Source organism: Taudactylus pleione, unplaced genomic scaffold, assembly GCF_031769625.1.
Source record: "Taudactylus pleione unplaced genomic scaffold, aTauple2 ptg000066l, whole genome shotgun sequence".
Classification (NCBI taxonomy): Eukaryota; Metazoa; Chordata; class Amphibia; order Anura; family Myobatrachidae; genus Taudactylus; species Taudactylus pleione.
Window position 1 is genome coordinate 26253918 of NW_028284468.1, and position 72089 is coordinate 26326006.

Consider the following 72089-nt stretch of genomic DNA (forward strand, 5'->3'; position numbering starts at 1 on the left):
TGAAGTTTCTACGCATGAGAGGGTATATAACTTGAAGGAATTTATGAGTGCCTGCAGAAGGATGGTAGAAAGCTGGTGACTGCATGGAACTGGTTAGGTGCAGCTAGGAAACCTTAAGGTGATTGGTGGTAGCACGGGAGCTACTTGGTGTGGCTGGGAAGCCATTTGATGAATGGTGGTAGCATGGAAGCAGCTTGGAGTGGCTGGGTAGCCGTATGATGAATGGTGGTAGCACGGAAGCTACTTGGAGTGGCTGGGTAGCTGTATGATGAATGGTGGCAGTATGGACTGCTTGGAGTGGCTTGGGAAGCCGTAAGGTGAATGGTGGCATTACGGACTGCTTTGTAGTGGCTTGGGAAGCCATAAGGTAAACGTTGGCAGTATGGACTGCTTTGGAGCAGCTTGAGAAGCTGTAAGGTGAATGGTGGCAATATGGACTGCATTGGAGTGGCTTGGGAAGCTGTAAGTTGAATGGTGGCAGTACAGACTGCTTTGGAGTGGCTTGGGAAGCCGTAAAGTGAATGTTGGCAGTACGGAGTGCTTTGGAGCAGCTTCGGAAGCCGTAAGGTGAACGGTGGCAGTATGCACTGCTTTGGAGTGGCTTGGGAAGCCGTAACGTGAACGTAATTACTTGAAGGTAGCAATTACTTTGGGGAGCTCAGTGAGGAAGCTCACTTAGTAACCTAAGGGTCTTGTTGTACTGGCAAGTTGTGAGAGCAGTAGAGATTCTTTAATAGGAAGTGCAGGATGCTGATTGGCTGAGAATGAGGGAGATGGATCCTATTGGAGGAGATAGCATCACATGGACAATCCAAGATGGCCACACCCATGGATCAAAGGACTGCAGCTGAGACTCCGGACCTGAGGCAGCAGTCAGAATGCTAGAGCCGGTGGAGAGCAGGAGGAGAGACCACCCACATCGAGAGGTAAATGGGAACCCGCAGGAGCTGACTGGCAAGGAGCCAGAGAGCCACAATGCAGTGTCCTGACAGGTAAGTGCCGAAGTCTGATTCTGGGATCTCTATTGCGGGCTGTGACAGTACCCCCTCTTCATGAGTGGCCACTGGACACTTTCTAGGTTTATGAGGAAATTTCATATGAAAGGCCTTGACTAGGCGAGGAGCATGCACATCAGAAGCATTTATCCAGATTCTTTCTCCCGGACCATAACCCTTCCAGTCAATGAGATATTGGAGATGATTGTATTGACAATGAGAGTCTAGGTTCCTGTAAACTTCAAATTCCTCTCCATGCTGAGTTTGGGCATTAGAAGCCTTAAGAAGGTCCTTCTGGAATCTGTTTAGGATCAAAAGTTTCAAAAGAGAAATATGGAAGGAATTAGGAATGCAAAGATGTTGGGGCAGTTTTAGCTGTAAGCCACTGGATTCAGGACTTTGGTAATTGAAAATGGGCCAATATAATGTGGAGCAAATTTCATCAAAGGTACTCGGAGTCTGAGGTTTCAAGTGGAGAGCCAGACCATCTCTCCAGGTTGAAGACTTGGAACAGCTCATCTTCTGCAGTCAGCAAATTTCTTATACTCGGCTGATGTTTTAGTGAGAGTGGAACGAACCTTTCTCCAAATGTCAGAGAATTGTTGAAGGGATAGTTTGGCAGCAGGCACATCCAGAGCCAGGAGTAGAGGGAAGTCTGGAATCCGAGGATGATGACCGAAGACTGTAAGAAAAGGAGTTGTATTGTTGGAAGTATGATAATAATTATTGTTGGCGAATTTTGCCCATGGAAGAAACTTGGTCCAGTTATCTTGAGAGGAGGAGATGAAGGTGCAAAAGAATTGCTCCAGGTGTTGGTTGACCCTTTTGGTTTGTTCATTGGTTTGAGGATGGTAGGCAGTGGACTATTTAAGTTTCACCTGAAAAGCCGAACAGAGCAACCTCCAAAACTTTGCCACGCACTGTACTCCTCTGTCAGAGACAATTTCTTGTGGTAGACCATGAAGTCTGAAGATCTCCTTTATAAAGTTTTGAGCAGGTAGTGGTGCAGACAGAAGCCCGGTAAAGGCTACAAAATGGACCATTTTGGAAAACCTGTCCATGATAACATAGATTGTGTTGTAGCAAATTTGGGGAATAGTAAGCGCTCAGTGGTCTAGCATGTAGTATGGACATGTGCTAAATTGTGTATATTGGCTGTATCCCTTGATATAGATGTGTAATGAAAGTTATGACTCTGAGCTTCTTGTCCTACTGGTCGGCCATAACTGTAGGCAGAATATTCAATATGCAATTGTTGTATGGAATCGTCAGTTTTTTTAGAAAGTTAAGTTCTGATAGTCTAATGTGTCCGTTTTGCAACAACTGTAGGCATTGTGTTCGTTGAATGCCGAAATAGCATTAGACTGTAGCAAATTACGTTATGATGGTGTAATGTGACAGCTTGGCAATAACTGTGGGCAGTGTGTTCAGTAAAGCTGTAGTTGTAGTGATTTTTGCACACTTGCTCCCATTCGTTCTTATTTGTTGTGTGCTCAAAGAACTTCTTCTTGCCTCTACTTCCCCTTGGGTACCTCAAAACAATGAGTGCAGTATCAGGATTGTGCAGACACTGGTGGTGCAGATATTGGTAAGTTAGATGGTACTTACCCAAACAGCTTCTGCTGGTCCTCCTGCTTACCGATTCCTCTCCCAATGGGTGTATGTTTTGAGGCTATGTGCAGGTATGTGTTGTTGATAATGATACCAATAATGCTGCTGTGGCGCTCATAGATGTCTAAAAATAGTATGATTTATTTATGAGTGATAATACAGACATCCCAATACCGATGCTATAAATCTGTTAATAGTCACTATAAAGTCAATGTTATTGGTGCTGGTCCCAATGCGTTTCGTCCTTGTTAGGACTTTTTCAAGGGAAAATGGTGTTGCCTGTGTCCCTCTCCGATTTATACTCACTCAGGTGTCCGTTCGCAGTATTTTCTTCCTGACTTCCGGGTTCGTCACTCTCCCGGTCATGTGACTGGTCACATGGGTTACAACGTTCCGTGTCACCCATGCGCATGCGTTGCAGTGTGGCTGCGGCCACTGTTTGTTCGATATGTATCCAGCGTTACTCCCTCAGGTGGTCAAGATGTCCCTTAGTTGCTATAGATAATATATTCATGATAACCGGGCTTCGGTCTCCATTGCCGGAGGTGGCCATTTTGTTGGGGGTTTTTTGGTAATCTGTTCGAATTGCCGGTTAATACGATGTCTGTATACATCTTACTGCGGGGGTTAACTTCTGCACGTTTTAATAGTATGTGCAGTGTGTGTGATGGATACAGCCAATTATCTTCTACCCGTGTTATGTATTTAAAATACTCATGTTTTCTAAGCATGATATAACGATGTGTTGATTTATGTTGATTTGGAGATAAACATAAATCATTATTCATCATATGTTCTAATTGTCAATCCAGATGTCATAATGGTGTATGGTTGGTATATGTAGTGGATGGTATATGCTACACTGTATACCAAACTATTAAGTACATTTTATAAACAGTTGCTGTTCACAATATAAAATGTGTTGTACATTCTGTATTTAATTCATTAAGGGAGCTTGTTGCAAAGTTGTTATCAATGTTGTATTATGTATTGGTCCTCAGTAAAGTGGTAAATAGTGTAACTCCCAAGGACATCCTTCCACTGTCTAGTCCCATCAGGCGGACTATACTGCCACAATGAATAGGCTCCCATGAACGTTCTTGTATATGTTTTAATGTCTTCATCTTATGTTTTTGGTGTGATGAAATGACGACCTGTGCTTATTTATGTCCTCTTTATTAGGACTAGTAGGACATGAAGCTCAGAGTCATAACTTTCATTACACATCTATATCAAGGGATACAGCCAATATACACAATTTAGCACATGTCCATACTAAATGCAAGACCACTGAGCGCTTACTATTCCCCAAATTTGCTACTATAATTTATAGAGGTTGGAGCACCTCAGTAAGTAAGCAGCTAGTGATCTAGTGGGTTCAATCACATCCTGCGAGCGCCTACCACTCTATACTGGATTGTGTTGTGACCTCGATATGGGGGAAGGTCAGTGATGAAGTCCATTGACAAGTGTGTACATGGCTGCGAAGGAATGGCTAGCAGTTGGAGTTGCCCAGATGGAGACTGCCAGGGCACTTTATGTTGGGCACACTTGACACATGATGAAACATAGGAGACAATGTCTGCTTTCATGGAAGACCACCAATAAGATCGCCTGACAAATACTAGAGTTTTATCAATGCCAAAGTGTCCGGAGAAATGAGTTGCATGTGCCTACTGTAACAACTTTTTGCGAAGATGAAGAGGAATGAACATTTTCCCAACAGGAGGCACCATAGAGATGTTGGTAGTAGCAAAAGTAGTTGGGTCCAGGATTGGATGAGACTGTTCAGTGAGCTGTCCGGAACCACTTTCCATGGAATGAGAAAGAGCATCGGCTTTACAATTATGTGATCCGGGACAATAGGAGAGTTTGAAGTTGAACCTAGAAAAGAACATCACCCATCTGGCTTGCCGGGGATTCAAACAATTAGTGGACTTTAGATTTAATAAGTTCTAGTGGTCCGTGTAGATGGTGATTGGATACTTTGCCCCCTCTAAAAGATATCACCACTCCTCGAGAGCCAATTTTATGGCTAGTAATTCCTGGTCACCAATAGAATAGTTCCTTTCTGCTGGCAGAAATTTCCGGGAATAGAATCCACAGGGATGAAGCTTCTCATTTTCAAAACGTTGAGAGAAACGCTCCAACTCCCTCAGAAGATGCATCGACTTCCAGAATGAAGGGTCATGTTAAATCTGGCTGCTTTAAAACAGGGGCAGAGATGAATGCCTGCTTAAGAAGTTTAAAGGCCAAAGTGGCTTCTACAGACCATGTGGTTGGATCTGCTTCTTTGCGAGTGAGGGCTGTGATAGGAGCCACCAGTGTCAGTGTGAAAAATCATTTTACAAACTTGCGGTAATAGTTGGCAAAACCTAAGAACCGCTGTATAGATTTCAGAGATGTCGGGATAGACCAATCAAAGACAGCTTGAAGTTTTCTCCAATCTGTAGAAGAGTTGGTTGGAACATAACCTCAGAAGGACCTCTTTTACTTGATTCCGATGGCTCTCCAAGTTCTGAGAGAAAATAAAAGATATCGTCCAAATAGACTCTTGTACAGAAGATCCCAGAAATTTCATTAATAAAGAAATGAAAAACAGCTTGGGCATTACAAAGGCCGAAGGGCATAACGAGATACTCATAGTGCCCATATCTGGTGTTGAAGGCTGTTTTCCACTCATCTCCAGGATGCATACAAATTAAATTGTAGGCTCCTCTTAAAACAAGTTTGGTGAAAATTGTGGCCCCTTTGACCCTGTCAAACAATTCGGTTATGAGGGGAAGAGGATAGCAATTTTTAATGGTTATATTGTTGAGACCTCGGTACTCTATACATGGGCGTAAACCACCATCTTTATCTTTGATGAAGAAAAATCCAGCCCCAGCTGGAAACGAAGAGGGTCAAATGAAACCTTTATTTAAGTTTTCCTCAATATACTCAGACATAGCTTGAGTCTCGGGAAGTGAAAGTGGATAGGTGCATCCTCTGGGAGGATTCTTCCCAGGAATCAGGTCTATGGGACAATCCCAACTTCGATGGGGAGGTAATAAATCTGCATTTTGTTTGCTGAAGACATCTAAAAACTCAGAGTAAGACATGGGCAAGCCTACTGGAAGCTGTAGGTCAGAGGATCGAACAGGTACTACTCGATGAAGGCAGTTCTTGAAACAGGTAGTACTCCAGGAAGTTATTTGCATGGCTGACCAATCAGTTTGTGGAAAATGTCTCTGTAGCCAGGGTAACCCAAGAACTAAAGAATTAGAGGTTTTGGGAATCACTAGAAAGGACAATTTCACATGAGTGATGGTACCACTAATAATGCGACTACCATCGATGGCAGTCAAAGTGACTACTCAGGGTAATGCTTTGACTGTAATTCAATGTTTATGGACAAAGTGGTCCCGAAATTTTCTGCAGCTATAGAATCTAGGAGAACTAGAACAACTTTAGGACACTGTGGAAGTTTTAACTGAGCCTGGATTGTGGAATCAGACTTCCTAGGTGAATCAGTGGCAACTCCTAACTTAACCTCTCTATCATAAGTCAGGAGGAGGCGTTTCCCGGATGGATGGAACAAGTATTAATTAGATGTTGAGATGATCCACAGTACATACAGAGATTCTGTCTCTTCTGTTGATCCTCAGCAGACAAATGGGAATGGGTAACCTGCATGGGTTCTTCGCTCATGGGAGGTGAATGTAGTCGAGGAGCAGGACATGGTCTTCCATGGTCGAATCTGCCTCTTTCCTGGGCACGCTTTCTATGCCATAGATCCACTTTATTACAGAGAGAAATTAATTCATCCAGTTTGGGGGGAAGGTCATGGGAAGCCAAATTGTCTTTGAGCCTCCCAGAAAGCCCACTCCAAAAGGCTGCAATCAGAGCATCCTCATTCAGTTGAAGACAAGGTTCGAAATTGGATAACATACAGTCTGAACTTTTTGCTGCCTTGCCGAAGAAGAAGAATATCTGTCGAGGCAGGTGTGATTCTACCAGGCTCATCAAAGATCCTACAAAACATGGAAATGAATTTGGAGTAGTTAGAGAGTAGTGGGTCAGACTTTTCCCAGAGTGGTGAGGCCCAATCAAGCGCTTGTCCAGTGAGCTGCAAGATTATATGAGCTACTCAGGTTCTGGCAGTCAGGAAGTTGGCTGGTTGTAGTCCAAAATGAATCTCGCACTGGTTTAGGTAACCCCTGCATAGTTTGGGGTTGCCATCAAATTTGCTGGGAAGTGCGAGTTGAAGCTGAGGCATAGGCAGGACTGGAGGTGGAGACACCACAGAGGAAGGAATTGCAGCTTAAGCTTTAGTCAGAGCAGAATTTGATAATAGAGCCTGAATGCTATCCAAGCGAGATGACATATCCTGAATGAACTGGATGAGTTGAGCTTGAGAAGTCTCTTGTCTTTCCAGATGACAAAGAATATCTTGAGGGGAATCTGCTCCAGATCCCTGACCACTGGCTGAGTCCATCAGGCCAGTACAAACTGTCACAGACATGGGGTTTTGAGGCTGTGTTCCCGGCTGGGTCTTGGACCTGTGTTTTTAGACTCAGATGCTCTCTGGAGTAGACTTGGTTTAATGAAGTTTCTACTCATAAGAGGGTATATAACTTGGATGCATGGAAGCGGTTAGGTGTGGCCAGGAAACCATAAGGTGATTGTTGGTAGCACGGGAGCTACTTGGTGTGGCTGGGAAGCCATAAGGTGATTCCTGATAGCTCAGAAGCTACTTGGTGCGGCTGGGTAGCCGTATGATGAATGGTGGTGAATGACATAGTACAGATTTCTTTGGAGCTGCTTGGGAAGCCGTAGGGTGAACGGTGGTAGTACAGACTGCTTTGGAGCAGCTTGTGAAGCCGTAAGGTGAATGGTGGCAGTACATACTGCTTTGGAGCAGCTTGGGAAGCCGTAAGGTGAACAGTGGCAGCACGGACTACTTTGGAGCGGCTTGGGAAGCCGTAAGGTGAACAGTGGCATCATGGACTGCTTTGGAGCGGCTTGGGAATACGTAAGGTGAACATAATTACTTGAAGGTAGCAATTACTTTGGGGAGCTCAGTGAGGAAGCTCACTTAGTAACCTAAGGGACTTGTTGCACTGGCAATTTGTGAGAGCAGTAGAGATTCTTTAATAGGAAGTGCAGGATGCTGATTGGCTGAGAATGAGGGAGACGGATCCTATTGGAGGAGACAGCGTCACATGGACAATCCAAGATGGCCGTGCTCATGGACCAAAGGACTGCAGCTGAGACGCCGGACCTGAGGCAGCAGTCAGAATGCTGGAGCCGGCAGAGAGCAGGAGGAGAGACCACCCACATTGAGAGGTAAATGGGAACCAGCAGGAGCTTACAGGCGGGGAGCCAGAGAGCTGCGATGCAGCGTCCTGACAGGTAAGTGCCAGAGTCTGATTCTGGGGTCTCTATTGTGGGCTGTGACAACTGCACTACCACCTACATTGATGTAATTATGTTTTATATATAACATGTGTTATTTAGCACTTTGCTGTGGTCTTTTAGTCGGCGTGTAGGGTAATCATTTATTCATGATTGAGGAAAGAAGTGAAAAGTTGAATATTAGACTGCGCTACTACTTACAGTGTCGCAAGATTAATTATTTATGAATAAGAATAACACACCGCACTACGAATTATAGTGTCACAATATGTGAACAGTAAACTGTGGTCTGGTCGGCAGTGTCTCCAAACAATAATTGTGCAGCTACGTTGCTAACGCACACACACACAAAAAAAGCACATTTTTTTTTTAAAACTGGGAAAGAGCACCCCTGAATGAGGCAGCATCCCCTTGATGAACAATATAGACAGCACCCCTTCTTTAAGGCCAACAAAGCACTCCTGCTGAGTGCAGACAGATCACCTGCAGAGTCACAAATACATGGATGATAAACTGTGGCAGTGTCACCGTACAATAATAGCATAGCTAAATTGCTAGCACACAAACACAAAAAAGGCACTTTTATTTTTTTTAAGTGGGGAATAGCACCCCTAATTGACAGAACACCTGCCTGGACAACACAGCACCCCTTTATGGACTGCAGCCCTAGCCTGATGAACAGGACAAAAACACAGCAGCAGCAACAGTTAATTGACAGGAAAAGTGACACAGCAGCTGCAGCACCCACTGAAGTAAGCCCCCTTCTATATACTGCAGCCTAAGCCCCTTTATGGACAACACAGCAGCAGCCTTTAGGCCAAGACAGTGACTGGGCACACACAAAGAGTGACTGACAGTGACTGACTATGTCTGTAAGCTTCTATCTCTACAGCTGGAGTAAAAATGGCACCGACCTTTATATAATCCAAAACCCGCGAGAATCCAACAGCAGGAGGATGACGTTTTGCCTCGTTTTGAGATCCAAGTCAGGAAGGAAAATCTGACCTTGTCTCTGGGCCTGATTCAGACCCTGTCGCCAGCGCTGAGCACTGGCAACCAGGTCAATGGTGGCCCAGAGCTCATGCGCAAGACAGTGCTGGCTCCGTCATGTGCATGCGCAAGACCCGGATAGCGATGGGCAATCCATCGCTCTGGGTCTCGTACCAAAGGGGGCATGCTGTCGATGTTGCGTGACAGCACGTCCCCTTTGGTGGGTGGGCCGGGGGAGTGGCTGCCCAAACTGAGGTGTTCCCATGTGAATGCCTCCGTTTGGGGCTGGCCCCACTGCCATCACGAGTGATGTCAGTGGGAGAGATTTCGGCTCTATTAGAGCTGAAGTCTCTCTGGGGCTTGCGGCAATGAGAACCTACCACAAGGGTCTCATTGCAAGCCTGATGGTCGTGATGGTCAATTTTCCAGGCCGCTCGCTATAGCTGTGGGTGGTCACCCACAGCTATGTGAGTGGCCAGGAGGCCGTTCTAAAAAAAAGAATGGCCCTGATTCAGAGCGAGCGCTCTGTCAGAGCGACCGGCTCTGAATCAGGGCCTCTGTTCTTGATTCAGATCTGGAAGTTCAGGTGGGTCCGGTACTCAGAGAACTGGACCCGCTCATCTATAGTTTCCATACACAGGACTGATGTTTGGATTCCAGATCATAATGATGAATCACAATCGATGTCAGGAAATTGGGTATCCAAACCGATATTCGAATGGTGTTCTTGCACGATTCAACTCGTCGTCACATCTGCTCTTCTGTGAGATTTCTGGGTACCCACCTTGCACACACATGATGCATTTTCAGTTCCTTTGTCACAATATAGTGAACCCATTTGAATGAGAAGCCAAGTGAAGTTAACTTTCTGTCATTTTGCAACATCTCCAGAGCTTTGGCAATGTTGACATCTGTAACCATGATGGATGGTCTCCCAGAACATGCTTCATCAGTCACTCACATATTACCCTCTTTGAAGTGCTGCCACCACCGATATGCTGCAGCATGGCTAATTACTTATCCACTGTATGAGTTTCATTTCCACTTTTTCCAAGTCCACACAAAATTAAATCAAATATCTCTGGTGTAATCTCACAGACACGTCTTCCTCATCCACCATGATGAAACATTCGAAGATCTTCCACTTGCTGTGACCAAACAAAGAAGAATACGGCAGTTGAACTGCAAGTTCAGACACATAGATGTATGATCTTCAAAATAACCAGCATATCATTGCCATGTCTACCTATGGGACAGAAAAACAGAGGAGTCTCATTGCTTTTTAATCAGCCCTCATATAATAAGTATAATTTCATTATCTGTGCAATGTCTAAGAGGGAAAGGTAAATAGATGATTCAAAGTCTAATCTTATAAAATATTATGGAATGTAAAATTAACAATTTCAGACAAGTTACAATTTAATTTTCAAAATACTTTTACTTACCATGTTAAATTAAATTACTTTGGGGATGATCTTGTGTAGGTCTGAAAGCAAAGACTTTCAGTTATTATTAGCATTAGTTCTAGAGCAAGACAGATGATTTTCAGAGTGAGTACTTTGCACTATTATAAAGTACTTTTTGATATTTCTTTGACTTTTTAATAATAAATTGTAATTTTTAAAGCACATGAATTTAAAATGATGTTTATTGTATGAACTAATAGTGCTGAAAGTACAGACATAGGCAGAGTAATGCACTTGTTCAAGAGTTTATAATCTTTTTTTTCTTGCTGCTTGAGGCACAAGGAGATAAAGTGACTCACTTAAAATCATATAGATTCAACACAGGATTTAAATCAAGTCTCCATGCTTTAGGCTGAGAGATTGATGTTATCCAGTTATCACCTTTGATAAAACATGATGAAAGTGATGTTTTCCTGTTGGTTCAACAGTACTTCTTACAGTGACTGTAAACTTAGATCTCACTCTTTATGAGAGCATGAATAAATGTTATTTTCCTTTCCTGGTATGTATTTAGGTTTTGTTATTTAGGTTGCACAACAATAGCACTACACTACTTTAATATCTTCATTATGCACTTTTTACATATAATAAATTGTTTAATCAATTGCATTTGTGTCTTGTTATGATATAGTGAGTTAGCAAATTATATAATAAACCTTGCTCTTCTTTGAGCACCTTCCAATCACCAACTGGTGCAGAGTTGGACTGGGACTTGGGTCTTCCCAACCACATTTGAAATGGTGGGGGGTAAAGGCCTGAAATAGTTGCTGCTGAAAAGCTTACATGCTAAACACAGTTAAAACTTTATAGCAGAGCTGCTATCAGAATACAACTGGATCCCTGAAATTTGTCAGTGTCCTTCTCCTACCACAATCACATCTATAAAGTACTTATTTTACATCTCAGGGAAAAGAAAACTTAATGAGAGTAGGGTGAATGCAAACAAATTACATATAGCACAGCCCTATCAGTATCCCCATAGCAATGTACATTATTCAAATGCTCATTGGTTGGGTGTCATTCACTACACACATGCATCCCAGTATTCAACTGTCAGTTGCAGCAACTTCCAGCATTAAGTTCCACTTACATGCACATCACATTGATGTAAACACTGGCAATGCCAAAGTATACAAGCTTATCCAGTTCTCTGATGACAGGTAGGACTTTATAATAATTTGTATTCAACATTACTTTAACTCCTATTTCTCTTCCATTGCACTGAGTATTCCTTCAGAGGTCACACATTGCTCTTGTATATTTAGCTTTTGCATAGCACAAATCTATATAATTTTCCTGCTCACAGGATACAATAATTGAATACTACTAAAACTACACAAACTCCCCTTAGGCTTCCTGAGGGATTAAACTCCTATTGATATGTGAAAGGTAATGTGATATCTCATCCCATCTCATAGCTTATGCAAAGGTCTTAATGTTCATCCAGCCAATGAAACTTATAAAGGGGCTGACTCTACATCCTTATGCCAATGCTGTGGCTGACTCTGGGTCTCATTCAGACCCGCTCGCAAGCGCAGGACGTTCGCAAGCGGGTCGATGTTACCCCAATGCGCATGCGCACGATGGAGGGAGCTCCGTCGTGTGCATGCGCGAGACCCGGACAGCGACAGCCAAGCTGTTGCTCCGGGTCTCGCACCAAAGGGGGCGTGCTGTCGATGGTGACTGACAGCACGCCCCCTTTGGTCGGCGTGCTGGGGGCGTGGCTGCCAGACGGAGGCGTTCCCATGGGAACGCCTACCGTCTGGGTCCAGCCCCACTGACATCACTAGTGATGTCAGTGGGAGTGATTTTGGCTCTGATAGAGCCAAAATCACTCCAGGGCTTGCGGCCACGAGACCCTACCGCAGGGTCTCATTGCAAGCCCGATGGTCGCGATTGTCTTGACCATCGCGACCATCATCATGGACGCTCGCATAAGCTGTGGGTGGTAACCCACAGCTATGCGAGCGTCCAGAAGGACGCTCCACATTTAAATATGACGGCCCTGATTCAGAGCGAGCGCTCTGGTCAGAGCGTCCGGCTCTGAATCAGGGCCTCTATTCATACTGAGATTCCCAATTGCAGTGGCACTAATCCGTCTTGGTGTGTTAGAGATGATCAGGACCGGTTCTCAGAGAATTGGACCTGCCCAATCATTGCAATTCCAAGACCGGCATTGGTTTTCCCACCTGACTCGGCAAAACGTCATCCTCCTGCTGTCGGATTCTAGCAGGTTTTGGATTATATAAAGGTCCCGGCGTTTGGCGCCATTTTCACTCTGGCTGTTGAGGGAGAAGCTAGCAGATGTGTAATCATGGTCAGCCACTCTGTGTGTGACCAGTCAGGGTCATGGGCTGAAGGCTAGTGCTTATTTGTCCATAAAGGTGCTTAGGCTGCAGTATATAAAGGGGGGCTTCCTTCAGTGGATGCTGAAGCTGCTGTGTCACTTGACCTGTCAATTAACTGTGGCTGCTGCTGTGTTGTTGTCCTGTCCATCAGGCTGGGGATGCAGTCTATAAAGGGGTGCTGTGTTGTCCAGGGTGGGTGCTCTGTCAATTAGGGGTGATCTTCCCCAGGGTAAAAAAAATAAAAGTGCTTTTTTTATTTCTTTTTTATGTATGTGTGCATTAGCAACTTAGCTGCGCTATTATTGTTTGTGACACTGTCACAGTTTATCGTCCACATATTTGTGACTCTGCAGGTGGTCTGTCCACAATTGGCAGGGGTGCTTTGCTGTTCGTAAAGAAGGGGTGCTGTCTATGTTGTTCATCAAGGGGCTGTTGCATCGTTCAGGGGTGCTCTTTCCCAGTGTTAAAAAATAAAAGTTAAATAAAACTAATATTATCAATCCACAAAAAATAAAAAAATATATATATTTCTGTGTGTGTGTGTGTGTGTTAGCAAATTAATTGCACTATTATTGTTTGGTGACACTGCCGGCCAGACCATAATTTATTGTCCACGTATTTGTGACTCTGCAGGTGTTCTAGCAGCATCTCCACCAGCAAGGCCACCTCATTTCTATTAAATGTACAAAAAATTAAAAACCTCCTCCAGATCAAAGATGTCTTTTAGAAACTTAGGGCCTGATTCAGACCCGCTCACTAAGATGCATACTCTCGCTGCTGTCGGTGGTAAGCAATGTGTATGCAGTGCGTATGCATTGTGCACATGCGCATACCTTAGTGAAAGTTCACAATGCATTCGCTCGCTGCACAAAGACAGCTCGGCAGAGTGAGGTTAATAATATTGTAGGAACAAAACTTGGCCCAAATTATGTGATTTTAGCTGTTTTTATTAGGGGTGAGCGGGTTCGGATTTCTGAAATCCGAACCCCCCCGAGCCCCCCCGATCCGAGTCCGATCCGAGTCAGGCTCGACTTTTCCCGCCTGACTCGGATCTGACATCGAGGCAAAACGTCATCATCCCGCCTTCCGAGTCTCGCGGGTTTTGGATCCTATATAAGGTACCCGCGTCGGCGCCATTTTCTCACTCGGCTGTGGACAGTGAAGAGGGAGGGTGGGAGTTAGTGCTGTGTAGTGTAGTGTAGTGTAGTGCTGCTGTTGTCCACTACTTCAAAGTCCATAGGGGCTGGCTGTGTTGTGCTGTGCTGCTGTTGTTAATAGGGGCTGTGTCCACTACTTCAAAGTCCATAGGGGCTGGCTGGACTGTGTTGTGCAGTCAGTTCTCCATAGGGGCTGTGTCCACTCCAAAGTCCTGTGCAGTGTCCCAGTCCTAAAGGGGTGCTGTAGTGTTGTCCAGGGGGTGCTCTGTCCATCAGGGGTGCTCCCCCCAAGTGCTAAAAAAATAATATATTTTCTGTGTTTGTGAATTGTGTGCGCAGTAGCCGCACGTGCATCAACAAAGTAGTGCCAAGCGTGCGCCTGTGTCATAAGTAAAGGGCCGGCTGGCTTGACCGTTAAGGGTGCTGTAACCCCCGAAAGTACACTCCAGTCCAAACCAAAAAAAAAATTATTTTCTGTGTTTGTGAATTGTGTGCGCAGTAGCCGCACGTGCATCAACAAAGTAGTGCCAAGCGTGCGCCTGTGTCATAAGTAAAGGGCCGGCTGGCTTGACCGTTAAGGGTGCTGTAACCCCCGAAAGTACACTCCAGTCCAAACCAAAAAAAAAATTATTTTCTGTGTTTGTGAATTGTGTGCGCAGTAGCCGCACGTGCATCAACAAAGTAGTGCCAAGCGTGCGCCTGTGTCATAAGTAAAGGGCCGGCTGGCTTGACCGTTAAGGGTGCTGTAACCCCCGAAAGTACACTCCAGTCCAAACCTAAAAAAAAATTATTTTCTGTGTTTGTGAATTGTGTGCGCAGTAGCCGCACGTGCATCAACAAAGTAGTGCCAAGCGTGCGCCTGTGTCATAAGTAAAGGGCCGGCTGGCTTGACCGTTAAAGGGTGCTGTAACCCCCGAAAGTACACTCCAGTCCAAACCAAAAAAAAATTATTTTCTGTGTTTGTGAATTGTGTGCGCAGTAGCCGCACGTGCATCAACAAAGTAGTGCCAAGCGTGCGCCTGTGTCATAAGTAAAGGGCCAGCTGGCTTGACCGTTAAAGGGTGCTGTAACCCCTGAAAGTACACTCCAGTCCAAACCAAAAAAAAATTATTTTCTGTGTTTGTGAATTGTGTGCGCAGTAGCCGCACGTGCATCAACAAAGTAGTGCCAAGCGTGCGCCTGTGTCATAAGTAAAGGGCCGGCTGGCTTGACCGTTAAGGGTGCTGTAACTCCCGAAAGTACACTCCAGTCCAAACCAAAAAAAAAATTATTTTCTGTGTTTGTGAATTGTGTGCGCAGTAGCCGCACGTGCATCAACAAAGTAGTGCCAAGCGTGCGCCTGTGTCATAAGTAAAGGGCCGGCTGGCTTGACCGTTAAGGGTGCTGTAACCCCCGAAAGTACACTCCAGTCCAAACCAAAAAAAAATTATTTTCTGTGTTTGTGAATTGTGTGCGCAGTAGCCGCACGTGCATCAACAAAGTAGTGCCAAGCGTGCGCCTGTGTCATAAGTAAAGGGCCGGCTGGCTTGACCGTTAAGGGTGCTGTAACCCCCGAAAGTACACTCCAGTCCAAACCTAAAAAAAAATTATTTTCTGTGTTTGTGAATTGTGTGCGCAGTAGCCGCACGTGCATCAACAAAGTAGTGCCAAGCGTGCGCCTGTGTCATAAGTAAAGGGCCGGCTGGCTTGACCGTTAAAGGGTGCTGTAACCCCCGAAAGTACACTCCAGTCCAAACCAAAAAAAAATTATTTTCTGTGTTTGTGAATTGTGTGCGCAGTAGCCGCACGTGCATCAACAAAGTAGTGCCAAGCGTGCGCCTGTGTCATAAGTAAAGGGCCGGCTGGCTTGACCGTTAAAGGGTGCTGTAACCCCCAAAGTACACTCCAGTCCAAACCAAAAAAAAATTATTTTCTGTGTTTGTGAATTGTGTGCGCAGTAGCCGCACGTGCATCAACAAAGTAGTGCCAAGAGTGCGCCTGTGTCATAAGTAAAGGGCCGGCTGGCTTGACCGTTAAAGGGTGCTGTAACCCACAAAGTACACTCCAGTCCGAACCAAAAAAAATTTATTTTCTGTGTTTAGCCGCACGTATATATCAAATCGATATAACATAAATGGAGGACCAAACTTTCTCCGATAAAAATAAAATAGAGAAAGATCAAGAACCACTTCCTCCTAGTGCTGAAGCTGCTGCCACTAGTCATGACATAGACGATAACATGCCATCAACGTCGTCTGCCAAGGCCGATGCCCAATGTCATAGTAGAGGGCACATACAATCCCAAATGGCAAAGTTCAGGAAAATGACCTTGAAAAAGACATTTAAATCAGCTGAAGAGAAACGTAAACTTGCCAATATGCCATTTACGACACGGAGTGGCAAGGAACGGCTAAGGTCGATCCCTAGTATGTTCATGACTAGTGGTTCAGCTTCACATGACGATGGAAGCCCTCCTCCCACTAAAAAAATCAAAAGAGTTAAGCTGGCAAAAGCACAGCGAAGAACTGTGCTTTCTAAGAAGATATCACAAATCCCCAAGGAGAGTCCAAGTGTGGTGGTGGTTGCGATGCCTGACCTTCCCAGCACTGGACGGGAAGAGGTGGCTCTTTCCACCATTTGCACGCCCCCTGCAAGTGCTGAAAGGAGCACCCACAGTCCACTTGCTGATATGCAAATTGAAGATGTCACTGTTGAAGTACAACAGGATGAGGATACTGGTGTAGCTGGCGCTGAGGAGGAAGTTGGCGAGGAGGATTCTGATGGTGATGTGGTTTGTTTAAATCAGGCTCCGGGGGAGACAGTTGTTGTCCGTGGGATGAAAAAGCCCATCACGGTCATGCCTGGGCAGAAGACCAAACATTCCACCTCTTTGGTCTGGCAATATTTCTATCCAAATCCGGACAACAACTGTCTTGCCATATGTACCATATGTAAAGGTGAAATAAGTAGGGGTAGGGACGTCAACCACCTAGGAACATCCTCCCTTATACGGCACCTGCAGCGCGTTCATAAAAAGTTACTGTCAAGTTCAGAAACTTTGGCTAAGACCGTAAGCAGTCCAGGGACACCTAAATCCCGTTGTCCTGTTGTATCCAAGCGCCTGCAAACCACACCGTCAACTCCCTCCTCGTCAATTTCCTCCTTAGTCAGGATCAGAAGTAGTCCTGCAGGCCATGTCACTGGCATGACTGACTCTCCTATCCGGGATTCCTCTGGAGGATTCTGCATTGCTACGCCTACTGCTGCCACTGCTGCTGTTGCTGCTGCTGGGAGTCGTTCATCATCCCAGAGAGGAAGTAGGAACACCACTACTTTTACTAAACAATTGACCCTCCAACAGTCCTTAGCGAGGAGGATGAAGTACGACAGCAGTCATCCTGAAGCAAAACGTATAACTGAGGCCTTGACTGCTATGTTGGTGTTAGACGTGCGTCCGGTATCCGCCATTAGTGCAGTGGGATTTAGACAATTGATGGAGGTAGTGTGTCCCCGGTTCCAAATCCCGTCTAGATTCCACTTCACTAGGCAGGCGATACCGAGACTGTACAGAAACGTCAGAAAAAGTGTCCTCAGTGTCCTGAAAAATGCCGTTGTACACAATGTCCACTTAACCACGGACATGTGGAACAGGGCAGACTAAGGACTATATGACTGTGACAGCCCACTGGGTAGATGTATCACCTTACGCAGCAACAGCAGCAGCGTCACCAGTAGCAGCATCTCAGAAATGCCAGCTCGTTACAAGGCAGGCTACGCTGTGTATCACCGGTTTCAGTAAGAGGCACACCGCCGACAACCTCTTAGAGAAACTGAGGGAAATCATCGCCCAGTGGCTTACCCCACTTAGACTCTCCTGGGGATTTGTGATATCTGACAACGCCACCAATATTGTGCGGGCATTACATCTGGGCAAATTCCAGCACGTCCCATGTTTTGCTCACACAATAAACTTGGTGGTGCAGAATTTTCTGAAAAGCGACAGGGGCGTGCAGGAGACGCTTTGGGTGGCCCGAAAAATTTCTGGCCACTTTCGCCATTCAGCGACTGCGTGCCGAAGACTGGAGCGCCAGCAAACACTCTTGAACCTGCCCCGCCATCACCTGAAGCAAGAGGTTGTGATGCGGTGGAACTCAACCCTCTATATGCTTCAGAGGATGGAGGAGCAGCAAAAGGCCATACAAGCCTACACCTGACTCAAGCGCAGTGGAGAATGATTTCCGTGTTGTGCAAGGTTCTCCAGCCCTTCGAACTTGCCACACGTGAAGTCAGTTCAGACACTGCCAGCTTGAGTCAGGTCATTCCCCTCATCAGGCTTTTGCAGAAGCAGCTGGAGAAAGTGAAGGAGGAGCTAAGACGGAGCGATTCCGCTCGGCATGTGGGACTTGTGGATGAAGCCCTTCATTCGCTTTGCCAGGATTCCAGGGTGGTCAATCTGTTGAAATCAGACCACTACGTTTTGGCCACCGTGCTCGATCCTAGGTTTAAAGCCTATGTGGTGTCTCTCTTTCCGGCCGACACAAGCCTGCAGAGGTGCAAAGACCTGCTGGTGAACACACTGTCAGCTGAAGCGGAACGTGACACGTCAACGGCTCCTTCTTCATTTTCTCCTGCAACTGGGGCTGCCAGGAAAAAACTTAGGTATCCTAAGCAACCCGCTGGCGGTGATGCAGGGCAGGCAGGACCAAGTTTGGACATCTGGTCCGGACTGAAGGACCTGGCAACAATTTCTGACATGTCTACTGTCACTGCATATGATACTGTCACCATTGACAGAATGGTGGAGGATTACATCGGTGACAGCATCCAAGTAGGCATGGCAGACAGTCCATACCTGTACTGGCAGGAAAAAGAGGCAATTTGGAGGCCCCTGTACAAACTGGCTCTATTTTACCTGAGTTGCCCCCCCTCCAGTGTGTACTCCGAAAGAGTGTTTAGTGCAGCCGGGAACCTTGTCAGCGAAAGGCGTAGGAGGTTGCTTCCACAGAATGTGGAGAAGATGATGTTCATCAAAATGAATTATCAGCTCTTCCAGGGAGACCAGCCTCCAGAAGGTACAGAGGGACCTGTGGTGGTGGATTCAAGTGGGGACGAGTTAATACTTTGTGAGGATGAGGATGTACACACTGAAGAGGGTGAGGAATCGGTGGATGAGGAGGATGAGGATGACATCTTGCCTCCATAGAGCCAGTTTGTGCAGGGACACATTAATTGCCAGCTTGTTTTGTGGGGGCCCAAACGAACCAATCATTTCAGCCACAGTTGTGTGGCAGACCCTGGCGCTGAAATGATTGGTTTGTTAAAGTGTGCATGTCCTGTTTATACAACATAAGGGTGGGTGGGAGGGCCCAAGGACAATTCCATCTTGCACCTCTTTTTTTTCTTTGCATTATGTACAGTTTGGGGCCTAGTTTTTCAAACTGCCATCCTGTCTGCCACTGCAGTTTCACGCCTAGATGGGTCACGTGTTTGTGCCGCCCACTCGTGTCGCTTAGCATAGTCATCCAGCTACCTCGGTGCAACGTTTTGGACATAAAAACACTATTGTGAGGTGTGAGGTGTTCAGAATAGACTGGAAATGAGTGGAAATTAAGGTTATTGAGGTTAATAATAGCATAGGAGCAGAAAAACCTACAAATTCTGTGATTTTAGCTGTTTTTATGCTTTTTTAAAAAAAAATACAGATCCAAAACACAAAACCCAGAACCCAAAACACGGAAGGGTGGTTTTGGCAAAACCAATCCAGATCCAAAACACGAAGAAAGATCCAGATCCAAAACCAAAACACAAAACACGAAAAGTGGCCGGTGCACACCCCTAGTTTTTATGATATTTTTTTTTAGAAAAAATACAGATCCAAAATAAAAACCAAACCATGCAAGGGGTAGATTTGGCAAAACGAAATCCAGATTCCAAGCACAAGGAGATATAGATCCAAAACCAAAACCAAAACACAGGGGTCGACACACATCCCTAGTCAGTGCTACTGTGTCTTGAGATGCAGTTGCTGTCAATGACACTCTTGTGTCTAGCTAGCCATTCCCCTATTACCTCAGAGGAATGTCCACTGAAATCCTCAGCTCTTCTATCAAAATTCAATGTTATGTTGGATACACACTAAATGATGTGTACCCAGCACGATCACTGGCATGGGGATGCTGGCGCCTTGCTCCCTACCTGCACCACCAGCTGGAGGCTGGAGCTCACTCTAAGCTCCAGCTTCCGGCCTCCACAGTGTGTGCAGTGCACTATGGGAAAGACATTATGACATCTGTCCCATAGTTCAGACAGCAGAGCAGCCGGGCGGAGCAGAGGTAGCAGACACGGGAGCTGTGTTGAAGGTAAGTAGTAGGTTTTTTTTGTAAGCGGCTTTACTACTACTAGGGGCATTACTATTAGGGTTATTTCTATTAGGGGCACTACTACTAGGGGGCATTACTATTAGGGGCACTATTACTAGGCGTATTACTATTGGGGGTACTACTACTATGAGGCATTACTATTAGGGGCACTACTACTAAAGGGACATTACTATTAGGGGCACTATTACTAGGGCTATTACTATTGGAGGCACTACTACTAGAGAGCATTACTATTAGGGGTACTAATACAATGGGGGCATAACTATTAAAGGCAATACTACTAGGGGGCATTTCTATTAGGGGCACAAGTAATGGGGCAATTACTACTGGGGGCATTAATACTGGGGCACCACTAATGGAGGCATTGCATAGGCAGCACTGCATAAGGGGCACTACATAAGAGGCACTACCACTACTGGGGACACTGCATAAGAGGCAATACCAATGTGGGCTCTAAATAAGGGGAAGCATTACTGGGGGCACTGAATAAGGGGTACTACCACTACTGGTGGCACTACATAAGAGGCATTACCACTGTGGGCACTGCATAATTGGCAGGGCTACTGGGGGCACTGGATAAGGGGTACTACCACTACTGGGGGAACTACATAAGAGGCATTACCACTGTGGGTACTGCATAAGGGCCACTGCACTACCACTACTGGGGGCATGGCATATGGGGCACTACCACTACTGGGGGCACAGCACATGGGGCACTACCACTACTGAAGGAACTGCATAAGGGGCACCGCTACAGTGGGCATTGCATTAGGGGTGCTACTGCTGTGGGCATTATGTGTAAGGGGCACTACTACTGTGGGCATTGTGTATAAGGGGCACAAATGTGGGCATTGTGTAAAAAGTGCACTGCTGTGTGTCATACATGAATAAGGGACATGACTATATGGTGTAATGTGAATTGGGTGAATCAATATTGTGCTACTGTGGCGTATAGCTTATTGGCCCTCAGGCTTTTTTGAATTTTTTAATGTGGCCCATACTGTGTAAAAGGTTGAAGACCCCTGGTCTGTTGTGTGCCCGGCTTGAGTCTCCCTGTGGTAACCATCAGGGTGCATGCACAGCACAATATGAAGGAAATCATGGAGTATCTCATTCATAAAGTTCTGGAAAACACCTGGGGAATATGAAAGATAAGACTAGCTATTCATACTATCTATCCTGGGTGGTAAAGGTTGTCTTATTTTCACCACCACTGTGAATCCAGATGAAGTTATATGCCTCATACATGTCTAACAAATATGATGCAAATTGAGCCAATAATAAAACTAAATTATGAGGGGGATAGGGATAATGTATGTGTTAGGATCTGACTCGTTAGCAAAATGTAATCACAAGATAAAAACATCATAGAAGAAAAATATGAGTTCCTTGTTTACCTTTGCAGTTTTGTTCAGCTAGATTGGAGTTAACAATTAGTGACTCTGGTCCCACCTGCAGCCTCTTGCAGAGATATAACCTTTACATAGGAGCTCTAAACTAAGCTAGAGATAAATTATTGTTTGTCTCTTGCCTGCATGTGCCAGGTTCCTCTGAATTAGAGATGTGCGCCAACCCCGTGTTTTGGTTTGGGTTTTGGATCTGGATTGGTTTTGCCAAAACCACCCTTTGATTTTTCAAAAAAAATCATAAAACAGCTGAAATTACATAAAATTGGCCTGCTTTTGTTCCTACAGTATTATTAACCTCAATATAATATATTTCCACTCATTTCTAATCAATTTTGACCACCTTACAGCTCATAATATTGATTTTTTTTCACCTAGTTTAGGGTCAAAAGGTTGCATCCTGTCACAATTCCAAGGCAGAATCAAAACTGAGTGATAAATAGAGTTGAGGACTGTGCAAAGATGATGGTTGGGGTACCCCTTGAGGATTGAAGAATTGATAGTTGATTATTGATACAGTCACTGTCTGACGGAGGAATTGATAGTTGATAATTGGTGCAGCCAATTGCAGAAGTAAGAATAGTTGATACTTGATAATTGGTGCAGCCACAGGCAGCACCCCTGCACAGCTACGTTGTTGATAATTGCAGCTAACGCGCACATACACAGAAAAAAAAAACACTTTGATAAATTATTTTGGTTTTTCTTTTACACTGGGTGGGAGAGCACCCCTGAATGAGGCAGCAGCCCCTTGATAAACAACACAGGCAGCACCCCTGTGCAGCTACATTGTTGGTAAGTGCGGCTAACATGCACACACACAGGAAAAAAACACTTTTGGTTTTTTTTTTACACTGGGGGGAGAGCACCCCTGATGTACAGCGCAGCATCACCCCATTATGGACTGCACTGACACAAGAGCCACTGAATCCCCCCTATTCTGTCTGCATCACAGCTCCTATAGGGTATAGAGTGGACAATAACACATCCCTTATGGACAACAGCACAGCACAGCCCTGGACAACATCCAGCCAGCCCCTATTCAATACAGCCAGCCCCTATGGACAACAGCCAGCCCCTATGACAAGTGACAACAGCAGCCAGCTTCTATACATAGCAAGTCAGCAACCTCACAGCCACTATGGACAAGAGCACAGCCCCTCCCTTGCTTCCTCTTCACTCTACACAGCCGGAATGAAAATGGTGGCAAGCACAAAACCTTTAATACAATCCAAAACCCATGAAAATCTGACAGTGGGATGATGACATTTTGCCTCGCTTTGAGATCCGAGTCAGGTGGGAAAACCTGAGCCGGCTTGGATCCGACTCGGATCTGCAAAATTCAGGTGGGTTCGGATCTCTGAGATCCGAACCCGCTCATCTCTACTCTGAATGCCTAGCTACTTCTTGTCTTGCTGTATCCTGCCCTTGGATTCCTTGGGGTAAATTTATTAAAGTTTTTAGAAATATAAATGTTGCCCATAGCAACTATTCAGATTCTACTTAACATACAGTATATCTAGCACCTTCTAGAAGATAAAAGTTACAATCTGATTGGTTGCTATAGGCATCATCTTCACTTCTAAAAACACACTTTAGTAAATATACCACATAGTCTGCATTGCCTGAGCTATCTAGTAAACCTGCTTAGCATTATTCACAATATTTAGTTCATGCATTGTCTGATAATCCTGCTCAGTATTGCTACAGCATCTAGTTCCTGTCCTTGAACTCCAGGATTCTGTGCATTGCCTGTGCTATCTAATAAACCTATACAGAGTTACTCACAGTATTTCATTCATGTACTACCATGTCATTGCATTCCTGGACTTTCTAGTAAGTGACAGTGCTATATGTTTGTTTATTCTTGGACTATTTGCATTCCTGGTATACGGATCTATTGTTGTTAAGCCTGTTGCATTTCTGCAAGTCTGTTCTTAATGCTATTTCATTCATGCACCTGAGTAAGCTACAGTATACTGTAAATAAACCTGTAATAATTACCAAGCAAGTCTCATGGTCAATTGATGGTTGCATTTCCTAACAGTATGAACAACATTTAAAGACATGGTTATATGGGTATTCTAAAGAACCTCAGCTTGCCATTCAGAAGACATTTTGAAACCTCTGATAATGAGGTGAAATTGACAGAAGAGGAACTACTTTGATAAGACTGTAATCTACTGTAAACACGATGGAACCCAGCAGAAAACTTGAAGAGAGGGCCAATCCAGTTGGGGAAAGAGAGTTTGGAGTCAAGGTAAACCAAGAATAATGGAGTTTCTAGTCAGAGAAAGGACCAAGAAGATTATTTTTTCCTTAGGTATTACCTCAACTCCAGGCTGCAATAGAGCAATTCATAAAAAGATAGTACAATATTTCATAAACAAATACTACACCAATTGATAGAAGTAAAGAATATTGGAGACTCAGGGTCTTATCCAGCAGTGGACATAATGCCAATGTTTACGCAGTATGAGCAATTATTTTCCATTGTGCATTTGTGTAAGTCACTCTGCACATGCAATGCAATAGCATTGCAATTACTTATGCACAGAGGATCCATTCGTGAAGTGAGTGTAAAACATCTGGGGAGGTAATGGGGCATTAAGAAAATGCAGGCGTGTCTGACCGATTCAAAGCCACTTCATGGGCGTGCATAAGTTAGCCACAACAATTGCATTCACAGAATAAGACCTCTGAATGTGGGAGGGCTGCAGTGTTTGCGGCTGGTCAGACTAGCCGTAGAGGCTGCTTGATTGCTTGATGTGCATGGATGGATTGTGACAATGGATGGATATGAGAAGGCATCAGAGGGCATCTTTATGTCAGCTGTACTTAGGCAAACATTAGCATATTTTAGCAACTGCAATCCGTAAGCGATTGCAGTTGTGATTGCATCTGTGTCCACTGGTGAATCAGGCCCTCAATGAGGAGCATTCATTTGGAAACCAGGGTGGCAAACATAGAGTTCCCAGCTGCTCTAAAATTCATCAAGGCAGGGAGAGTGACCTTACCAGATGGTTACACTATTGTAACTGTAATAGAACAGCCATGTGACTGAGAACTGGTAGGAGAGGAAAATATTGTTCCTAATTTGGCCTTTCCTGTTAAAATCTGGCTTTTCCTGAACATTTGGACCAAGTAAATAGACAGCCAATATAACATAGACACAGATAATCCTCAATCTTCCCATTGTTTTCTTCCAGTGATAGATGAGATCAACCCAACTGCATAGGTTCCTAATACATTTTAGTTGGTGACTGTATGCGAGGGGCTAGTTTGCTCCTAAAGTTGCTCAGCTAGCTTTCTCTCTTTCCTGAAATCTTTGAAAAAGGCTCAGATCTATTATTTTGCACAGGAAAATCAGATCATCTTGAGAGATAGCTTATTCCTGAGAAGCCAATTCATCTTTAATTCTGTCAGAAAGGTATTGCTAAAACAAAGCAATAATGTATTCATTATTCCCTTGAATTTCCACAGATAATGTGTATAAATGGATCATGTCCTGACCCTTTCTGGACCCAATATGGGCATGTCGGGTCATGTTGCTCAATTCAAAAACACTGAACCACTCACACAAGAAGCCATATTCAGATGGAAAAACTGTACCTGCAATAAGGATGTTGCGAGTTTCGATGGTGCACTGATATAGTGTTTAAAAGATGCTGCTAAATGATGATGTACTATCTCAAGATGCTGCTGGTGGGGTGCATCACTCTTTAGATGATTGGCATAATATGCAAAAGGCACTGCAGAAATGATGCATCTGCATCTGTGTCAAACAACAAATCAGACCTTTAGAGTCTCCTTTAAATTTTGCATAGCTGGGAATCCATAAGTTGAAGGTTCACCCTAGACCTGCAGGCAACTCAAGTGCGAGTGGTAGTGGTTTGTGGAGACATCAAAGAAGCTTTGAGGGCATCCATTTGATTAGACAGTTTTTGCTAGAAATATATCATTTTGGACTGCTTAACTTCCGGCTTATCCAAACTTCCTACAAAGAGTTGTAACATCAAACTTCATAGTAGGATTTCCTGCAGAAACCATGTACATTTAACTTAATATCATAATACTCAAGGATGTTTTTGGATCAAGTTCAGTCAGTGCTGGTTTGGCACTGCTTCCCCAGATGTCTGGATTCTAACATGACATAGATCTTCATCAAAGACCCCTGCAAGGAGGTTTCAGTTCCACTGTTAATGCCACACAACGCATGGCCCTCTACCTAAGCACCAGATGTGATGGGCAAGGATATATAGAAGAGAGGTTAGTAAATATAAAAACAGAGGTGCTGATTGTCTAAACAAATTTATTTAAAACACACTTTAAATTCCAATCATTAAAATATAATTGCCAGCCGCAACATTTCAAATCATATAATCCACATACAATTAAAAAATGAAATGATCACATAGATGGAATGCCCATTAAATATATAGCTTAACCTGAATTTATTATTTAATGAATCTCTACTCATAGACAAATTCTTTCAATAGCAGTACTAGTAAAACCAAATATCACTATGAAACAGGTTCAACTATATAAACTTGCCCAACAGCAGAAATATTAGGACCATATATTATACATGCAAAAGATAGGCAGTATGGTTTCCAGTTAATAGACTTTCCAATTAGATGGTAACAGTAACAGCAGTGAATTCAGCAGCAACAGTGTTTAATGTTGTTATTATATAGCCATTTATGAAGGCAACTTCCACACTTGCCTAATGGCAGTTAACTTACAACTGATCAGTTCTTAGTTAAATGTAGAAAGTAGTAGCAGAAAAAGTTCCACAATATTGTGATCAGATATTTTTATGCATCCATTAATGAAGGTATCTTCCACACTTGCCTAATATCAGTTAGCTCCCAGCTGATCAGTTCCTTAATTAGAATGTAGCAAGTAGTGATAGAAAAGTTCCACTATATTATATTCATTTGCAGTTTAGTATATATCCAAGCAACTTACTGCCCTTAAGTGATCCATCCTTGATATGTAGATTTGAATAAGCACTATAGGATCCAATGATCCAGTCCTCCATGTGTCTGTGTAAAATGACAAATCTTTTCTCCCAGCTGCTGGCAGCACTCCCAGTAAGCAACTATATCCAGAGGGTATATAAACAAATATACATGCAGACCACCACAATGCAGGATGATGTTCCAGCTAGCAGCACTCATAGCTTGAAGTTGGTATCCTTAACGCGTTTCCCCACCTATTCTCACATCAGCCACTTCTTCAAAAGGTAAAAGCTCCGTTTCAGTACTGCCCTGTTGTCCTTCTCACTTGCAGGACACATGTCTAACAGATTTGTAAATCATCCTTCTCACTTGCAGGACACACCTGTCTAATAGATTTGTAATTCATGCCTCTATCTCCCATATGGATGTATGCACATGCCCAGTAGGTTTGTTTTTCAAAACATATTCTCATGTGTCCAGTGCAAACCTGCACTCACAAAATATACTCCAAACATTATTAAACCTATTTTACCCATATGGGCATGTGTATTGGGGTAATCTATGTTACCCATATATACCGCCAATCTAATTGTTGTCTAACTTCATAAACACATTTCTAAAAGCTATTTATATGATCCATGGCATACAATAAAACATAAAACAAATAAACCTTATATATTATATCATTGTGATGTGTCCCTAATGTCATCGCTCAAATGCAACCCATCCCATCAAAGGCAAACAGTGATGGCCCCCACAAATATATATCTCCCTTTGCCTTTCAGGCACAGTACAGTGTCCAAAACCTACCTAAATATACCTAAATATATGCATGCATACATTTTATTCTCAACACCAATATGTACATGCGTATATCCATATACCCCACCTGTATATTAGATAAAAACCTCAAATGTACACACATATATATATATATATATATATATATATATTCCTATTGCTGGCATCAAATTCTACATCTCATAATACAGATACATATCTTCCAAGTATTCCCCATACATAACTACCATATGTGAACTAATACTATTTGTGTTTCTATATGTTATTTAGTTAAATTGTGTCATTAAGATCATATGGCAGCATGGTATTCAGACAGTAAATCCAGTTAGCCTCCCTATAGCACAATTTACAAAATCTATCATCCCCTGTATAGTGGATTTAATATGTTCAATACCTCTGACTGACACATTAGCCATTGATCCTTTTTGACACAAGGAAATATGCTTAGATAATGGATGTGTTTTAACACCCTTAATGTTTCTTTTATGTTTCATATATCCCGTGTTTAACATCCTCATAGTTTGGCCCACATACTGTCTTCTGAAACCACATTGGATCAGATATACAACATATGTGCATTTGCAACTAGTATATAATTTAATTAAATATTCCTCCACTGTACTAGGAGATCTAAAATTGACCAATTTTCTCAGTTTGTTCATAGATGTGATAAAGATATTATCCCGCATTTGTTAAATAATTTGGGTTTTTGTGGTAACCATTTTTTTAACACTTTTTATTTGTCAGTATAAGTATTCCTCTGAAAATGACTTTGAACTAAATATGATTGTCTATTTTTTTATTTCCTAAAAATTACATTTCCTGTAATCTTTATCTCTTTAGACAATACTTCATTAAAATCTTAATAATATATAATAATATTATAATTTTCTTTATCATGGGTGGTAAACATTACTGATCTATCTTCTTGATTCTATTTTTTTTCCTTCCCTTTGTAATTTGCCTCTATCCATATCACTGACCTCTTTATGTGCTTTCTCTAGTAGATCTTTAGGGTATTCCATGAAATACCTCTTCATTGCAGCAGTTTTGCCTAATTCTGGTTAATTGTCCTCATTGAACATTTTCTTTACAGCCTTTGGCATGCAAGCTTTTATAGTTAAGATATCTGTTTTGGTCTGCAGGTTTAATAAATGTTTCTGTGACCAATTTTCCTTCACTGACAGAGAGCGCTATGTCCAAAAAATAAATGTGAAACTTATCAAAAGTGCACGTGAATTTTAAACTATAAGAATTGTCATTTAAACTATCAGTGAATTCCATAACTGAAGTGAGGTCCCCATTCCAAATAAAAATCAAATCATCAATAAATCTGCCATAGAGGTTACCCCTGAGCCCTGCCCCTACACATGTTCATCCTTAAATATCCCCATGTATAAGTTGGCAAAACTTGGGGCAAACTTGGTCCCCATGGCAGTCCCCCATGTCTGTTAATAAAAATGATTGTCAAACAAAAAATAATTGTGATGTAAACTAAATTTGATTGACTGTCACATTAATTCCCATAATGTATCTGACATATTTGTGTCTTACAATAAATAATACTCCACTGTTTGGATCCCCAAATCATGTGGGACATTTGATTATTGGGATTCAAAATCACATGTAATCAAATAATACCCTTCTTTTAATTCTACTTGCTCAATCATATTCAAAAAGTGTTTAGTGTCATGTACATAGGATTTAAGTGCCTTAACATAAATTGTAAATGTGAATCAACATAAGAGAGATTTACTGGAGTTATAACACAATAGTAGGACTGTGGATATGGTAATAGTGATTATGTAGTACAGGGAAACACGAGGCACCAAATGGTCAGCAGGAATGATGACTGTCACTTTGTAGCATTGTGAGGTACAAAGCACCAGGAGGTTGTCAAGAAAGATTACTTAATTTACATTGTAGCACAAAAAGGCATAAAGGCACAAGGAAGTAAACAGAAATAGAGATTAATTGACACTATGTAGCCCAGGAGTGCATGGAACCCCAAAAGACTAGCAGGATTAGATAAATTCACAATCGAGTATTAGTAGACACTAGCAATCCCAGCAAGCCAAGACATCAGATTGCTGTCCTCATTATTGTCAGATCTAACATTATTCTCTTAATTCTGTTGCACATTAGCAAATTACAAAGAGATGTGCAGTTTGGTTTTCCTGAAATACAAACACACCCAAACTTAGTGGTGCTGAGTCACATCAAGTCCTAGTTTGGAATCACTTTAGGATTCCGAGTTGAACCAAGTCCCGATTCAGTTTCTATAGTCAGTTTGAAAATCTGATTTAAAAAGTTAACTCGGGTTTTGGATTGCATATAAACACGTCCAAATTACATGCTTTATTGATTTTTTTCGATTTTCAAAAACTTTTACGTAAAAAAAAAAGTGAATCTCAACCAAAACACTTGAGGTTGGTTTTGCCAAAATAAAAACACATTGATGAATTAAAGCCAAAACCAAAATATGGGGGTCTGCGCACATCTCTATTACAAAAAAACACACTCAATTTCTATGGTTGGAAAAAAGTGGAATGATAATTGCATTGTTAGAATCTGTTCTATAATTACAGTGTCAGAATCTGAAATGTCAGACTAACACATAGAACTCATGTACACACTTAGGGGTATATTTTCTAAAGGTCAGTTTTAATCAATATTGATCAATTTAAAATTTATGTGTAACCCTCTCTCCTGTACCTTATAAAGAGACCCTAGGTTACCAGATACTAAACTTTACAATATATGTGCCTCCACCTAGGCTGGGGTTATAGGGCTTGCCTAGGAATGCCCTGTTTGAGTTATATGGTGTAATATGATGAATTTAATGTGGCATGTAATTCATACAATACTGGTGCCTTAACACTTTACTATAATGAATTGACCACCTGCTACTTTTCTCCACAGGCTTCCCTTGATGATGCTCTTCCAATTCCTAAAGGTAAGTATTGCACACTGCTTATAGTAGGTTAACACTTTGTATTTACATATGTCATAAATTCAGACGAAAAACATATAGAAACAAGATTCACTTCATATATAACACCAATTTTACTTCCATATGCAAATGGAATACCTTTTACACTAATATAAACTATTATAATGTTTAATACCTTTACACATAAAATGTTGCTCAGTATTTTAGTCTCTGCCTATGAAGTTCATTAATATAGCAGATAAAGGTCCTTAATATGTCCAAAACCACCTGGGCATAACTACTAGTATCACTTGGCAGCGCAAAAGGAAGTTCAAAGTCCATTAAAGTTCAACATAGTCTTCCTTAGTAATATTGCTGCAAATGTATATCCATATACACTGACAAATTTAGAAGAATTACATGTAAGTCAGTAGAGGTAAGCCAGTGCTATAAATACAACTAAATTATGCTGTATTTCTTTCTTATATAAGCTGGCTGAGAGCCAAAAGCATTCCTGTAGTGATCCTTCCTCAAACTACCTTTTCCTCCCCCGAATCCTTTATAAATGATAATGTAAGACCATTAATTGGCTTCTGTTTCCATACAATGACTGCATTAGTCTTACAGTCTTATCCTTTCCTTTCCCTGTTAGTCTGAAACTCAGTGTCTGCAGTATGGGTGTCAGCTTCTATACTATATATATTTCTCTCTGAGTTCACAGCAATTAGTGGACTACTGTGGCTACTTAATGCTGCTTGCAGGGCAGTGTACTTTTTTTTATCAACTCACTCGGTCCATCCTGTGCTGCGACTCAGCTGATCATGAAGGGTGGGCTGGAGCTACAGTTGCCTGTAACTGCAATACTGTTACACTGTTTAGCTGATGTACAGGGAGACCAAATGGAGGCCTTGCCCGCTACCTCTGTAGCTGCCTGTCATGGCTCTCCACCTCTAACTGCCTGTCAGGCGACTCTCCACTTCTTCACCCTTCTGATATGGTAGCCTGCTTATGACCAGCATCCGGATCTTTTGGAATAGCCGTGGCCCCTTTTCACTGCTGCACTTCTGCAGAAAGAAAGTCTGTGGCCTGCTGGAGCTCAGCAGGTCCTGTGGTGACTTCTCCCAGCTTACGGTAAGAGCCCTCACTGGCTTCAGTGCTGGCGGCTCTCCGGCGCCACCACTAACCGTCGCTAATAGAAAAGCAGTACCAGAGACACTATCTGACCTGAGCGCTCAAGGGGGAACTGCAGACTGACTTAACTGTCACCCCAGTGCCTATATCCCCACTCTACAGCCATGCGACCAGCCCCTAACTGCCAGCAGCACAAACCCTTCTCTCCTGGCCCTGCATTACTAATAGACTACCTAGATGCTCATGCCATTTCTAGCACTTTCCTAGGTAGTCTCATGCCACTGCTACTGGCTCTACCTCGAGGATCAAATATGCTTACAATGTTAATATACACAATACATATAATGCTCAACATTACATAGATTTTATCTTATGCTGTTATATATTCTTTTATATTCTATATATATATATATATATATATATCTTACCTATACTACAGTGACAATCCTTTCTGAATAAATAACATCGAAACACAAGAGTTTATCCATACATACCTGGAAGTATACACCAAACATACAATATGTCCACACACACTTCCATAAATATTAGCCATATATAAAATATGTCTAAATTTAACATTTATGCAAATTGATCAACATTGATTTTGATTTGTTTTTTTTTAAGTACATATGTGATTTAGACCAGGGGCATAACTAGGCATTTGGGGACCCCATAGTAAAAGATTGTAAGGGACCCTATGTATCACCCTATAGTGAAAAATGGATTTAACACATATACCTGTTATGGTTCCCTAGGCTGCTCCGTGTAAACCTCCTAGAACCCAGCCTAACAAGGTCTTCTGCCACTAACAGCCACCCACTGTTCCCTTAGAACTAGAAACATTCACCGGTACTTAAGTGGCTGCCTGGACTTAAAACTCAGAGTAGTAGTGATTTACACAAATTACCTATGGGAGCCAGATAATAGCATGAGATACTGGATAACAGTAAGATAGTCAGTGGTACAGCAAGATGTGGTAGTACAACTTGGAGAGCTGGCAGTACAGCTTGAGAGCCAGTGATACAGCTTTAAAGCCATTAGTATGAGAAAAAGAATGGATGATGTCTCTTGAGAGCCGGTGATGCAGCTTTGAGAGCCGATGGTGTGGCTTAGAGCTGGTAGTACAATTTGGAGAACTGATGGTGCGGCTTGAGAGCCAGTGATGTGGTTTTGAGAGCCCATGGTGTGGCTTAGAGCCAGTAGTACAAGTTGGAGAATTGATGGTGTAGATTGAGAGCTGGTGATGTGGCTTTGAGAGCCAATGGTGCGGCTTAGAGCTGGTTGCAGTTTGCAAGTTGATGGAGTGGCTGGAGAGCCGATGGAGTGGATAGAGATCATGTAGAAGCCTGCAAGCTGACCGAGTGTCTGGAGGGCCAATGAAGTGGCCAGAGAGCCTGTAGCAGCCTGTGAGCTGTCCAAGTGGCTGGAGGGCCAATGGAGCAGCCAGGGAGTCTGTAGCAGTTTGCAAGCTGATGGAGTGGCTGGGGAGCCAGAGAAACAGGGTTCAATACAATCTGGAACAACAGGAACACTGAACATGCAGCAGAGCCAAGAGATCTTCAACTAATGCTATAGTTGGCGAGGCGGAAAAAGAACAGCTTGCACAAATAAGAAAAGAAACCAATCATGCCATTTTGTGGACAACACATGACACCCTGTAGTGTACAGATCACCTAGCAACCGATGGAACTGGAGAAATACTGCCAGAAGGAGGTAAATTGCTGGAGAGGAACAAATCGTGCCCATGACATGTAACACTAACTTTGACAAGGAAGATGGGCCCACTCAGCTCTGGGCCCCATAGCAGCTGCACCCCTCGCACCTATAGTATGGTAGTTACACCTATGATGTAGACCCAGAAACACAGCATAGATGTTGATCAATTTTGATAAATTTTCATCGATGTTAAATCAATCAAAAATTATTCAAATCAACTGTAAATATACCCCTTAGACTCTCCTCAAGATTCTGGGAATGCTCAGTTTTTTCTTCAGCCTCAGTTTAATTTTCAGGCACTGATGTCTGAGATGTGACACAAGTTCAGAGTAAGAAAGTGGTGCATGGAACATTACAGACTAGAATATGCATGACCATGTTTTTTAACTTGGTGTTGTAGTACTTTCAACTGGAGTAGCAGGACTACTACTAGCAAAATGTGGCTGATGTATGAATCTTTCCGTGATCATAGCTACAGTAGTTAGGTGGTCGACAGGCAAAATGTCAATAGCGTAATGTTAAGTGCAGAATGCTGACATGGGAGTAATGTTAGCAGAACTGTAAATATGAAGGTAAAGCACCATGTTTACAGTTTTAATGCCAGCACAGTAAAAATTATTGAAATTCACATTGTGCTGTTGCCAACACAACTATTGACAAAATATATCAATCTCTCCTTTATATTGTGGGTGGTGTATGGGAAGTTAATGTAGCTATTTTCCTTTTCTTAACAAATTGACACATTCATCCCTAAGTATCTCCAGTCACAAGCTGATATTGTCTTTTACATCAAACATTATTTATTTTTGATGAACCCTTTCTAACACTTTCTCCCCACATATCATAGCTCAGTTCTTTTGGGAACCAATCTGATTTTGGAAAACTGTTCCAGAATTCTTGCTACTGCTAAACATGACACATGGTCACACTCCAATTTTTCCAAACAAGAATGGAGTGCACTTAAATTTTTGAGCCAAGACCCTGAAACCATAAAAAGATCAGTAGACAAGGGGGGCGGCATTCTCCTCATGGATCGGAGTGACTATGTTACTGAGATTAACAGACAATTAAGTAATGCAGTCACATATAAAATCTTGGACAGTGATCCCACCTTGCTATTCAAGACTGAATTGTATCAAATCCTCTGTTCTGTGACTCAAGACAAAATTATCAGCACTGAAGTCAGGAATGTTTTGACTACTACTTTTCCCATTACACCATTATAATACTCTATTCCTAAAATTCATAAGGACAGTCAGTGTCCTCCATGTAGGCCAATCATCTCAGCCAGAGGATCTCTCTACCAAGCCATAGCAATTTATCTTGACAATTTTTTCCAACCCTGTGTCCAATCCCAAGCAAGTTATCTGAAAGACACGAACATGCTGCTCTCCAAATTAGATAACATCAAACAGATTCCAGCTAATTGTCTTGTATGCACAATAGATGTGAAAGATTTATACATGTGTATCCCTCATGACCATGGTTTAAGTGCTGTTCGTAAATTGGTTACTGAGAATTCCTTATATAAGGGTCCACAAGTAGAGTTTTTTTTTTATTTAACTTTAACTCGTAATTAATTTTTCTTTAATGGCAAATATTATTTACAGTTACAGGCTTTGTGATGGGGTTCTGTGTGGCCCCATCTTTTGCTAATTGCTTTATGTTCAGTGTCGAACATGATTTATTTTTCAATAGCCCTTTGGTCAGTGCTAAGTTCCTCATGTACACATGTTACATCGATGACCTGTTATTGTTCTGGACAGATACTCTATCAACTTTTTCTACATTAATTGAAGACCACAATTCCTCTACATCTCCTGCTAAATTGACATTTTCTGCTGACCCACAGAAAGCTCATTATTTGGATGTCTGCATTGAAATCATCAATGGACAAATCATTACCTCACTTTACACCAAGCCGTCGGACAGAAATAATTTACTGCTCGTATCTAGTCATCATCTGTGTCCCCTTAAACACAGGTTGCCCTACTCACAAATGCTCGGAGTCCAGAGGATAACCAGTGATCCATCTAAAGTAGAAGATAAAATTTCAAAAATGGTCAAAAAATTCTATGTTTGTGGCTATGACCGACAACAGTTGATATCCACTAAAAACAAAGTGATGGGTTTGTCTAGACATGATTTATTGAAGGACCACCTTAAACCTAAAGACCCTGATAAATTCATTTGAGTCAATGCCTACAATAACAAAAGCTCTGACATCAATAGAATATCCAAATCTCACTGGTCCATCATCAATACTGATCCTCACCTTCTATCGCTACAAAATAAAAAAATTATGACAGCTTACCAAATAGGATGTAACTTAAAAGATTTCCTGGTAAAAAATGATGTCACTTTACTGGACTCCCACAAAAGTAAAATTCATTTATTGAGCTCCCAATGCCCAGGGTGTTTTAAATGTGTCATTTGTGCCACATGGTCTTACATGGTCACCGGAGATTCATTCTGTCATCCATACTATGGGAAATGATACAAAATCTGACAATGAGTAACCTGTACCACAAAGTACGTTGTGTACCTCATTAGTTGACATGTGGACAAAATTACATCGGAAAAATGGAAAGGGCATTCAAAGAGTGAATGGCTGCCCATAGATCATCTATCAACTAGCTTTGTTATCTGATTTGAGTGACAAACCAGTTGCAAGACATTTTTGGAGGCAAAATACAAATTGTCAACTTTGTGGTACCGCATTATTGAACACATTCCTGCACCACTCAGGGGGGTGACAAGTCCCTCATGTTGCTGAAAGCTGAAAGCTGGGGGATATTCCAGCTTGATACTTTGGCCCCTAGGGGCCTTAATAAGAATCTAGGGTTATCTTGCTTTTTGTAATACTGTCCTAGCATGTATTTTTCTGTGTGCTACAGATATCAGTGCTTCTGATTTTATATGTTATGCCCATTTTTCTATATTCATATGTGTTTTTTCATGCATGTGTTCTTGTTGTTTTTGGCGAGATGTGTGGGCATGACATCGGACTTGTCATATTTGTTCAGATCCAGAGTCCATTGCCCACTCACCATTGGGTGCTTTCACATTGATGGTTATGTCTCTTTTTATGTATGACATCTTGTTTGTAGCAGTGTGCAATTATTTTACTCATACACACACTGTGTGTGTTTTTTTGGTTCCTACTGTTTACCATGATCACCAGGTACTTTCCCATTGGTTGATTTGCGGTCATGTGGTGTTTCTCTTTCTGATCCGCTGCACCACACCCCTTCTGATGTCAGATGTTTGGCACTGGAGGTGACAGCGGGCAGAGGCCTGGAGTGCCTCACAAGTATTTAAGTATGTACTACTATTTGTCACTTGCACCCTGACGAAAATGCTACAATGAAGCATTGAAATATTGGTCACACTTCTGTTGTGGAGTCTTATTTCCTGAGTGCTGCTGTTTTTGGAACTTATATATATATACCAGATATATATATATATATATATATATATATATATATATATATATACATATTACAATCCTGCACTCACATAGTCTCATTTATTCAGCATTGGGGTGCACAACCATGGACCACCACAGTAACCGAGTATTTACAAAAAAATTCCCACAAAAAACACTCACCAAAAAATGTATTTTTCATTTGGATGATGTCTCAATTTTGATAAATAATTCTCAAGACCAGCACATCTACAAGCATCAGGTCAGCAGATTCACATACAGCAGGCTTCCTTTCCAAAATGTATATGCATATATAGATATATGAAGATGCTGGATGGCACTCCGGAATACATATAAAATAATCACACCACTCTTCTGTATATATATTTATATATATATATATATATATATATATTTTTTTTTTTTTATATATGTGTGTGCAAATGAAGACTACAGCGCCAATTCAGTTTAGAGACTTCTTATTATAGGTCCACTCTCTGTATCTTATTTTATTACTTATATAAAATAAAAATATCAAGCGCTCCTTGCAAATATGGGTGTCAGCTCTACCAGTAGGGAATGTCTCAGTAGTGATCTGATAAACAAAAACAGATACAATTAATGGAACAGGAATGTGAGTGCCAATTGTGCTTGTATAACCTTGTATAAATGATGTGCTAAAATATAAAGTGCCAAGTGAATAAATATAATAATGAGCTCCCAGAAATAACTATCTGATCGCCATATTTCAATAAGTGTTACCACAATGCATAAATGTGTAAAATATACATGAGTAAATAAATATATAGGGTGTACAAAATATAAAAACAAATTTATTTATAAAAAGCAATACACCTTCCCCTTATAAAAAGGGGGAAATTTATACAAACAACATAAAATTGTGCTAATACAAGGGTAAAACATACTTTTAAAAGATACAAGTAAATTAGATTAAAATAGGCTTATCTGATTAGGAAACTGGTAAGTTCATGAGAGAAAGTAAAATGCATGAGCATCCAACACGTTTCATCCTTGTGTTGGACTTCTTCAAGGGATGTACAATTCCTCTGGGGTTAATGATATTTATACCCCTTAGGTAGAGACAAACAAGCACTAATTGAGGATAATTATGACAACACTTCCTGTTTGCCATGCGATTTTCAATCTACATGAAATCTCTCCAAATACTGACAAATAAGTCTCTTATTTTACTTAACTAACTATGCATATAATCATTGTGTTTATATAGATATGTTGTTGTACACATAGTCCCGAATTTAAGTATAAATGGGGTTTATATAAACTTCACTTCCACCCTTCATGCAGCCCAGCACTGCGTCACTTCCGCCCATCTCATAAGCACATGATCACCACTTCCCGCTTTTTGAACCAGGTGGAGTCCCAGCTCAGCCTGTGGGAGCCGCTCACTTCCATCCTGCTTCAGAGCCCGGCATCACATCACTTCCGCCCCTCACATCCATCCTGCTCCGGAGCCAACTTACGGCTCTCATTCCTGGTTACACCCGCGGCCATCTTGGTACTCATAATTGAGTTGAAGCATCAGCTATTTTATGAAAATTTTATTATGATAGAAATATGGAGATAAATCTTCTCAGTATATCATTGTAGGTGTAGTTATTCCAATATGGCATAATAGAAGTGGTATTAGTATAATTATGTCCAAAATGGGGTCATATACTGGAAATCAGTCATTGTAGAAGTATTTTTCTATATATGACAACAAATTTGGTGATCTTTATCATCCTCATACCATTTAAATACCATAGACAACTATTTGCAGTACATATGGCAAAAAACAAAAAGTGAAAAAATATGTGTATATATAAAGGGAAAAATGGGGAGGAGGGGGATAATTAAGTCTCAGGAGGAATAAAGATTATGTTCAAAGTTATTTTTCTTTTTTCTAGAATTGTCTAGTCTGTTTTAGAAATTCCAGGTGGTAGTCTAATTGATTCTTCCACTGTAGCTTTCAGGGTTATTTGGTATATCACTTCTTGATCAGGAAATGCATCAGTGTGTCCTATATCTGACTACAGTACCTAGTCTTTCCTGGAGGTCTCCCATCCCAGTACTAGCCAGGCCCAATTGTGCTTAGCTTCCAAGATCAAACGAGATTGGGCACTCACCCCAAGGTATGATTGTAGGTACCAATAGTGCACACAAAGATGCTGCTTCACCCTGTCAGTCACTTTCTTGCTATTAACATATTATCATCACTTCATGGAGTTGTTCTTCTTTCTTTGATACTGCAGTCCATATTCAACTTGAAAGGTTGTTCATAACCATTTATTCTTCAAAATGTAGCTCCAAAGTCATACGAAGTATATCATGTTATTGGAGAGTTGAACAAATGTAACTCCCAAAAAACAACTACAGTACCTGGTCTTCCCAGGAGGTCTCCCATCCCAGTACTATCTAGGCCCTAGAGTGCTTAGCTTCCAAGATCAGACGAGATTGGGCACTCACACCTAGGTGTGACTGTAGGTGACAACGGGATACATACAAAACTCCCCAATTGTATCAATAATGAACTTATTATAAGAAGGGAGCAATTTCATAGTTGTCATTGAAACCCGGTGGAATCATGGTGTACAATTTGAAGATCCAGTACATTTCACATCTGGATAATTTGTTCGCTAAGTCTCCTCCTCTGTCTTCTAGTTCCACAAGTTCAATTGCTTTGAATGTGAGTTCATCTATATCCGAATTATGATGTGTATTAAAATGTCTCGATACCATGTTCATCTCCACCTTGTTCTTAATATTTCTTTTATGTTCCTGGATTTGTAACTTAAATGGTCATTTCATTTTTCCAACATATTTCCCACAGGAACATTCCAAAAGATAAATAATGGATGTTGAGTTGCAGTTTAAATGCTGTTTAATTTTGTTTTCCTCGTTGTTCATGGAATTACTGAAACTTTTTCTTTGTCGTTGTAAGTATTTTCACACATTACATCTTCCACATTTAAAACTACTGGGACAGTTGTGAAGAGAAAAAGGTCTTGAGATGTTGGTGTTTCTTAACATGCTAGGTGCCAGAGTATCCTTGAGATTTCAGGGTTTCCTAAAAATAATGGGGGTTCTTGGTGGTAGGATTCCCTTTAATATAGGATCCATCAGTAAGATTTTCCAATGTTTATAAAGGAATTCTTTATAAGTCTTTCTTGTGCATTGTATGTCGTAATAAATGGAACGATGTTTCTTTCCTTTTCATCAGTGTCTTTGTACCCAAGTAGTTTATCTCTCTCATTAATTCCAAGAAGGACCTTTTTCAAAGAAACAACAAAGGTGGCATCCCCAATGAAAAGAATGGAAAGAGAAGAAGAGGGATACGAGGCAGTAGGAGGAAGGTACAGCAAAAGGAGGAACATATATTGAATCCCAAGGAAAGAGGCATTTTCAACATATCAAAGCATGTATTAACAGCACCTGAAATTTCCCTCTTGAGTAAAGGACTAATGTTTGCACCTTCCTACAATATGAATAGATTCAAAACATTTATAGATTTGAACTAATTTATTATAAATGTAACTCTTAAGAGGCACTTTCTAAGAAAAGACAATGCCATCATCAAAAACTTTAATGAAGAAAGGTCAAAATCGGGACTTAAAGCTAAATCCAAATATTACCCATTGGAACCTAAAGGTAACCATCTGAATGTCTTTTATGAACTGTTAAAAAGGACTTATGTGAAGAGGATCCAAAATCAATAGTTGGAAAGAACCTAAAGAATAAAGAGAAAGAGGCATTAAAGAACCTGCAATAGAATAACGATATTGTCATAAAACATGCTGACAAGGGGAGGAATAGTCATTATGGATAGGCCACAATATATAAGGGAAGCATCCAGGCTTTTTGGAGATACCAATTCCTATACCTTACAGGACAATGATCCCCTTGAGTTCTATGTGGATGAACTAAGGAAACTTTTGGTATATGGATTACATAACACAATTATTACAAAAGAGGAATTTCAATATCTCCTATTGACTAATCCCACCACCACCATATTTTAGTTTCTTCCAAAATTACATAAATGCATGGAGAATCCACCTGGAAGACCTATTATTGCATAAATAGACTCCCTAACCTCACATCTGTCTGAATATGCAGATATATTCCTGCAAAAATATGTTAAGGAGCTTCAATCCTATTTAAAAGACACCATGAATGCATTGCAGATTATAAAAGACATTGAGTGGAAGGAATCAGATTTTTGGATAACAATAGATGTCCAATCTTTATACACACGCATTGAACATTGCAAAGGGATCAATGCATGAAGATATTTTCTTGATAAGGATCCCTCTATAAATACTCCACACAAGGAATTTTTATGTGATATTATGACTTTTATTCTGGATCACAATTATTTAAAATTTTTAGATAAATTTTATAGACAAATTTGTGGCACAGCGATGGGGATTACTTTTGCCCCTAGCTTCGCCATCCTGTTCATGGGATGCTGGGAGCTAAGCTACATCTATGAAAATCACCCTTTTAAAGAGAACATCAATGTATATAAATGATACATAGATGATATTTTGATAATATGGGATGGGTCAGAAGATTATTTTCAATTGTTTTTAGATCATATTTCTAATAACAATATGAATCTTAAATTTATGTCAAAGATAAATGCTGTCTCCTTTGAATTTCTGGATCTAATTTTAATGAGAGAAGGGAAAAAGGTTGTCACAAAAAATTTTATAAAAGAAGTTGACACAAACAGTTATCTACATTACAAAAGTGGACACCTTCAAAAGTGGAAGGAGAATATACCGTACTCACAGTTCCATAGAATCAAGAGGAACTGTAGTGAAATGGAGACATGCAATGAACAACTTAAATTGTACACCAATAGGTTCCTGGAGAAGGACTACCTGTCAAAGGTTCTATGGGAAGCAGAAAATAGAACCAGGAATCTGGAGAGAGATAAACTACTTGAGTACAAAGACACTGACAAAAGGTAAGAAACATTGTTCCAACATTATGACATACAATGCACAAGAAAGACTTATAAAGAATTCCTTTAATAAACACTGGAAAATCGTACTGATGGATCCTATATTAAAGGGAATCCTACCACCAAGGCCCCCCTTTGTTTTTAGGAAAGCCAGAAATCTCAAGGATACTCTGGCACCTAGCATGTTAAGAAATACTAACATCTCAAGGCCTTTTTCTCTTCACAACTGTCCCAGTAGTTTTAAATGTGGAAGATGTAATGTGTGCAAATACTTAGACTGACAAAGAAAAAGATTCAGTAATTCCATGAACAATGAGGAATACAAAATTAAACAGCATTTAAACTGCAACTAAACAGCCGTTATTTATCTCTTGGAATGTTCCTGTGGGATAAAATATGTAGAAAAACTAAACCACCATTGAAATTACGAATCCGGGAACATAAAAGAAATATTAAGAACAAGGTGGAGACGCACATGGTATCGAGACATTTTAATACACATAATAATTCAGATCCAGATGAACTCACATTCAAAGCAATTGAACTTGTGGAACTAGGAGACAGAGGAGGAGACTTAGCGAACAAATTATCCAGATGCGAAATGTACTGGATCATCAAACTGGACACCATGATTCCACCGGGATTCAATGACAACTATGAAATTGCTCCCTTCTTATAATAAGTTCATTATTGATATGATTGGCGAGTTTTGTATGTATCCCGTCATCTCCTACAGTCACACCTAGGTGCGAGCACCCAATCTCGTCTGATCTTGGAAGCTAAGCACTCTTGGTTCTGGGTAGTACTGGGATGGGAGACCTCCTGCGGTGACCAGGTACTGTAGTTGTTTTTTGGGGGTTACATTTGTTCAACTCTCCAATAACTTGATTTACTTCATATGTCTTTGGAGCTACATTTTGAAGAATAAATGGTTATGAACAATGTTTCAAGTTGAATATGGACTGCAGTATCAAAGAAAGAAGAACAACTCCATGAAGTGATGATACTATGTTAATAACAAAAAGTGACTGACAGGGTGAGGCAGCATCTTTGTGTGCGCTATTGGTACCTACAGTCATTCCTTGGTGTGAGCGCCCAATCTCATCTGATCTTGGAAGCTAAGCAAGATTGGGCCTGGCTAGTACTGGGATGGGAGACCTCCAGGGAAGACCAGATACTGTAGTCAGATATAGGACCCACTGATGTAATTCCTCAACAAGAAGAATTTCTGAAATGGACTAGACAATTCTAGAAAAAAGAAAAATAACTTTGAATATAACCTTTATTCCTCCAGAGACTTAATTATCCCCCTCCTCCCCATTTTTCCCTTTAAATATACATATATTTTTTCACTTTTTTTTGCCATATGTACTGCAAGTAGTTGTCTATGGTATATATAGGTATTTAAATGGTATGAGGATGATAAAGATCACCAAATTTGATGTCATATATAAAAAAATATTACAATGACTGATTTCCAGTATATGGCCCCTTTTTGGACATAATTATACTAATACCTCTTCTATTATGCCATATAGGAATTACTATACCTACGATGATATACTGAGAAGATTTATCTCCATATTTCTATCATAATAAAATTTTCATAAAATAGCTGATGCTTCAACTCAATTATGAGTACCAAGATGGCCGCGTGTGTAACCAGGAATGAGAACACTAAGACGGCCACGGATTCATCTATCGTAAGGAGTACCAATATGGCCACAGCAGCTGACGGTATGGAACCAGACACCACCAGACATGATGGGCGGAAGTGATGTTACGCCGGGCTCCGGAGCTGGATGGATATGACGGGCGGAAGTGATGTGATGCCGGGCTCCGAAGAGCAGGACGGAAGTGAGTGGGCTCCCACAGGCTGAGCTGGGACTCCACCTGGTTCAAAGTGTGGGAAGTGGTGATCATGTGCTTATGAGATGGGTGGCTGTGACGCAGTGCTGGGCCGCATGAAGGGCGGAAGTGAAGTTTATATAAACCCCACTTATACTTAAATTCAGGATTATGTGTACAATAACATACCTATATAAACACAGTGATTATAGGCATAGTTATTTAACTAAAATAAGAGATTTATATGTCAGTATTTGGAGAGATTTCATGTATATTGAAAATTGCATGGCAAACAGGAAGTGATGTCATAATTATCCTCAATTACTGCTTGTTTGTCTCTACCTAAGGGGTATAAATATCAGTTACCCCAGAGGACTTGTACAGCCCTTGATTAAGTCCACCACAAGGATGAAACACGTTGGCTGCTTAGGCTTTTTACCTTCTCTCATGAACTTACCAGTTTCCATAATCAGATAAGCCTATTTTAATCTCATTTGCTTGTATCTTTTAAAAATATATTTTACCCTTGTATTAGCAACAATTTTATGTTGTTTGTATAAATTTCCCCCCTTGTTATAAGGAAAGGTGTATTGTTTTCTATAAATAAATTTGTTTTTATATTTTATACACCCTATATATTTATTTACTCATGTATATTTTACACATTTATGCATTGTGGTAACACTTATTGAAATATGGCGATCAGATAGTCATTTCTGGGAGCTCATTATTATATTTATTCACTTGGCACTTTACATTTTAGCACATCATTTATGCAAGGTTATACAAGCACAATTGGCGCTCACATTTCTGTTCCATTAATTTTATATATATATATATATATATATATATAAATATAAAATGAACAAATACAAGAGCTAGCACTCCACATAAACCAATATACTTGCCCGGGTGCCCTCTGTAGTTTGTGACAACTAAATAGAAAAGGAATGGCAGCGGCACTCCCAGGACCTCTAATGTAAAGAATCACACCACACTGGGGTAGTTCAGTCCAACATTTCAGTCAGAAGACTTTTATCAAGAACACAAAGTAAAAACATGAAGTACATAACTTAATAGAACACATGTGATTGTGTAATGAGAACCGTGTTCTTCTCTCCCTCTCAGGGTGCCAAGCGACTGACGTCATCAGCATGGGACCGGCAAGAGGACAGAGTTGCCCTGACATCAGGTGTGTGATGCTGATGTCCTGATGCTATCACCCGGGTAACCAGCAGAGAGGGGGGATGGTGAAAAAAGTGAAAGTACCTGCATAGTGAATAAACATAAGTAACCATAAATGATTATGTGCGTATAATCATAGTATCAATAATGTAGTGAATGCATCGTGTAGACATTAATGAATGTGTGGAAATAATGAGTGAAAACAACATGAGGTAAAACATAAACATACAACTTATACATATGGAACACGAAAAAAGACATAAATAATCATGCACATTAGCAAATATCAATGGACTGCCTGAGGATGACTAGATGATCTAAGATAATGGTTGCAAAAAAAATGAATATGAAGGCTGGGCATAAAAAAATCAAGTTGGCTTACGTGTTTACAAGGTACAGAACAAATAAACATGGGGCTTCTCACAGTGAAATTAACCCATTCTGGGTGACAATAACCACAGACTACATCAACAGAATATAAGGTAACATAATTACTAATGTGTCTGTGCACAAGTGATGCAAAAATCAAGAGATGGAATGAATAAATGGACAACCTATACATATACAGAAAAAAATCAAACCAAAAAGAAGCAAAAAATCTCATCGATCGGCACCAATAATCAAATGTTTCATATATGTTGAAATGAATATATGAGCTAACCATCATAACTCACTGTATTAATAAAAAAATAAAAAAATATATATATAAAGCGGGTCAGTTAATTGATAATAACCTGTTGTCCAATCGGCTATAGTGAAAAGAAGACTGGAATAAAGACATGAAATGATCACGGATCAACTTGGGAGGAAGCAACATATGGCAACATAAGTAATCCAATAAATAAGGTTACAACACCTGGTATTCCTAGGTGGTCACCCTCCCTAGTACTAACCAGGCCAAGCGCTATATTGCTTCCAAGATCAGACGAGATCGGGCATTTTCAGCATTGGTATGGTTGTAAACACTGGATATAATGGATGCCGTGTCACCAAACGTCCGTGATGGCCCAAAGAGGATAGTATAAAAGATAAAAGAATAGCTGATTGGATCAAGCCCGGTACCTGAATGGTATCAACTCAACTACAAGGAGGACCATAAAACTGACCCAAAAGGAGTGTGAAATTCACTCCAACCTGTAAAAAAATAGACTTCAAAAGAAACAAGCAAGAGACAAGTTCTCATTCAATCCACCGGGGGATACTGTGTTCATGTGATGTATCCAAAGGGCTTCTAATTGTAGCAGTTGCTTGTCCCTGTCGCCTCCTCTTCAAGACAGGGGAACGTGGTCGATAATCTTGTATGATAAAGTTGCCAATGGATGACGAAAATCACAAAAATGTCATGCCACTGGTTGGTTAATTCCTTTGCCCTTCAATGCTTGTCGGATGGCCGTGCAATGTTGCACCATTCTGATACGAGCTGTACAGGAAGTCTTCCCTATATAAGCCAAACCACAGGGGCAGCGAATGATGTAAACAATGTACTTACTAGTACAAGTTAACACATGTTTAAGTGGTAAACGTCTTCCCGAGTGAGGGTGTACCACGTCTGGGCCTTTTTTCTTATATCGGCATGTGGTGCATCCAATACATTTGTAACATCCTGCTTTTTTAGTTAAAAAATGAATTTCAGGATGCACGTGGTCTGCAGAAACATCATTGTGAACCAACTAAAAAAAGGGGGAATGAAGGTAGTGCTAGTATCTATAGATCCTATTGGTTATCACCTTTAGATGAAAGAAAGTAGGGGCTCACCCTCCCTGATTGATTATAGAAATAAAAGAAATCCTCTGGAACCTCCTATAGGTACTTTATACGTTCAAATAAATTAGTGAAACAATATTATAAATAATTCAGGTTTAATCAATCAAATGGATAAATAAAGCTAGCTGGTTCTGATATAAAGACTCACTGACTAACAACATGTAATGAATAACAAAGATCAAAATGACACACAGATATATGATAAAAATAAAAGTATGAGATTCAGACACGCTATATAAGCGTATTACTCTGGTCCCCTTCAGGGATCAATGTCCAGGAAGTCTTCTTTGGTAGGGAATTGTCCTTAATATTACAAAGTTCAATTATATGATATATATTCCAAAGAATAAAATCCAAGCAAGGGGCGATCAGTTGAAAAGTTTGCTGGCAAACTAATGGGTACCTGATACACTGCAGTTGTACGCACAGGTCCCCCTCCACTGTCATCAACGTGTTTCATCTGTCATTAGGCTTCCACAGGATGGTGTGTGGATCTCACTTCTGCTGCCTTATATACCTGCTTGGTCTCCACTTCCAGCCATGCTGCGTTCACTTCCGGTCGGCAGGCCGTTTCCGTCATATCCGGTTACCTCTTTGTGCTATTTTACATCTTGCCGCTCGTCATACACTTCCAATCCGTGCGATCCAGACATCACCATCATTTCCGGTTCAGTCGGACTGTGGTGATCACCTGGTTATCCCGCATGGTCGTCTATGTGTTCTCCGTCTGGTATCATCACTTCCTGTTTGGGAGTTGCCAGGAGATGAGATGGCCACGTGTAGTTATATCCTGTCAATCTTTTAAAGGGGTCCCCTATAGATTTTTAGTCTCATTCGTTCCTCTTGATAATAGGATACAAATGACTTCCATACTGATCCTTCATAGAAAAGGAAAGCCATAATACTTCAAAATCATTGTCCAGTATAGGTGTTGATCAGAGGACGATAAAAATTATAAAAATAATAATAAAAGAAAATAAAAGTAATGAAAAGGGGGGTTGTGAACCAACCAGTTTTTCAAGTTCTTGCCTCTTTGATGTCCCAACATAATCCTTGAATTCTTTAGAGGTTTCAAATTAGGGTCAGTGTTAATGATTGGCCACAATCTTTTCATGTTTTTCATAACTGACTTACTTGCTGTGTTGAATTTACTGGTAAAGATCATGGTAGATTTATTGCTGTCAAGTTCTGTTTGAATCCTGCCAGGATTCTTCGTTTTCTCAATGGCTTTAAGTTTAGCCGCGATTAAATCACCCCATATATGTCCTCTGTTTAGAAATTTAAGCATCATTTTATTGATTTCTGTCTCTGCGTTGATATAATTGTTGGTGATCCTGTAAATCCTAAGAAACTGTGAGTATGGTAAAGATTTTTTTAAAGCAATTGGATGATGACTGAGCATGGAGTACATTGTTGCAATCTGTTGGTTTGGTGTACACGCTTGTATTAAAGTTTGTGCCAGTCCAATTAATGTTCACATCCATATAATGTACTGTATCAAAACTATATTCATGGGTGAATTTGATATGATTATGCATGGTATTGATCCTGATCATGGCAGATACAAAGTCCTGTTCCGTGCCTGACCATACTACCAGGATATCATCGATATATCTGGTAAAGAAAAGCACATGTTTATTGAAATCAAGATTGTCAAAAATGAGTGCTTTTTCCACTGAGAACATGTAAATATTGGCAAAAGAAGGTGCTACGTAGAACCCATTGCACACCCTTTTCTCTGTCGAAAAAAGGAGCTGTCAAACAAAAAGTAATTTCTCGTTAATGTCTTTTCAAGCAAATTAATATAAAAAGTAATATTGGGGCCCATGTATCCATCAATTGGTGTCTTAACCGTAATCTAAAACTTAAAGAATTTTATTCTGCATCACAGGGAAACAACATGACTTACTCTAAAGGACCAATACAGAAGAAATCATTTTTTGAACCCCAATCTCACAATGCCTCTATTAAGAGTTTTGTAAGACTTCTAGATCACAATGTAAATATGGATGTTAAGAATCAACAAAGGATACATCACAACATGATGAAGGAGGAACACCAAGCATTAGTAGCACTGAGCAAGAATAGAGACATTGTGATTCACACCGTGGATAAGGGTGGTGCAGTGGTCATACAAGATACAAGTGCGTATAAGGAAGAATTGTATCATCAATTGAATGATCAGACTGTATATGAACGTTTGGATCATGACCCCACCAATCGGTATAAACAGGAGCTAGAGGACATCTTACAAGAGGCAGTTTTCAATAAATGGATCGATCAGGATTCAGCTTTGCATTCTAATAACCAGTAAACCAACAGTACCATTGATTTATACACTACCCAAAATACATAAGTCACTTCTGTCACCTCCAGGTCGTCCGATCATGTCGGCTAGGAATTCTTTATATAGCCCTATCTCTAAGTATTTAGACTTTTATGCACAATCTCTTATTAAGGAGAAACCAAATTTTCTCACAGATACAAATTCACTTTTAGAGAAACTACATCATCTTAAAAATTTGCCTGAGACTTTATTGTTGTGTACTATAGATGTTGTATCCCTCTACATGAGCATTCCACACACAAAAGGTTTGGAAAGCATGGAACATTTTTTATGGGCTCATGATGGATACATGGGCCCAAATATTACTTTTTATATTAATTTGCTTGAAAAGACATTAACGAGAAATTACTTTTTGTTTGACAGCTCCTTTTTTCGACAGAGAAAAGGGTGTGCAATGGGTTCTCACATAGCACCTTCTTTTGCCAATATTTACATGTTCTCAGTGGGAAAAGCACTCATTTTTGACAATCTTGATTTCAATAAAAATGTGCTTTTCTTTACCAGATATATCGATGATATCCTGGTAGTATGGTCAGGAATGGAACAGGACTTTGGGCTTTATTCAGAGGCGGCCATACGGTCTACGAACGCATGGCCGCCTCGATGTTTGTCTAGTGCGCATGCGTGAGACCCGCTACGACCGACAGCGCCAGTCGTAGTGGGTCTCTTTCCAAAGGGGGCGAGCTGTATATGTTGATTGACAGCTCGCCCCGTTTGGAAGGCGGGCTGGGGGGGTGTCAGCCCAAACGGAGGCCCCACTGACCTCACTAGTGACGTCAGTGGAGAGCTTCCGGCTCTGACAGAGCAAGATGCTCTCTGGGGCTTACGACAAGTGAGACCCTACCCTAGGGTCTCGTTGTAAGCCCCGATGGTCGCGATGGTCAATGACCATCGCGACAATCACCCTAGCGGTTGTTAGAGCTGTGGGTGATAACCCACAGCCTAACGACCGAAACAGAGGTGGCCGGTCAGGATGCAAGCGGCCGCCCAGTTTCTGAGCATCCTCCGACCGCATCTGAATGAGGGCCTTTGTATCTGCCATGATCAGGACCAATACCATGCATAATCATATCAAAATCACCAATGAATATAGTTTTGATACAGTACATTATTTGGATGTGAACATTAATTGGACTAATACATGTTTGCTACATACTGTATATATTATATATATGTATATATATATATATATATATAGTTATTAGAAACCCCACCAGAAAATCCATAGTTTTCCCCTGCTCTTATTCAATATATTTTTTTTCCCTTTGGAGTCAGCATGTGTCATCATGAAGTCACACATGCTGACTCCAAAGGGAAAAAAAATATATTGAATAAGAGCAGGGGAAAACTATGGATTTTCTGGTGGGGTTTCTAATAACTATATATATATATATATATATATATATATATATATACAGATATATAATATCTACAGTATGTAGCAAACATGTATATATTATATATAACACATATATATACACATTAAAGGGTTGGGTATGAAATACCAGCTGTCGGGTCGCCGCTAGTCGTAGTACCGGCAGCGGTAATCCAACAGCCTGAATACTGACATTCATAGGATGCTATGGTAAGTAGATTTTTAACCCTTACCTTAAACCTAACCTCCCCCTCCCCGCACCTTAATCCTAACACTCCCTCCACGGTTCCTAATCCTCCCCCTAATGCCTAAACCTAACTCCGCTAGCTAACACTACCCTCCCCCTGCACACAGATACCTACCTTCAGGATGCCAATGGTCTGGATACTGGCGCTGGGATACCGACCTGTCAGTACTTCAGTTATGGTGTTAAGACCATGGGCACCCCACACTCCAGGATGTCGACTACATCCCCACATTAACACATACATACAGACTAACACATATACAGTGTACACACACTAAGACATATACAGTATACACACACTACTACATATATACACACACATATATACACACACACTAGCACATACATACACACTAACATGCATACACATATATACTGTATACACTAACATACATACACATATATACTGTACACACTAACATACATACACATATATACACCCTAGCACATACACACTAACATACATACACATATATACACACTAGCACATACACACTAACATACATACACATATATTTATATACACACTAGCACATACACACTAACATACATACACATATATTTATAAACACACTAGCACATACACACTAACATACATACACATATATACACACTAATATACAGTCAGGTCCATCAATATTGGGACATTGACAGAATTTTCATATTTTGGCCTCTATTCACCACCACAATGGCTTTGAAATGAAATAAACAAGATGTGCTTTAACTGCAGTCTTTCAGATTTAATTTGAGGGTAATTACATCCAAATCGGGTGAACGGTGTAGGAATTACAACAGTTTCAATATGTGCCTCCCACTTTTTAAGGGGCCAAAGTAATGGGACTATCAACTCAAAAGCTATTTCATGGACAGGTGTGGGCTATTCCCTCATTATTTCATTATCAATTAAGCAGCTAATACGTCTGGAGTTGATTCTAGGTGTGACATTTGCATTTGGAATCAGTTGCTGTCAACTCTCAATATGAGATCCAAAGAGCTGTCACTATCAGTGAAGCAAGCCATCATTAGGCTGAAAAATCAAAACAAACCCATCAGAGAGATAGCAAAAACATTAGATGTGGCCAAATCAACTGTTTTGAACATTCTTAAAAAGAAAGAATGCACCGAAAGCTCAGCAACACCAAAAGATCCGGAAGACCACGGAAAACAACTGTGGTGGAAGACAGAAGAATTATTTACCTGGTGAAGAAAAACCCCTTCACAACAGATGGCCAAATCAAGAACACTCTCCAGGAGGTAGATGTATATGTGTCAAAGTCAACAATCAAGAGAAGACTTCACAAGAGTGAATATAGAGGGTTCACCACAAGATGTAAACCATTGGTGTGTCACAAAAACAGGAAGACCAGATTAGAGTTTGCCAAACAACATCTAAAAAAGCCATTACAGTTCTGGAACAACATCCTATGGACAGATGAGACAAAGATCAACTTGTACCAGAGTGATGGGAAGAGAAGAGTATGGAGAAGGAAAGCAACGACTCAAGATCCAAAACATACCACCTCATCAGTGAAGCATGGTGGTGGTAGTGTCATGGCATGGGCATGTATGGCTGCCAATGGAACTGGTTCCCTTGTATTTATTAATGATGTGACTGCTTACAAAAGCAGCAGAATGAAATCTGAAGTGTTTCGGGCACTATCATATGCTCATATTCAGTCAAAAGCTTCAGAACTCATTGGACGGTGCTTCACAGTGCAGATGGACAATGACCCGAACCATACTGCAAAAGCAACCAAAGAGTTTTTTAAGGCTAAAAAGTGGAATGTTATGCAATGGCCAAGTCAATCCCCTGACCTGAATCCGATTGAGCATGCATTTCACTTGATGAAGACAAAACTGAAGGGAAAATGCCCAAGAACAAGCAGGAACTGAAGACATTTGCAGTAGAGGCGTGGCAGAGCATCACCAGGGATGAAACCCAGCATCTGGTGATGTCTATGCGTTCCAGAGTTCATGCTGCAATTGCATGCAAAGGATTTGCAACAAAGTATTAAAAAGTGAAAGTTAGATTTAGGATTGTTTAGTTTGTCCCATTACTTTTGGCCCCTTAAAAAGTGGGAGGCATATATAGAAACCATTGTAATTCCTACACCGTTCACCAGATTTGGTTGTAATTACCCTCAAATGAAATCTGAAAGTCTGCAGTGAAATCACATCTTGTTTGTTTCATTTCAAAGCCATTGTGGTGGTGAATAGAGGCCAAAATCTGAAACTTCTGTCAATGTCCCAATATTTATGCACCTGACTGTACATACACATATTACAAAGCTATACGTGGATTTGGCGCCAGTAATATTTTTCACAATACCAAGTGACAGTGAGTAATACCAAACTTCAGTAAGTGTTTGCAGAAAAGCCCAAAACTATAAGTGGGCGTCAGCTCCGTGTCAATAAATGTAGTATAGGTGATATACTACTAAATAGTTAAAGAACACAGTGGGATTGACTGTGGGCAACAGTTCCGCTTATGTATAAAAAGTGGTTTTATGTAGACAATAAAAGATCCCATACCCAGTTTTATGGGATAAACATACAGTGCAAAGGTGCCAATCAAATAAAGTGCATGATAATAACACTAAAAAGACATAAATCTGTGAGAATAAAATTTATAAATACGGATAAAATTTAAAACACAATTTAATTCAGGGATTTTAAAAACATAAGCATAATAAAACTGCTAAGCAGGAGAAGTTCACTCAATGAATAGCTAGTGCAACAATAAATAAGATAGGAGAAAAATATAGAGAAAATAAAAAATTATCTAAAAAATACAAATAAAAATAAATAGGCTTATCTGAGTCAAGGTAAATAACCTTTACCTTGACTCAGATAAGCCTATTTATTTGAATTTGAATTTTTTAGATAATTTTTTATTTTCTCAATATTTATGTCCTATCTTATTTATTGTTGCACTGGTTATTCATTGAGTGAACTTATCCTGCTTAGCAGTTTTATTATGCTTATGTTTTTAAAATTCCAGAATTAAATTGTGATTTAAATATTATCCGTATTTATAAATTTTATTCTCACAAATTTATGTATTTTTAGTGTTATTGTCATGCACTTTATTTGATTGGCACCTTTGCACTTTATGTTTATCCCATAAAACTGGGTATAGGATTTATATTGTCTACATAAAACCACTTTTTATAAATAAGCAGAACTGTTGCCCACAGTCAATCCCACTGTGTTCTATACATACACATATATACACACTAACACACACACACCAACACATATACACACACTAGCACATACACACTAACATATAACCACATGCTAAAACACATACATACATAGAATTTACACTGAAACAACAGCAGCTTGGTAATGGGGGCGAGCACCTTGCATCATTAGGCTCTGCCCCCTCTGCGATGACATGATTCGCGGACATACAGGGGCTTGGCTTGTCGCATGGCTCCACCTACATTGCGATACTGAAGAGGGAAATTGAATCGGTCCATCGGAGGGGGGAGCGGGCTCTCAGGTTGGAGCAGGTGTGGGCCGTCAGGTGGTAGCAGTCTGCTTCCTCCTCCTGATGCCTGGATCTGGATGAATGCTGCTGGGGCTGTGGCAGCTAATGGAGGTGGAGCCGTGAGTGAAGACATAAATCTTTCCCAGGTACTGAAAGACCCTGAGAAGCGCAGCAGAGCAGTAATTAGTAAAGCATTGGTAGACAGAGGGCTTCTCCAGTAGACCAAGGCTGCAGGTAGTCAGACAGGTGACTGTGGAGCTATGAATGGGAGCTCTTAAATCATGCAACCAAACCTTGGCCTTGTTAGCGATGCCAGGTCCTTGGATGCATGGCATATGCCACAAACATCATCAGTGGGTCGGATTAGTGGCAAGCTCCCTCAACATTCCACAAGACAACAGTCAGTGCTGAACACAAAAGAAGGACTGGATTGAATCTACCAAATTTCTCTGGGGATGGCAGTTACAGTTGGAGGGCAGGAGGCATTTAATGTTAGACCAGAGCAAATCCAGTTGTGTTTGGGGTCCATGGGGTGTTGTATAATGGGCCCCATTTGAGAGCTCACTCAGGAGTGTCTGCTCTGTCACAGGTCAAGTCCCTTTTACATTTGACAAAAAACAGTAAGACAAAAAATGGACAATAAGTGAGCATCACACATGTTCTTATCATGACCAGGGTTTCACGGCATGGAGGTTGCAGTCCTTGCCGGTGGAGGTGCTGTGGCGTGGTCCTTCCAGTGAGGGAGCTAGCATGTGGAGACTGGAATTGTGTGTGCGGGGGTCTGCCAGCATTGGGCCATCCTGGCAAGTGCAAGTCTAGCAGTGTCTCAGCATCACAGGTACATGGGAGTGGCCATTTTGCCTCAGGCCATGTGACAGAGTGGGCCTATCCTGATGCATCAGGTGATATCTCCAGCCACTCATGCTCTGCTGCTGGGTACTTAAGTGAGTTTGGAGCTCCCTGTAGTTGCCAGTGCAACCGTGTGTTTCAGCATCAGCTATGAGAGAGTTCCTGCACTCCTTACCTTAGTCTTGTGCTCCGGTGCTTGCCCTGACTCCTTGTTGGTCCCTGGCTCCCTGCAAACTTGCACCATGCCACCCTGTTTTGCTTCCTGCTGTTGATTAAGTCCTGCTTTTTCTACCTACCCACTCCCGCCTGAACCTGAAGTTCCCAAACCTACCCATTCCTTCCTGAACCTGTAGTTCCCTATTACCTATTCCAGCTGGCACCTGAGTTTCAGCAACTATTACTGCATTTCCGGATTACCTTGTTTTGCCATCATCTCAGCATTACCTGCTTTCCCCTTCAGCAACTATTACAGCATTTCTAGATAACCTTGTTCAGCCATTGTCTCAGCATTACCTTATTTTCCTTTCAGCTATTATCACAGTACTCCCAGATTCCCTGCCCTGCTATTACCACTGACTTACTGGACTTTTCCTTCAGCTCCACAGTTAGCTCAGTAAAAATTACTTTATTTTAGTTCTGTCACTGATCTGGACATTCATTGCATCACTATTGTTCCTTCGGTCACAGATGTTAATCAGTATTTTTCTTGTGATTGTCTACTAGTACTTACATTAAAAGACCCACCTTTCAGTTTAAATCTGTTCCGGTGTCTGCTCCTGTTTCCACCCCGGGTCCACAACAAACACAGATTATAACAGTTCTTGCATTTATGTGCAACATTCTGTTCACCTTTAGTGAATTTAACTTAGTTTAAATTTAAATTATTTTACTCACATTTAATTTACATATTCACAGTAAATGTATGCACAGGAATTGCACTGCAGGCATTACAATTTTTATTAACAGAATTGTGTAATGTATTTGTACTGTAGTATTGTATTTTCCTTTTACATAAAATATGCAATCTGTGTATCTCTCCTTTGGGCCCCTTGAGGAATTTTAACAAATTGTTACATGGAATTCAGACTAACATTGAGTATTAAGAACACGGAAATCTATATCTCCATAGTAACAATGAATCAAGGTTTGCTCCCCCTGTCTGTTTCTGCCATTATGTGCCCTTTTTATTATTTACAAGATGACCTGTGACAATTAAGCTTATATTAGTGTTAGAATGTTGTATCTGATTTCACTTTGATATTTCGTAATGATTTAGTTGTCTTTTTCTGTGTTATTTCACTTTGTTTGGTCAGCACATTGGAAGGTTATAGTATACTGTTAATAAGAGTTTGACTAAATTGCTTTGCTTGTACCTAGTCTTTCAACAACTTAATTGACTGGCTATGTCTGACTTAGGAAGCATGCTGGAAAATAATGTTGTTTTATTCACGTTAAAGTACATATAAGAAGCTTTTAAAATAAGTTGATAATAATTGAATATTATACATTATATGTTGCATCAGGTATGTATGGAGGCAGATCCTGTAGCAGAAAAATACAAGGAAAAATATGACAATACCCATACCAAGCAGATGTTTACTTCAGAACAGCACTAGAGAAATGACTATATTATTGGTAACTGTTGGTAATAACACATTTGAAAAATCTTTATTGATCTTAAAGGTATTCCTGATCACACCACATATTTATCTAAAGCCTCTTCAGCTTAAACCTCATTGTTTCATTATATATAAATATTTATATATAACTAATAATCCAGTTTATTACATTACAAAAGTTTGATTTTTTTTTAATTAACATGTCCCTCCCCTAAATCTTCACTTCATCTATCTATGCTTATCATCTACTGTTCAGCAACAGTTTATATTTTTTATCCACATTTTTAAATAAGGCATCAAAACATTTAGAAACAAGTTTCTTTAATGTTGCATCTTTCTTGATTGCAAAATTAGGAGTAGATTTATTATTCAGTATTTTTATATGGGTTCTAAAAAATGAGTTCTCCAAAATTTTCCACTAAGCAGGGTTCTCTTGTTGATAATAAGGCCATCTGCCACACTAAATATGTTCTCAGTGTGAGTTCCCGGTAATGGGCAAGTCTTTATAGATTAAAGTCATTTACTGTAGTTCATCTGTTCTTATTCACTATTGGCAAATGTGATGTTGTACTGTATTAAAAATACCTGGTTTTATTGTTTGTGTGCACAGTTTGTGTGTGTATATGTCAATTTGGGTATATATACTGCGTATGTATATATTTATATATATAGATATATATATATCTATATATATATACACACATATATGTTTATATGTGTACAGTGCAATTTTTTAAACAGTCGTTTGCATTTTAAGCTAGACAATGAAATAATGATAATGAATGTTTCATAGCATAAATACAGTAATAACAACTTTCCATCTGTTGATGTATGCAGTGTAGTCAAATGGGAAAGCAAAATAATACATTCAAATTTGCTAACATCTACATGCATACATTTGATCACCTAATAGTCATTTTGCTATATACATAAATACAATTAATGATGTAATACTATGTTGTAATATACATTATCTTACTCAGAGGATAAGTAAAAAGCTAAATTCACAAGTAGTGACCTCACAACTCATCAGCAAACATTGATTAAGTAGTAAATAAAAGCCCCATTTCTTCGGAATGCTATTTTAGGAGCACTGTAAATATCACTGCATTCAATACAGTCTTCAGGAAACCCTAAATATAGCCGCACATCTAAAGATTATCATACTAACCAGCCCACTAGTTGGTTGGTTGGAACAAAAATCGTCTAATGAACAAATGGGATTCCGCTGTTCACCACAAAATGGACAAGTTGTTTAAATTTGCTTGATTCCCTGAGGGTTCCCTGAGAATTGGGCTTGAGAGACACTGCTGTTGACTAATAACAAATTAAATCCTCACGTACAGGAGCAATAGATGTGCAGTTTGGTTGTCCTGAACTCCAAACACTCTCAAACTTTGGGGTTCCGATTAGAAATGAGTCCCGGGTTGGGCCTGCTGTAAGTTCAGAACTTGGATTTAAAAACCAAATCTTGGGTTTTGGAGTGCATGTAAACAAGTCCAAATTACAGGATTTTAGCTGTTATTGTCAATTTTAAAGCAAACCAAAACCTGAATACGAACCAAAACACTTGAGGGTAGTTCTGCAAAAACCAAAACCATTACATTTGAGTGTGATATTTCAAAAACTAAAACATGGGGATCCATGCACATCTTTAGTTAAAAATGCTTAAAGTACCTTTTTTTGTTATATTTTTGGTGTGAATGGAAATGTGCATGGCAGAAAGAATAAGAAGTATTTTTTAGTTTATTGCCTCTTTCTACTCTGGTAGTGTTATGAATCACTAGGAAGATTCACAGTAAGAATGATTAATCAGGAATAAAAAGCTCATCATTAGAGGTGTGAATTGATTGATAAAGAAGCTTTGAGGAGTCAATTCATAAAGAAGCTTTGAGGAATCGATTGATGAGAAATCAATTAATAAAGAATCTTTGAGGACTGGAGAGTACCTGACAGGAGTGTGGCCTGATGGCCAAGTTGCAGCCTTGAGACTGATATGTACTTGCCTAGAGTTCTTGTATTGTGGTCGAGTTGCAGCCTTGAGGGCTGAAGTGTACTTGGCTGGGATTTGGCCTTGTGGCCAAGTTGCAGCCTTGAGGGCTGATATGAACTTGGTTGGGATGTGGCCAAGTTACAGCCTTGAGGGCTGATGTGCACTTGGCTGGGATGTGGCCTTATGGCCAAGTTACAGCCTTGAGGGCTGATACAGATGGGCCCAGCTGCATTATTGCTTATAGCACAGCTAGTCTTGCCATGCATGGTGTGAGATGTCATCCCGTGATTGGGGATGCACAATAGCATCTCCATTCGATCCTATGGATACACACTCCCATGATCAGGGATGCACAAGTGCATCTCCATAGGTTTGAATTGAGATGCACTCCTGCGATCAGGGACTCACTATAGCATAGCGATCAGCAACAAACTAAATGGGCACATCTATATGTACTTGGCTGGGATGTGCCCTTGTGGTCAAGTTGCAGCCTTGGGGGCTGCTGTATATTTGGCTGGGATATAACCTTGTGGCTAAGTTGCAGCCTTGGAGGCTGTTGTGTACTTGGCTGGGATGTGGCCTTGTGGCCAAGTTGCAGCCTTGAGGGCTGATATATACTTGGCTGGGAAGTGTACTTGGCTGGGAAGCAGCTGAGACAGCCATGATTAAGTAATTAAAGTCCACTCAGACACAGCAGTGTGACTGAAACAGTAGTAAAAGTTGGTAACAAATAGTCCAGTCAGACGCAGCAGTATTGCTGAGACAGCTGTGATGTAATAACTAAATTCCACTCAGATGCCACAGTACGGTAGTGACAGGCATGATACATGCTAGACAGGAGAAGCTGGACACATGATGAGGATGATTCCACACACTGAACCAGAAACCACATAATGAATGCTACAGCTGGCATCCGAGCAGAGACTCAGCAGAGGTTAAAAAGGAAAGGGATCCAATAAGGACAGGATGGAGATGATGGAGCAGCCAGGTAGGAGGACCTCATGGAGTGACCACCCGGCATCTCAGCCTCTTAGCAACAGGCCTGAGAGAACCACTCAAAGCACTATTGTCAGACAAGATGCAGCAGCAGCTTGTGAGGGATCAAGGAACCCCTAGAACCAGGCTTATCAGGAAAAATCTCAAAACCCTTCTTTTCAAAGTGGGAGCATGCAAAGATTTTCAGAGACTCAAGAACACTCCTCCTGTCTATATCCTTTCCAATGAAACAAAAATTGTAGACCTCCTTGTGAAAATCTGGAATCCAAAATCTTCTCCACAATATATTATTGTTGACCCTAGATGAGAACAGCAGAAGGTCTAACTGGACATCTGGAACTGAACTTGACAGAAGAAAAAAATGGTTTGAGTAGAGAATAATGGAATGTGTTTTTAATTTTGAGTGTGCTGGGTAATTTCAACCGAAAGGTGACAGGATTGAACTGAGATATGATTCTGAAGGGACCAATTAATCCAGGACCCAGCTTCTGTGAATGTTGACGTATGTTGATGTTTTTGAAGACAGTCAAACCAGATCTCCAACCTTGCATAGCTTGAAATGTTTGTCAGTTAATGCTTTAGAATGTAAAGATGCTTTGAGAAGACACTGCTGAACCATCTTCCAAACCTGGAAACTGGCATAGAGAAAGAAGATCTTCCAGAGATAATTTCAAAAGAATTAGCTCTAGGATGCATTCCGGAATTGCAAAAATTCAGTTTGTCCATTGGACTGAGAGTGGTATACGGAAGACAAGCTGAGGCTGATGCCAAGAGAAGAACAAAAGACATTCCAAACACGAGCCGCAAATTGAGTTCCTCAATCTGAAACAATGTCCACAGGCTATCCATGAAGTCGGAAAATGTGTTCAATGAACAAAATGGATAACTCTTTGGCAGAAGGCAGTTTGGAGAGTGAGATAAAATGAGCCCTTTTATTGAAACGGTCAACAACAGTCCAAATGCCTGAACAGCAAGAAGAGGAAGGCAAATCCACAATAAAATCCAGTGCAATATGAGTCCATGGTTTAGATGGCACTGAGAGGGGAAGAAGGAAGCCATAAGGAGTGGGACAAGGAGATTTATTATTGGCACAAACATCATAGGCCATGACAAATTCACAAACATAATGGAATAAAGATTGCCACCATACTGAGTGGGAGAGTAATTCAGCAGTTTTGGAGATACCCAGGTGACCAATGGCTTTAGCTGAATAAAAGTCTGTAAGAACTGCTTTCCAAAATCTCTCAGGGAGAAAGAGTAAAGTTTAAGAGATCTATATAATTATAAAAATAATTACGCCGATTGCAATACTAGACATAATATACATAGGAATAAATCTGAAAATACCCTGAGTAGAATAGATTTACAATCTGTAATGAAGAGTCCAATGATAAAATATACCATTCCCCTAACACTATGGGCGCAAGGAGGAAATAAATAACATGGAAGAGGCCACCTGATCATAGTTACAAAAAGCAAATCGAGTTTAATGAATCAAGGGAGCAGAGGAATTTTTTAGGGTACTGGCACAGACACAAAGGTTGGTATCTATCAAACACCCCTACCCAAGGATACAGATATACCCCAAAAAGGCAAAGAGTTATAAGTCCAGAGGAACAAGTGGTGGGAAACAAAGGAAAAAAGAACATAAGAAGGATATATAACTCACCAGATACTATAGAGTCAAACGGTAGAGTTGTGTTAGGCAATATCAAATAATATTGTAATATTGCTAATCAAAAATATATATTTATTTTTAAAGAGTTTGATCAATTGATGTAGGAACCATAAAAATGTGGTTGATTTTAAATAGAGATGAGCAGTTTGGTTTTGGCTTGAATCTTCCCTCTAGGTTTGGATCTCAGAACGAGGCAAAACATTATCTTACATTGACATCTGTACCAAAATGTCCATGAAATATAATTTTTTGCCTCGTTCTGAGATTGAATTTGACAGGAAAATCTGAGCAAAAACCAAACCGCTCATCTCTAATTTTAAGTAAAAGCAAAGACATGAATGAAAGTTTCTCAAGACTTATTAATAATTATGATTTATATAAAAATAATAAACTAAACATGTGCTAACTGTATGAAAGAAAACCTTTACAGAAATTTACTGTATATATTTTTAACAATTAAAGAATAAAATATTATATGCACTGAATAAATGTATGTGTTTACATAGTATTCAGACTGTATAATATGTAATGATGAAGAATGCTGTTGACAGAAATGCAAGCTATCATTATGAAGAGTGGACACCTCATTCTGTTTATTAGCAGATGGACAACTTTTTTTATTTCTCTTGCCATATCTATCATCATTGAGAATCATTAGTTCATGCTTCTATTATGGAGCCACTGCCCTGCATGACACAGCTATAGTTTTAATTACTCTGAACTGTTTTCATTTGGAAAGTAAGTGCAGGGAGCATGTAGATTGTTATCATAACCTTAATTGCTTGGCTCCTGTGATTATTCATTACGCTGACTTTAAACCTGGTTTACACTGCTATTTTTTAAGTGATGAGTTCTATGGACAGTCAGGTTTTTTTTACTGGTCCTTTAGTTTCCATTAGATTACTGCTGTGACTGAAAATTAGATCATTTTATCACGTTACTGCCCAGAACAGTTTTATGGAAGATTAAATCTAGTCTATTTAGGCAAAGTGCTGCTCTACAGTGAAATGTAAATAACCTATGGAGAGTGTAGTCTTAAAAGTTTTTATTCATTATTTCTTTTGATAGGTCAATAGTATAGAGACCTAAATAGAGTGTTTCATTTTAATAACATGCTCTAATTCTAAACATTTATGGTTAGTCACTTAAATTACTGGAATTACCAATATGTAAGAGTTCAATATATTCAAGGAGTTTAGTTTTACTGTCCGTGACAAATTAACTTTATTATTGCTGCTAATGGGGAAAATCCAATTAGAACTATGATTATATGAAGATGGAGATCACTATATAAAATAATCTCATAAAATGTAATTTTAAAAAGCTTTACTGCAGTTTAACATGCTTTTCAACCCTTAGAATTGCTGACATGACTTAAATGTAATATTACAAACATAAATAAACAAAATCTATGTTTAACTAACACTTTTACATAATTTTGATACATTTCTTTTTTGATTCAGACATGTCTATTCCGAGGACTTTATCTCCTTGCGTTGTGGAATCGAAAACCTATAATAATGTGTTCAATTTCTTTAAAGTAAGCAGACAACCTTCATAAGATAAAGTCTATAAAGGCATTTTAACTTGCTTTTAAGCTTTAGTTACAATACACCCAATTATTACTACCACTAACCATGATTATGTAGCTATATCTTTGGATCAAGTTCTGTAAGAGCAAGTTTTATATATTTTTCAGTTGAGAAACAGGACTTACTTGAAAGAGATGGCTGTAATAGGACCCTAAACATAGTCATTTTCAAACTGGTTGGGATCCCTGATAAAATAAGGCAGAGGTAAAGATTATCAAGTACAGAGCCATTGTAGGCAGCATAATCACATGTTTTCTAGCTACTGACATTCAAAGCTATAATGTTACACTAGGATACTAGGATGCAAGTGCAATTAGAACCCCAGGGCATTAACTATTGTTGCTTTGGACTTTGAGCATTGAAGATCAGATGCTACTCTATGAAACGTGGTATGACAAAGGCTTCAAGTTGTTATTACTTTCAATGGACAAGACAGTAGTATTCATTTTCAAATTACCATTAAAATGAACATTATCACCACCAACACTTTGTAATCACTGACATATAATAGCAACTAATGGTTATGTAACTTAAGATCTAGAGCTTCAAATATGTGTATACAACAAACAAGTCCATCAAACTTTTCACTATACTATTTTGATGGTTTCCTATTGTGACTTCTCATATAACACTGGTTCCTCAAATGGTTATCTGTGCTTGATGTATCAGTCTCTGAAATGCTTTCAGCCTCATGCATGTGTAGCATCATAGTCTTTTTGGCTGTACAATACTTTGGTTGTCTTTACCTGAAGTAGTCTCATAAAATACAGCATCCCTTGATAGTATGATCATTTTTTACTTGTGTCCCACAAACTGTAACCTTTGCTTTGTTTACAGTTTCCTATGCTGCACTTGATGGATTTAGGATCAAGGTTGTGTCTTATCACTTTTGGTACATGAGTGTTATCTCTGCTTCCAAATACATGTAAATGACTGATGTTCAGTCTTTTACCAGTCCCCGCCTCCAATGGTGTCTTGTCTTTGACTCCCACTATAGGTAATCGATTTTTGAGGTAACCAGCTGTTTGTACTGCTTAGGCCCTAAATCTTTTGTCAAGACTTGCATCATTCAGCATAGTTCAAGTTCGTTAAACTATTGTCCTATTTGCTCTTTCACTTACAATTTGTTCTGGTGAATAAGCAATAGTTAGCTGACACCATATGCCATTTTCTGAAAGATAATTGGCTAGATCTTTGTTCTTGTATTCTCTGCCATTGTCAGATCTTAGTACCTTTAGTTTCAGAACTGTTTGGTTTCAATTAGGCTCTTGAACACTTTAAGCTTACTTGTTGCTTTGTATTAGTTTTTTTAGAAAGTAAACAAGTATTAACCTTGTCTCATAAAGTAATGTTTCCCACTCATGGATTCTACCTCCATAAGTCTACACACACTCTGGATGAATCTTTGAAAATATGCAATATATTTGCTTGCCCTTCACACACAGGCCCTGATTCAGAGCCGGAAGCTCTGACAGAGCGCTCGCTCTGAATCAGGGCCAGCCTTCTTGTATTTTAGAGTGGCCAGAAAGACAGTCATGATGGTCAAGACCATTGTGACCATCGGGCTTGCGATGAGACTTTTGTGGTAGGGTCTCGTTGCCGCAAGCCCCAGAGAGATTTTGGCTCTCACAGAGCCGAAATCTCTCCCACTGACATCACTCATGATGTCAGTGGGGCCGCCCCCAAATGGAGGTGTTCACATGGGAATGCCTCTGTTTGGGCAGCCACTCCCCCAGCCCGCCCACCAAAGGGGGCGTGCTTTCACTCAAAATCAACAGCACGCCGCCTTTGGTATGAGACCCGGAGCAACGGTTTGCCCATCGCTATCTGGGTCTCGCACATGCGCACGATGGAGCCAGCTCCTTCATGCGCATGCGCACTGGGCCACCATCAACCCACTTGCGAGTGCATAGCACTCGTGAGCAGGTCTGAATCAGGCCCAGATTTCACATGCTGGTCTTACAGGTTGTGCATTGACATCCCAGTCAACATACCACTTTGAAGATTTGCTAAATCGTCATAGCCTAGGCATCCGAGCCTCCTGTGCCACAGCTCCCTTGATTATTTGGATTCTGTAGCTACCATTGCACAACATTGCACTGTGTCTAAGAAATAGAGGTGATGGTACTGGGTTGCTGCAAAAATGACAGTCTCTCTTTGGATGTACACTATACACTCTGCAAATTGGACTCTGTATTCTTTCCTCTCAAGAAAACTTATGGCAACCAAATAAGTTTCTAGGTCAGGTGAAAATTATACATCTTCAACATCTGTAAAAATTGCTTTGCCTTTAAATTTTAAGTATAATTTAATTGTCCTGATTTTTGTGGCATTTAGGAATCTGCCTCCTATCCCTCTAACTTTTATGGACTCATACAGTTTTAATCATTTGAACTAACTTTTATTATAGCTGAAATGCCATGTGGTTCCTGAGTCAATGTACCAGTAGTACTTATGGTGGTGATTTGTTACATTTAAGGGTGACTAATTCCCGCTCTCATGTTCAGATGATGAGGTACTACATTTGATTTGCAATCTGAGGTCTTATGTCCCAATTTGTGACATTTAATACAGTTTACAGCCTGGGTTCAGATCCCATTTGTGCTGGTTATCTGTGATTAAAGCATATTTATGCAATGTCTAGAGCACTAATAGCTTTAGGCTGCTGGACCTTGTCTGCAATCCATTACCTATTTGAAGAATGCAAAAAATGTGCCTGCGAAGGACACTGGATGTTAAATGTATTTATCCAGCAGGAAAACAATACACTTGGCCAGTGTGTATCAGATGTTATGTGTGTTGCACAATAGGATGCTGCTGCTGGTGGTTAGACCACATGTGGTACAGCTTGTAACAGGCACAGTAAATTCACTATATGATGCAGCTTTGAGTGCAAGGGTATTGATGGGTGTTGTAGTGCCCTGGGTGGTAAGATGTCATACTACCTGATGGTTAGTGGTACTATAACTAGAGATGAGCAGTTTAGTTTTGCAGAAAACCGAACACACCCAAACTTGGGATTCTCTGAGGAGAACAGAATCTCAGCTCAGGTCTTATGTAATGTTCCCAGAAAGCTTAGATCTTGCTTGTTTTGGATTGCATATGATAGTCCTACCCTTGTGATCAGGTGCCATTTCACACAGGAGAGTGTATAGAGAGGGTGTGGTCTGTAGTTATACTTGAAATAGATGCCAATAGGACACAATAAAGAGAGTTGTAGGTAGATGGAGTGGGCGGGAGGGTGTAAAAAACTGCAGGCATCTTTGTCACTGTGTATGTTTGTCACACACTAGCTAACAGCAATTGCAATCTGCATACACAAACAGGCTACTGTCACAGTCACTGTGTGTTTGTTTGTCAGACGCTAGTAGCACCTGCAACCCAATGCAAACAGGCGCTTGTGTATTTCTGTTAGAAGTGAACCTGAAGTGAACTGCACTTATTTCCAATTGTTGTTCACAAGAATACAAAATGTGTCCTCATACAGCTAGGGGTAAATTTACTAAAGGTCAATTTTGATTTAAAATTGATCTAAATCGATTAACAATGATGGTCTTTCAGAATGCAAAATACGCATATTTATTATCTATAGGGTTTCAACTTTAAATTGGAGCCCTATGGATGATTAATATGCAGTTTTTGCATTTGGAAAGCCCATAGATGTTGATCAGTTTAGATCAATTTTATATCGATCTAAATCGACCTTTAGTAAATGAACCCCCAAGCCTTAATACACATGAGTAAGTTGTGTTACGTAGCATCTTTTTTGTGTCTTTTTAACGTGTTTTTTGCCTAAAAATGCATTTTAATTGCAAACATATATAAAAAAAACCTTCACAAGACTGGACTGATTAATTTGATAACAAAGACAAATATTTTAGAATAACTGTACTTACTAGTTGTGTTGTCCCTGTCAGCTATACCATGAAAAAATTATAAGTGCAAAAAAGCTATTTTTTATGGTGTCTAAAAAAATCTCAATTCTTCTATAATTTAGTTTAAATCATACTTTGTTTAATACCTTGTTGTCTTTAAAAGAGACTTTCAATATTAAAAAATATCATTTGTATGATTATTCTTCCTTACCCAGGAAAAAAAAATTACCCAAAATGGCCAAATTATCACCCCACAATTTTTATTGAACCTTAAGAAAGTGAATTAAAAGCAAATTTGTGTTTTTTTTTTCATTTTACAAATACCACCAATAAATACTTGTTTCTTGCTTGAACATTAATGTACCTTTCAAATTAAGCAAAATGTGGGATTCTACAAAAAGGTTTAAAATCTGCACATTAAAATGTAAATTTTAAATTTACATTTTACATTATTGTATTAAAGGCATAATGGGCCTGATTCAGATTTGGATGCTAATGCAATCATAGCTGCAATCCCATAAACAAATGTTGTGCAAAAATATGCTAATACTGTAGCAGTCTGGAAATGTATTGAGACGCCCACAGGTGGCTTTGCAGATCTGGGCAATTGCATAGAAATATGCAGTAGTGGTCGCATATCCTCCGATAATCGACCATCTGAGTATCACTATGGTCATGCAGAATGGCAGAGAGAACTGAATCGCTGGTGCCAGTGTTGGACAGGAGCATTAAGGGCCTACCTGGGGTATTTAGTGGTATGGGACCATTCTTTGGGGTGTGGTCAGTAACCACAGGGGATGAGGACAAACCCCACAGAGGCTTGACAGACATTAGAGACTGTGCAATTATTTGAGTGTACAGTCTGAAACCTGTAATTGGAGCAAGTGGTGTGGCCCTAAGGCAGTGGGGCCCACCGGGGATTTCCCTTGTACCCCTGTGGGCCAGACCAACCCTGACTGGTGCCATATTTTTTGCATACAAGATTGCAGATGTTGGCATATACATGCACTGAAAACTGTCACCACGCGCCTGCACTTTTGCCACCACTCCCATACCTGCCCCTAAATGGTCCCTGAATGTCAATCAATTTATGATTAAATCCTCACTGCAAGTAGCATTGCAAAGGTACCTTGTCGCATGTGCAGTCGACAGATAATCGTTCAACTGCATAAGTATCAGCATTGGGTCCACATCTGAATCAGGCCCAATGAGTCAGAAAGAAAATATATACAACCCCTTAGTGCATCAAGGTAAAGCCACCTGAAGTGTAGACACTTGGGTTGCCTTGTGCCCCCAAAACAAGGTGAAATATGAAAAAAGAGATGTGCAAACACCTGGTGGCGCTATACCCCTTTAAATGAAATAAAAATTGTATCCTCCTCTCTTGGAAATCAGGACCTCATTCAGAGCTGCTCACAAAATGCGAGTGCATGCTATGAAAGAGTGCGGCCACTTCTAAGTTCAGAGCCTGCCTCCTGGCCGCTCGCTAGGCTGTGTGGTGAAGAATTTATATACACTACCATTCAAAAGTTTGGGGTCACCCGGACAATTTCGTGTTTTACATGAAACATGACTATTATTTATCAAATGAGTTGCAAAATTAATAGAACATATAGTCAAGACATTGGCAAGGTTAGAAATAATGATTTTTATTTGAAATAATAATTTTGTCCTTCAAACTTTGCTTTCATCAAAGACTGCTCCTTTTGCAGCAATTACAGCATTGCAGACCTTTGGCATTCTAGCTGTTAATTTGTTGAGGTAATCTGAAGAAATTTCACCCCACGTTTCCTGAAGCACCTCCCACAAGTTGGATTGATGGGCACTTCTTGTGCACCATATGGTCAAGCTGCTCCCACAACAGCTCAATGGGGTTAAGATCTGGTGACTGTGCTGGCCACTCCATTACCGACAGAATACCAGCTGCCTGCTTCTTCCCTAAATAGTTCTTGCATAATTTGGAGGATTGCTTTGGATCATTGGCCTGTTGAAGGAGGAAATTGGCTCCAATCAAGCGCTGACCACAGGGTATGGCATGGCATTGCAAAATGGAGTGATAGCCTTCCTTATACAAAATCCCTTTTACCTTCTACAAATCTCCCACTTTACCAGTACCAAAGCAGCCCCAGACCATCACATTACCTCACCATGCTTGACAGATGGCGTTAGGCACTCTTCCAGCATATTTTCACTTGTTCTGCATCTCATAAATGTTCTTCTGTGTGATCCAAACACCTCAAACTTTGATTCATCTGTCCATAAAAATGTTTTCAATGTTCCTCTGTCCAATGTCTGTGTTCTTTTGCCCATATTAATCTTTTCCTTTTATTGGCCACTCTCAGATATGTCTTCTACTTTGCCACTCTGCCTAGAAGACCAGTATCCTGGAGTCACCTCTTCACTGTAGATGTTGACACTGGTGTTTTGCGGGCACCATTTAATGAAGCTGCCAGTTGAGGACTTGTGAGGCATCTATTTCTCAAACTAGAGACTCTAATGTACCTGTCTTCTTGCACAGTTGTGCATCGGGGCCTCCCACTTCTCTTTCTACTTTTTTTAGAGGCTGTTTGTGCTGTTCTCTCAAGGGAGTAGTACACACCGTTGTAGGAAATGTTCAATTTCTTGGCAACTTCTCACATGGAGTAGCCTTAATTTCTAAGAATAAGAAAAAACTGTTGAGTTTCACATGAAAGTTCTCTTTTTCTGGCCATTTGGAGAGTATATTCAAACCCACAAATTTGATGCTCCAGATACTCAACTAGCTTAGAGGAAGGCCAGTTTTTTAGCTTCTCTAACGAGCAAACCCATTTTCAGCTGTGCTAACATAATTGCACAAGTGTTTTCAAGGGTTTTCTCATCATCCATTAGTCTTCTAATGCACTTAGCAAACACAATGTACCATTAGAACACTGGAGTGATGGTTGCTGGAAATGGGCCTCTATACACCTATGTAGATATTCTTGTAAACAACAGATGTTTGCAGCTAGTATATACATTTACCACATTAACAATGTATAGTGTATTTCTGATTAATTTAATGTTATCTTCTTTGAAAAAAACAGTGCTTTTCATTCAAAAATAAGGACATTTCTAAGTGACCCCAAACTTTTGAATGGTAGTGGTATGTGGAGAAAAGAAATAGTATATTGCATAATATTGTATGATTAATATTCAAACAACTCAGCTATAAGAACACCTGTATGTCTTCTCACATGCAGTTCAATTAGACTCTAATGGCCAACAATCAAAACAATAAGAAATCACAAGCATATACAGTTATGACAGCTGGTGGCCCATGGCCTCACGTATGGTTAAATTAGGCTCTAATGTCCAATAATAAAAACAATAAAAAATTATAAGCATATACATAACAGCTGGTGGCCCATGGCCTGCTTACCGGAACCAAGTTATAATTCAGGATTGTAAATGCACCACAGGTAATTCCGGGTACTACCTGTAGTGTCTAACCTGTGGTTCCAGTCCAGTGCACAGGCGGTCCCTTTCTGCTGTATCTGGTCCTGCTAGAACTTAATGCATATCAAGTGAATGCACTTCTTCAAAAGGTGATGCAGGTACTATTCCCTCATGGTTTTAAATGTAGTAAAACAGGATACTCCTCCTTCTCTGAAATGTCTGAAAATGGAAGTGACGTCATCTGCACAAGATATTTTACAAATAAAGTTATACAGGGATGGTGCTGGTGTACTGCATCCTCACCTCCCCCTAATGTTTTTCTCAAGTCCCTATGGCCCCATTCACACTACTGGTTGGCTGCACCACAACTGGAAGTGACATGTTGCCACAATCTGAAGTGCCACAGTCTGACACTTCTGGTCCACGGAAATCAAGGAACACTAGTTGATCTCTTCAGCAACAATCTCCTCAAAGTGTCCTTCATTTGGCCTGCCTGCCAGACCATCCTAGCAAGGAGCTAGGATTTGTCTGTATCAAATTGGCAAACCAGAAGTCCTCCACATGTAAACATCCGGTTTTATCGTAAAACTGGAAGTGGGCTTCTGGGTGGCCTCTGTTAGGGAGTATTTTCTCTTTCCCTCCCTTTTCTTGTTGTTATTCTGCTTTGTTTCACATAGGCAATTGCCAGCTTTAACCCAATATAGTTGAAGCAAATATTCTATTATTCATTAAATAACCAACATCATGTTATACGTAATACATATATATATATATATATATATATATATATATATATATTGTGATAGGATCACTGGTAAAGTGGTCTGTGGCAGGGACATTTGTCCCAGATTCCTGTCTTTTGTGTTTTAAACCCCCAGGAGAAAGTCTGCAGTGTAGCAGGCTTGAGTTTCGGCTTTTTGAAAAGCCGGTTTGGGACCTGGGGGTTGTGGGTGAGAGGAGAGGGAGGGCTTCACCCACGGCCACTCCAGGTTTTGGTTCTCGCAGCCTGGTAACAGGCTTGTTAGTTTTCCACCTGAGAGTGGCCAATATAAGCCTAGTGTGTTTAGGGCTGATGGTCTCACCTGGGAGAGCAGACAGGGAGTTTGCTCAGAGACACTTGAAAACCTAACTGTGAGTGTTGTGCTGTACCTTTTGTTGCTGGTGAGGGCATTAGGCCCTGCCAGGTTCTGGTAGTGAGGGAACCACCTGCGAAGTTAGTGCCCCGACAGGGCTAGGATTTATGTTTATGTTTTCTTTATGTTATTTCTGACATTTGTACAATAAAGACTGGCGCCAACCAGCTTGTACTCGCATCCAGACTGGTGTGCTGCTTCCCTGCTGCTGTGTGTGTGTAAGGAAGGAGTCCCCTACCCAGGAGAGGGACCTCCTAATCTGACTGTGTCACAATATGGTGGAGAATGCAGGCACCCACACACACTAAAGTTGCAGTGAGAGGAAAACTTTCCGTTTAAAAATTAAAGGGACAGACACCCAATTGGTGAGTGTGGAAATAACACTGTGTCCTTGGAGTCCCATAGAGGAGGCATCAGCCAATGCTCAGAGAGGCAAGGTTCAGCTTCCAACCTACACCCCAGGTCAAAATGGAGGACATTATTAAGGCCTTGCTTCAAGCTACAGCAGCTCAGCAGGAGACAAACAAACTTCAGCAGGAATCTACCAGAGCTCAGCAGGAATCTACCAGAGCTCAGCAGGAGACTAACAGACATCAACAGGTCGCCATTGAGGAAACCTGCCAGGACTTAGCGGAAAACAGCCAGGCCATAAGAGATGTGGTACAGCACCTGGTCGCCCAGCCCAGAAATGTTACTACTGGTCCTCCCACCACCACTCACTCCATACGAGCAAGTCACTTCCTCCAAAAGATGACTTCGGGCGATGATGTGGAGGCCTACCTCACTGCATTTGAAAGAACAGCCGAAAGGGAGAGCTGGCCCAAGGAGCAGTGGGCAAGTCTGGTGGCACCTTTTCTGTCGGGGGAGCCACAAAAGGCCTATTTCGACTTATGCCTGGCTGATGCCAAGAACTATAAAAAACTAAAACAGGAGATCCTAACTCGCTTGGGAGTCCCCACCTTTGTTCGTGCCCAACGGGTTCACCGCT

General features: G+C 40.6%; 5 pseudogenes; 2 read left to right on the top strand and 3 right to left on the bottom strand.

Moving 5' to 3' along the window:
- Window positions 1–38748: 38748 nt before the first annotated feature.
- LOC148534533 (5S ribosomal RNA) lies at window positions 38749–38867 on the bottom strand (annotated as a pseudogene).
- A 221-nt stretch (window positions 38868–39088) lies between these two features.
- Window positions 39089–39207, bottom strand: LOC148534534 (5S ribosomal RNA; annotated as a pseudogene).
- A 3211-nt stretch (window positions 39208–42418) lies between these two features.
- Window positions 42419–42537, top strand: LOC148534535 (5S ribosomal RNA; annotated as a pseudogene).
- A 220-nt stretch (window positions 42538–42757) lies between these two features.
- On the top strand, window positions 42758–42876 carry LOC148534536 (5S ribosomal RNA; annotated as a pseudogene).
- Window positions 42877–45567: 2691 nt separating this feature from the next.
- LOC148534537 (5S ribosomal RNA) lies at window positions 45568–45687 on the bottom strand (annotated as a pseudogene).
- Between the last annotated feature and the right edge of the window lie 26402 nt (window positions 45688–72089).